This window comes from Phascolarctos cinereus, unplaced genomic scaffold, assembly GCF_003287225.1.
Source record: "Phascolarctos cinereus isolate Bilbo 61053 unplaced genomic scaffold, phaCin_HiC Scaffold_5;HRSCAF=322, whole genome shotgun sequence".
NCBI lineage: Eukaryota > Metazoa > Chordata > Mammalia > Diprotodontia > Phascolarctidae > Phascolarctos > Phascolarctos cinereus.
In genome coordinates this window covers 13120528-13191823 of record NW_027555958.1, presented here as the reverse complement: position 1 = coordinate 13191823, position 71296 = coordinate 13120528, and the positions used below count along the sequence as shown (strand labels likewise).

The 71296-nt window shown below is 48.2% G+C and overlaps 2 protein-coding genes across 2 annotated transcripts; both read left to right on the top strand.

Annotated features, from left to right (window-relative positions):
• The first annotated feature begins 14022 nt into the window (after positions 1–14022).
• On the top strand, positions 14023–29898 carry LOC110221179 (cytochrome P450 2J2-like). Its single transcript, XM_021005577.1, is given in 10 exon segments — positions 14023–14159; positions 17049–17139; positions 18409–18562; positions 19695–19799; positions 20956–21116; positions 22475–22648; positions 23037–23178; positions 26345–26532; positions 29482–29623; positions 29708–29898. Coding segments are annotated over 10 exon segments (1485 nt in total).
• A 7011-nt stretch (positions 29899–36909) lies between these two features.
• CAPN10 (calpain 10) lies at positions 36910–54837 on the top strand. The gene is given in 15 exon segments (XM_021005746.2): positions 36910–36989; positions 37887–38084; positions 39744–39875; positions 41105–41222; positions 41225–41300; positions 42208–42425; positions 44425–44566; positions 45977–46143; positions 46597–46883; positions 48517–48719; positions 48955–49118; positions 49121–49209; positions 51344–51543; positions 52010–52055; positions 52856–54837. Coding segments are annotated over 14 exon segments (2025 nt in total). The 5' UTR covers positions 36910–36989; positions 37887–37931; the 3' UTR covers positions 52886–54837.
• The last annotated feature ends 16459 nt before the right edge of the window (positions 54838–71296 follow it).

Below are 71296 nucleotides of genomic sequence, written 5' to 3'. Positions count from 1 at the left end.
TTGAGAACTCTGTGGGTGTCCAGAATGTGCCCCAAGTTTATGAAAGAGCTGTATGCTACTCTTCTTATTTGGCTATTTGAATAAATGCCTTTTTTCTTGAGGTAATTGCATCCACTGCATGACAAGAGTAAGGGTTAATTCACCAGTGGGGGCTCATGAGCTATATAGTTTTAAGAGTACAGACCAACAGATGACCTTCCCATATTCTTTCCTACTATTCTCATCTCTCTTGTGCTACAGTGCATATCTTCTGTTGTTCTCCTTTCCCATGGTGCCCTTCTAGAACCCAATTCAATTTTTAATAGAATTCCCTTCAGCCAAGATCACTTTATACTCTATCTCCTGATTTTAGTAGAAACCTAGATTTCCTCAGCACACACTGCCATTCTGTTTGCCCTCTCTAGAACTGGCTCCTTTTTCTTCTCTTACCCCTTCCTGACATTACTCCACCCCTCCATGCTTTCTCAAGCATTCACCCTTGCCCTGGAATCATTTTTGTCCCTTCAAAATCTATGCACTTTAGTCAATCAGTTTATACTGTCCTCTGTCCTTTGAGCCCTTTCTCTCCTTGTCCTATTACTCGCCCCTTTCCAGATGTAGGCTCTTCCCACTCTCGCTCCTCCTCCTCTTAGATGCACAAGGGTATGGACTGAGTTCATTACAATCTGCTTATCCACTGCAGTGGAATCCTCACTGCTGCATGCTAACTTCCTCGATCCACCATCTATCACACCCCGCAGTGCCTTGTCCAAACTAGTTCTTTTCCTCTAAAGTCACCTACATCACCAGCTGTCAGAAGAGGCCCTCTTCTCCTGTGTTACTGCAAATAGTGACTTCATTCTACTCCCTGCCACACCTTCAACCTGCGGTGTTGTCTTCTGGAAGAACCAGCTTGGCTGTGATTTCTGCTTTCACAGCTGTTGACCACGAATCATGGAGATAAGTGGTATGTACAGAAGGTGTCAGTTTAACCCATTGTAGAACGTGGAGAAGCTGATTTCACAAGGACCCCTCCTGTCTCCAGATCTGGGATGACATGATCAGAATTCACGTTGAAGTCACCTGGTTTGACCTCCTGGGTTCCCCTTGCTACAGCACAGCTGAAAAGGCTTAGCAGTTGTGGAATGAGAAAATTTACCTTAGAATCTGGGTTCTAAAATCATAGGAGTAGACTGAAAAGCGTTTACCAAAAATGCAGGATCAATAAAGTTTAAAAATTGGAGGCAGCTAGGTGGCGCAGTGGATAGAGCACCGGCCCTGAAGTCAGGAGGACCTGAGTTCAAATCTGGCCTCAGACCAAACACTTGACACATACCAGCTGTGTGACCCTGGGCAGGTCATTTAACCCCAATTGCCTAAACAACAACAGAAAACAAAAAACAATAAAGTTTAAAAATCAACCCTGATTTTTTAAAGTAAATTTTTGTAAAGCCAGATTCAACAGCCCTGCCTATTGAGAGGCTGGAAACTATTACCATAAGAGGGCTTTTGAATGGTATAAAAGTACGATTTAACGGTCACCTGGGAAGCACATTAAGAATTTTGTTTTTAAAATAAACTATTTTTTTTTAAAGATGCTGTTTTGAGAGAAACTGGGAGCAGCCAGAGAGAAAGAGCTCAGAGAGAACTTCTTTTCTGCGGAGATGTGGCTTAGCCCTTTTCTCACGGAGAGGATGAAGAGTTCTTTCAAGAGGGTGAACCAGACTGTGGGACTGCTGTTCCTAGAAGTGAGGAGCAGATATTCACAGCTGAAGTGGTTTGCATGTAACTCTGGCTGCGATGTTTCTCACATCTAAGACACCATGAATATTTTATTTACATTGTTGTGGGGTTTTTTGTTATATTGTCAATAAATTATACACAGTAACACTGATGTTTATTGACACATGAGAGATTAGGGCTTTGGGTAGAGACAGAAATATGAGCAACTGCTTATGGGAAGAAGTTTAGAGAAACTTTGGTAAATATTTTAGTATTTGGTAATTTTGGTAAACTTGGCAAATATTTGATAAACTAGGATGGGCGCTCTGTGACAACAGATTAATTAATGAAGAAGTTGCAGCCTTAGTGATTAATGACGGGATAGCCAATCATAGTCCTGGATTACATCAGAACTCCTGTTGATCTGAGATGCAGGTTCATTCCGTAGCCTGGCTGCCTCTGAATGTAAGGTGGTGGCACCAGTGCTACATTTTGAGTCTAACGACCTCCAGAGACAGGGGTAATATAGGAAGGATTTTGTTTCTCTGTGTTGGGAGACTTTTTTTTTTTAATGTTTCTTCTTCTTGCTATATCTTTTAAGTAAAAGTCTCTTTGCAAAAGTTTAAAAAAACCTACCTCATGCTGATGAAAATTAGTATCATACCAAGGCAAGCAGAAAGCCAAAGGGTGATTATTCCATCTTGGGTCCACAAGAGCTACATTGCCCTGCTACATTTTTATTGAATTTTTTTTGCTTTTATATCACCTACATTTTACAATGCATTCCTCCTGCAATTCCTGTTGTTCAGTCACTTTTTAAAGTCATATCTGACTCTTCGTGACCCATTTGGAGTTTTCTTGGCAAAGATACTGGAGTGGTTTGCCATTTTCTTCTCCAGCTCATTTGACAGATGAGGAAACCGAGGCAAATAGGGGTAAGTGACTTGCCCAGGGTCACACAGCTAGTAAATGTCTGAGGCCAGATTTGAACTCACCAAGATGAGTCTTCCTGCCTCCAGGTCAGGCACTCTATCCACTGTGCCTTCCAGCTGCCCCCATCCTTCTCAGAGAGCAATCCTTTATAAAAGAATAAAAAAGTTCAGGAAAACTAACCAGCCTTTTTTTTTCTTTTAAGAAATGTGACGTTATTGTGCAGTGTTCCACACCCGAGAAAGTTCTTGCTGGCCAAGTCATCAGTCCTGTCAAACAGTTCAGAATCAGGAACTAATGATTTCATCAGTGGAAAAATATTAAAGAAGAGGTTCACATCTGCACCCTAAGGACTCTTGGACGTGCCTTCTGACTCCCAGCTAAAACTTTCCATTCAGGCTGTTCCTAGCAATTGCATGTGGGCTCTTTGAGAGCCCAGACTGGTTTTTACATTTGTATCTATTTGTGTTTGTATCTATTTTCCAGTTGTTTCTATTCTATTTGTATTTTCTATTTGTATCTACTTAGACTACTTAGCGGTCTAAAGCACTTAATAAATGCTTCATTCACTCACTTATTCATTCATTCATTCATCATCTCCATCCTCTGCAAACATCTGGGGGGGGGGGCTGGTGCTTAGTCACGTTTCTTTCAGGGTGCCAAACTGGGTCATGATATTTTCATAACTTTTAGTTTTGGTTGTTTTGGTTTTTTTTCCTTCCTATTCTTTTAACTGTTGTATTCATTATGTGTATGATTTTCCTGGTTTTGCCCACTTCACTTTGCATCAGTTCATACAAGTCTTTCCATGCTTTGTGATATTCATAATTTTATAGCACAATATACATCCAGTGGTATTACATTATGTACATTAACCACAGCTTTAAAGACTTCCCCAATTGACGCACATATATAAGCACATATGTAAGTATTTGGATGCCAGAGTCCCTAAATTCCTGATCAAAACGGACATCCGAGCTTAGTCATTGGCTCATATTTAATGCTCTGCTCTGACCTCTCCCAGAATGGCCTCTCCATTCATTGGGAAACCATGGCCAAGTCATTTTGCCATCCTGTGCCTCAGTTGTTCTACCTGCTCATACAGAGAGCCTAATTGCTATATCTCTCACCATGTAGGGGAGTGAATATGAAAAAGTTTTGAGCTCCGTAGAGGAAAGGTACCTCTATGACCCAAATATGAAATATTAGTAATTGTATACTCCATGTTCATAATTTGTTTTGCCTTGGGTTATTGGAGTCCTTTGGTTGTGAAATTCATGTATAGAACAGTCAGCTGTCCCATTACCTAGCTGTGTAGCAACATGTCCCGGCATTGGGCCATGCCCTGAAGCCAGGACTGACTTTGTCCTACTCTCTCCTGCTGATTTCACAGATCCTAGGTTGGGCTTGGATAAAGGCATACAAGCTTCAACATGGCCAGGGCATCTGCTGACAACCCTCCCTCCTCTCTTCAGGATGCCGGTCAGTTCTATTGCTCAGAGCAAATTTATTAATTAATGACAGAGGCTTTGATTTTAGTGATGAATAAATATCTCAACATTCTCCTAGATTATTTTAAAATTTGGGAGGACTGGGGCAGCTAGGTGTGCAGTGGATAGAGCTCTGTCCTTGAAGTCAGCAGGACCTGAGTTCAAATTCGCCTCAGACCAAACACTTGACACTTACTAGCTGTGTGACCCTGGGCAAGTCACTTAACCCCAATTGCCTAAAAAACAACAACAACAACAACAACAAAAGAAATTTTGAGACGATTAGGATGAAGAGGATAACGAGTGGCAGGCCCAGCACACATGAGGATGCTCAGCCCTAAATCCCGGCTGCATAAGGTGAGGATTGAAAGAGAGCAAAGGAGAGATGAAGACAAAATGTTCATGGAAAAATTGACTAAGAAGATAGCACAAACAGCTGTGGAGATCGGGAAATATTTCATGGATCAGAAAATATTTCAGGCGCTTGAACTGAATCTGGAAGAAATATGTCATGGGAAGGAGGAGAGTCAATGGGGACACATCTGATCGATTGATTTCTCCTCAGCCCAGTTGTTAAAATCACAGGAGATAAGAGGAAAAGCCAACTGCCCGAGAGAGGGAGGTTTAAAGGTCTTCAGTGAATTGTAAAGAAAGGCTTATGCTCATTAGGTTTTTATGAGGTTTGAAGTTCTCCAGTTAAACAGATGGAATTAGAATTCTGCTAGCAATTGACTGAGCAGCGGATGGTGCAGGGGATAGAGCACCTTTCTGGGATCAGGAAGATCTAGGTTCAAATTTCGCTTCAGACACTTCATAGCTGTTTCACACTGGCTGGGCAAGTCATTTCACCCATCTGCCTCAGTTTCCTTAACTGTAAAATGAGCTGGAGAAGAAAATGGCAAACCCCTCTAGTTATCTCTGCCAAGAAAACCCCAAATGGGGTCACGGAGAGTCAGACACAGCTGAGCGACCACCACAAAAGCAACTGACTACCAGAGGGTTGGGTGCGTCATCTAAGGATGGCCCTTTAAGAGAGCGTCCTTCTGCTGAGGAGTCAGTCAAGGAGGCAAGACAGGGGACTGGCTTCAGGAATGGGAGCTCCGGCCCCAGGCAGGAGAGACAGCTGTGGTGGAGAACCCATCTCTGGAGAGGGGATTTCACTTTGTAACTTGGGGAGGGAGGGGCATTGTTGAACTGAATCTCTTCTTCATTCCTACACCTTCCCTTTATCCACTGGGCCAATGAGCACGCCAGAGAATCCCCGAACTTCACAACTGTGAGGATCTACTCCAGAGGATGCTGGTAAATGTTTAACAACCAGCTCTCTGAAGATGCAGCACACACTTACAAGTTTAGTCTGTATTATTAATATTTTCTCTACCACTTTCTTAAGTCTGGATGATGAACAAAACAAAGAATCAAGTCCTGATTTGTGCTATTTGCCAGTTTCCAGGTATAAAAGCTCATACAGTGAATTGAACGATTGGCTCTTCAGGGCCAGTTAGCAGGCTCTGGCACATTTCTGTGTCTACTGCTAGGTTGCTGTTGTCCAGTTGGGGCTGACTCTTCGTGACTCCTCGGACCATAGTCAACACCACTATTCATGGGGTTTTCTTGGCAAAGATCCTGGAGGGGTTTGCCATTTTCTTCTCCAGTGGAGTAAGGCAGGGTCACACAGCTAGTGAGTGTCTGAAGTGAATTTGAACTCCGGTTTTCCTCGCTCCAGGCTCAGTGCTCTAGCCACTATCTGCCCAGCTAGGACCACAGGTCGTGGTCAATTGTTTTATGAAGGTGTTAAATTAAACTAGATCACTGAAGTTCCTTCCACCCATGAAGGGTGCCTCCAATCCTATGAGACATTAAAAATAATTACAATAAAACAGAAATATATATTACAAATGACTCAGAAGGGATATATTATAAGAAGGAGATTAAGACTGATTTAATCCTATCGACGCAAAGACTGTGAGATTGGGTTTGCCAGTCTCTGAAAAGCATCGATGGATCAAGGGCTCAGGACTTGGCCAAAGGGCTGATTAATTCCAACCCAACTCGGGCCAATCCTGGATGTAGATGAGTCCAGACAGACCGCTGTTGTTTGTCCTTTGTCCTCAAAGAGAACCATGACAGCAGGGAGGTGATGCCATGACACGCAAGTGAGTGAACTGGACTTAAGTGAGGAGGGCTGTGCAAAGTCACCAGCCTCACTGTCTCCTCTGGAGCCATCTGGGCCCGCTGGCAAGATATCGCTTCCCACAAAAGATCTCCTTGGCGAGTTATGGGAACCTCAGTGTCCACATAGAAGGGTTTTATTTAAGGATGAAGAAAGGACTCAGATCTGAGCCCAAAAGATTGGAAAGCCTTTCTTCCACCCTGGTGATCCAGCTCCTGACCAGGAACAGAGACAGTGTCCGTGAATGATGGTGCCCCCTTGGATGGGACACCAACAAGGTGGAAAGCTACGCGGGGCCTCCTGGCTCCTTCTGGGGCAGCGCCCACCTAGTACTATGCTCCCTCTGTGTGTGTGTGTGTGTGTGTGGCCTCAGCTCGCAGCATTACAGCTCTTGAGCATTCTACGGTTGTTAATGATCCCCGGCCTTTTTAGGCCTTCTGTGGTTTACAATCCTGGTCCCACAGCCTCCTGCTCCCAACAAAGGGTCTACTCCAGTAGCTCTGGGCGTATCTTTTTCTGAGCTCAGCCAAGTGGCCTGTGTTTCCCTCTCTGGGATCGTCTCCTCCCATCCCAGGAGCAGGGAGCTTTGCCTCCTGCTCACATCCACACCTGCTGATTGAGTCTTGGGGTTTGGAGAGACACTCCCACTCTCTGCTTCTCCTTTGCTTATTCCCTTCTTCCAAGGCAGCTGCTCAGGTTGTACAAAATGCCCAGAGATGCTCCCTAAAAGACTTCTCAAAGATAGAGGGGAGGGAAAAGCCAGCTTGTCCCGACACAGGCACCTTTACCAGGAAATAGGAGATTTTGGTAATCCCTAGATGTGATAGGGCCAACTAGATTCATAGAAGTGCTGAGCTTTGTCATTCTCAGAGAGCTAACCACCTTCAGCCGCTCCCTTCTGCCTCTTCTGTGGGGCAGTACAAACCTGTGATCTGGGGGAGGGGGTTATTCTGGGTTTACCTATTTAAACAGCCCCCTCCCCCAGCTCTACAGTCCTTACATCTCACATCCCCCCACCCCCTCCCCAGATATTCTGCAGAACCTCAGCACAAAAGAAGTGATTCCTCTCAGGAAGAGTCATTCTTAGATAGTTTATCCAGCACTTCCTCTCAGCCTAGAAGACGAAAAAGATAAATAAAATCAGATGCCTCACCCAGGGCACTGATGTTTTGGATATGATATTCTAGCCCATATAGAAAGTTTTCATTCTGTTTTCTCCTGTAATAAACGTGTATAGTCAAGCAGAATGAATCCCCACGTTGGCCGTATCCACAGCCCTCCCCCCACCCCAAAAAGGGTATGTCTCCATGTGTACTCTGAGTCTATCAGATCTCTATCAGAAGGCAGGTTACACATTTCAGCCACATCCACCGTGAGTAGTGAGTGGGCAGCTGCTGGCAGTGATGCAAAGGGCATCAGGCAAGTTTTATTTAGATTGGACAGATACAGTTGTCAAATACAGGGCAAGGATACGTACTGTCACTTCCAAAGTCATAATTCTGGCTCCGTCAAGTTCGGCTGAGATCCAGGACTTTCCTGTGTTTCTCTTTTTCTGCAGAAATGGTATACAAGTACTGGCAAATGGGGCCGATCTGGAGGGAAGGTGGGAAGCTGCCTTGGGGAGTGCTTGCCATAGGGTCAGAGGGCTGGCAGGATCCATGTCGCCAGTGCACAGCCCTCCATTATGCTACAAGACAAAGAAACCTCTCTGCTCTGCTGCCTACGTGACAGGGGCAGCATCCCGAAATTCCCACGTGGCTTGTAATCCTATTGTCCCCTAGTCAAAGTAAGGACTTTCTCCTTGAAATTCTAACCACACCGCAGCCAGGGACTTCCCCTTGGAGTGCTATCTGCCCATCAAACCTGTCTCATCCCTGCTAATGCATATAGCCTGTCACACATTCCCACACCAATTCACAGCAGTCAGAGCAGAAGGCGGCTCGGCTTTTTCAGCCCGTTCGGCTGGTAGGATTCTTGCCTCCGGCTCCTATGACCTTTGGCTGGTCCCATGATCCTCTGTCCTCCTGGGAGTAAAGTCCCTGCCTAATATTCTAACCGACTGGGCTCTTGTCTTTGTATGTGGGTGACTGGATGCAGTCTCCTGCTTTTCTTTCCCTAGCTCAAATGCATGGAAGTATTTAGGCATTTTGTCTCTTTTCTCTCTCTGTGTCTCTCCCCTCCCCCTCTCTTCCCACTAACTCTATTGTGTCAGAGCAGTTCATTGTACTGAATTTGCTGGGTCCAGCTCACTCTCCACTTCCAGGTTTCACCTTTTTCTCATTCACAAACTGCCTAGAGGTAGCAGGCTGTCTACCACACTGAAGGTCTACAGAGCTGTTGTGCTGACCTCATTGCTGTATACCTGTGAAACCTGGGCAGCCTACCAGTGCGGTGCCAGGAAACTGAATAGCTTCCATCTGAATTGTCTTGGGAAAATTCTGAAGATCACCTGGCAGGATAAGACACCAGACACTGAGGTCTTTTCTTGAGCTAAGCTGCCAAGCATTCAAACTCTACTGCAGAGAGCACAACTCCCAGCGCTGGCCACATTGTTCGAATACCTAATGTATGTTTGCCTAAAAGACAATTTTACAGACAACTCACGCAAGGCAAGCACTCACATGGAAGTCAGAAGAAGAGATACAAGGACACTCTCAAGGTCTCTCTTAAGAACTTTGGAATTGATTGTGTGACTTGGGAGACCCTAGCACAGGACCACTCAGCATAGCACGCCCACATCAAAGAAGGTGCCGTGCTCCGAGTGAAGCAGAATTGCAGGAGCTCAAAAGAAACATGAGATGTACAGATTTAGAGCTATCTGCACTCCAGATGTTCACATGGACCATTGTGCCTGCCTGTGGTAGAGCCTTCCAGGCTCATACTGGTCTGAGCAGCCATAGCCAGACACACTGCACCTTGACTCCAACATAGCGATGTTGTTTTGGTCCTCTTTGAGTGGGAAGGCCAACTGCCAGCCAGGAGCTCTAGGGAAGACACAGTCTGAATTTGTTTCATTTCTCGTGGTCTTTGCTTCTGTGATAGGCAAGGGAGATGATACAACACAGTGCCCCAGTGCTGTTTGACTCATGTATCAAGTAGGTCGACTGCTAGCTAGAACATTTAAGAACTTACTATGTGCCAAGCAACGGTTGTGTTGGAGACACAAACCCAGGCCAATGAGACAGCGCTAACCCTTGAGGGCCTTACAATGGGGGAAGGCGATACCTAGAGGGGATCTGGGAAGCGGGAACCATGAGAGGGAGGAGAAAGCACCCTCCTGGGGCCAAGCCTTCTGGCAAGGATAAGGAGTCTGCCAAGTGAGCTGAATTCATCCTAGAAAGCAATTTGTAACTAGGACCAAAAAGTTACAGAGGTACGCGTATGGCTGTGACACAGCAGGTACTCTGACCTATATTAAGGCTGGACCTGAATTCAAATCTGGCTTCAGACATTTGCTTACTGTGTGACCCTGCATAAGTCATTTAACCCCTGTCTGCTTCAGTTTCTTCATTGATAAAAGGGGATAGTAATAGCATCTACCTCCCAGGGTTGTGGAGGAAATATAATGAAATTATGTTTGCAAACCTTAAAGTGCTGTCTAGATCCTAACTCTTAGTATTACTACTACTTTTGCCCCAGTTATATTACTATTGGGCTTATTCCAAAAGAATCACTTTATTATAGATTTAAAAGGAATAAGAAGTTCTATATAATAGATTTGTAGTTTCATGTGCAATTATCTTTTTTATCATACTGTATCATGGAAATGTTTGTTTTATTCCACAAATTAAAAATTAAATAAATAAAAATAAAAAAATAGAAGCCAAGAAAGAGGAAAAGACCTATTTTACAAAGATATTTATAGCATCTCTTTTCATGGTAGCCAAAAATTGGAAACGAGGGGGTGTCATTGGGGAACACTTAAACGAATTGTGGTGTATGAATGTAATGGGCTATTGTAGCATCACAAGAAATGACAAAGTGGACAGTTTCACAGGAAATGGGGAAGAGCTCTATGAACTGATGCAGAGCAAAATAAGGAAAACCAGGAAAACAATGTAGATAATGAAATACTAGAGAGAAAAACAGCTTTGAAAGACTTTAGAACCCTGCTCCCTGCAGTGATAAACCATGAGGCCAAAAGAATGCAGATGAAACCTGCCGTTCACCCTCCTGACAGAGAGGTGATAAACTTCACATGCAGACAGACAGGGGAGTTTTGAGACATGGCCCTGTGGACTTTTGTTTTGCTGGATTATGCAGCTGTGTTGAAGCTTTTCTTTTTCCAAAAAAAATTTGCTCAGTGAGGGGTGGGGAGAGTGGGAGAACAGAGGGGCAAAAGGGAACAAATCTGAACAAAGGAAGTTGGAGCAGGCGTTAAGCAAGCATGGCTGGGCTCCTTGTGAAATGGCAGGCAGGGCCAGGCCTCCCCAAGCTGGAGAGTGGGCCTCAGAGTGGAGCTCCTCCAGGGTGGGAAGGCTCATCTTTGTCTGTTCCTGAGTTTGGCCTGGAAGCCTTTCCAGCTTGGTAGACTTGCCAGACGTGTGCTCCATAGGCAACTTTCTAAGAACCTAGAAGGTCCTTCATCCAACGGGGAAACGTTGAGAGAGGATCTTAGGGGAAGACAGTTCAATCACGGCAGAAAATTCCAGGTTTGGAGATGAAGGAGCTGAATTCTGCCCCTTCCTATCTATGGCCAGGACTTCATGGGCCTCAGTTTCCTCATCTGTAAAACAAGAAGGTTGGACTTGGACATTTCCAGTCCTAGGTCCTCTGATCCTATGAACAGAGGATTAATGAAACTTTTAATTGACAGGCTTGATTGATAAAGTTTCTTAATTGCCAAGGCCTTCAAGTTACTAAATCTTACAAAATCTGCAATCCCTGCCAGGCTCTGCCCCACTTGGCTTTGCCTCCGTGGTATTGACCTAGTAGCATCACCAGGGTTTGGGCTTTCGTTGACTTGGCAGCTGGCCTGGGGAATTAGGGAAGTGCCCTGGAGGGGACCCTGATTCCAGCGGCCCCACGTTGGAGCATCTCTGCTCTAGAGGACTCCAGGCTGATGCTTAACCTTAGTGCAGGAGGGCTGAACTCTCACTGGCCTAGGGACCATGGTAGGAAGCAGGAGGGTAGGCACAACCTAAGTCCATCTCTTTGGTCTTATACATTGTGAGGAGGGCATATTTATAATAATAATAATAATAACAACAACAACAATGAGCATGTCTATAACACTTTGAGGTTTGCAAAGTGTTCTACAAATATAGAAACCTTAGAAGGTAGGTGCTGTTATTACACCCATTTTACAGATGAGGACAGTGAGGCAAACAAGTTGTGATTTACCCAGGGTCTCACTAAGTTCAGGCCCAGTGTTCTATCCACTGCACCACAAAGCTGTCCTGTTTAAGTCTTATTTTGAAGGAGAAGAAATAGGGAAAACAGGGCTTGACCTGGGTCTGAAAGCATGTTCTACCCTCCGTGCTGTTAATTTATGCAAGGAACTCCATTCATAAAGTGAAGGACTTGGGTTCTTCATCTAGAGATCATCTGAGCTGATCTCTAAGATTCCTTCCAGCTTCAACAGCAGTTGAGAATTCTTGTGGTTCAGCTGTCTTATTCATGCCTGACTCTCTGTGACCCCATTTGGGGTTTTCTTGGCAGAGACACTGGAATGGTTTGCCATTTTCTTCTTCAGCTCATTTTACAGACGAGGAACTGAGGCAAACAGGGTTGAGTGACTTGGCCAGGGTCACACAGCTACTAAGTGTCTGAGGCCAGATTTGAACTTACGAGGATGAGTCTTCCTGATTCCCAGCCAACGCTCTATCCGTTGTGTCATCTAGCCACCCAGTTGAGAGTTCTATGTAGCTATAGACTGGTGGACTTCGTCGATCAGTCAAGCAGCGAACAAACATTTATTAAAAGCTTTTGCCAAAAGTCAAAAGGTGGGGAAAGGGCTATTTGTCCTGACACCTAAATTTTGAGTCTCTAAAGGACTTTTGAATTCCAAACACATGCCTGTGTTCCTTGGGAAATTATTGTCTCAGAAACCTGGCCCCGGTCTGGCCTCATCACCGAGGTGTGTCTCCAGGTCAGGAGAAAGGTCCTCCTGGAAACCGGCAGGGCCCTGTTGCATCCAGTTGGATGGTTTTGACCCTAGGGTGAGGGAAGAAGGGAAGGAAAGAAGGAGGGGCTGAGCAGGTTGGGACTAGATGAGAGCTCATTTTCAACACCCATGAAAAAGTCTTCTTTTTCTTCTTTCTTACTCACTTGACCTTTTGCAATCTGGTTTTCAACCTCACCCCTTAACTGCAATTGATCTCTCTAGAGCTAACAATTGTCTCTTACTTTGCTGAATCCAATGGCGTCTTTTCATTGTCTGCTTCTCAGTTTTCTTATTGTATCCAGCAATGTGCTCAGGTCATATTCATGTGTCCATAACTCCCCTCTACAGCTCCTCAAGAACAGGGACGATATCTACTCTAGTCTAATTTCCTGAATCGTTCAAGTCTCATCATGGGTGGTGATGAGACAATGGGAATGGAAGAACCAAGGATGATCACACGCAAGTCTGACACAGAAGGATTCAATTTCAATTCAATTTTACTTTTTTTTTTTTTATCAGGTGCCTACCGTGCCAAGTGCTGTATGGGGCACTGAGTGGAATGAAGTTTGGTTAAGTCCTCGCTGGTCCCCCATGAAGCTAGCGGGATTTCACTCCTACACATAAAACTAGAAAACAAAGTAACACATGATAATTCAACTCAAAAGACATCAAGAGCGGGCACATACACTTTGGATAGGTGCGGCTCGTGAATGACGAACTTGGTCCAGAGTTAAACAGGAGGAAGAGGAGGGTCAGCTGGACTGCTTTTGGGAAATTTTACAGCACTTTCATTACCCCAAGCTTCTCCTTGAAAAAAGTGACCCATTTCTTAAACAATATTCTTCTGGTGATGCAATGAGGCTTCAAGTCATAGAATTCAAAGGCTCCCAAAATTAAAGTTGCCACTCAAAGGGAGCAGAGCTTCAGCACATTGCAACCAAGAACTGAGTAAGAAGCATCACAAAGAATATCATCAAACACTTATGTGATCATGGAAAAAAAGATGCCTCCCATCCACCTCCACCCAAAGCAGATAAACAAACCTCACTGACCGTGTGCACCATTTGGCATCCAGAGTCCCCCACATCTCTAGGGAAAGGGTGGAAAGCAGTTCCCCTTTTCTTTTTTTTTCTTTTTATTTATATTTTTAGTTTTTAGTCAATTGGGGTTAAGTAACTTGCCCAGGGTCACATAGCTAGTAAGTGTCAAGTGTTTGGTCTGAGCCTGGATTTGAACTCAGGTCCTCCTGACTTCAGGGCCAGTGCTCTATCCACTGCGCCACCTAGCTGCCCCCATTTCCCGTTTTCTGAAGCCAACATTGGTCATTCAAACTTCAGTGTTCATTTTTTGTTCTTCTCATTTGCATTACGGAATTGTTATGTAAATTATTTTCCTAGATCTGCAACTGCGCTAGATCTTCATAAAGTGTCCATATCTAGAAAATTAGAGTGAAACTGAGAATATGACTTAAGATCAATTAACATGTGAAATCTCCCTTTCACTCTGTCTTTCTTCCCACTGTGGGGAGCGGAGAGACTTTGACAATATGAAGGAAATTATCCTAAGATAATTATCATAATATCATAATAATTATCATAAGATATCATAAGAAGTAAGGGAGGATGCTGACCACAAGAAGTGGTGTGATGGCTTTCCGTGACAGGAGGACAGTCCTCAAGGTCAGAGAGGTGCCCAATGGCACGGTGGCCAGCAGGCTGCCTAGTGGGGCTGCTCGTCCTGCTCCAAGACACCCAGCAAGGCAAGAATTGATTGGCTACTGCCAGTGACTAATCCATGGAGACGAAGAAAGCACCAGCTGTGGGAACCTCTCTCCTCCAACTGACACTGAATCCACGCTCCTTGCTATGAGAGGTCCCAAGTCCCAGTGCCAGCATCTTCATCCTAGGACTGGCCTTGCTGGATACATGAGTTAGTCACCGAGTGGAAACCGGGTTGTATTGCTTATGATCCTTTGCCTGATTTCAGGAGAAGCAGTCAGGGGATTATAAGTGTAGTGGGAAGCCCCTAGAGTGCCTGGGTTTGAAGTAGCTTCTGGCCAGTTAGGGGACTGCTGGGGTCAAGAACAATGGCGGGTGTGCACCTGCTCGTCTGACTCGTGATGTTCTTTGTTGTTACTGTTTCTGTGCCAAAAGCAGGAGAGCTGGATGTGATACCCAAGCCTATCTGTCCCTTCCCATGGACCTCAATTCCATCATGCCAAGCTGAAGGCTCGGAAAGTGGCAAGTTCAAGGAAGCAGAGTTTAAGGAGTTTAAGAAGTACTGTAAGGGTCCTTGATGGTGCAGTGCATAGAACACTGGCCCTGGAGTCAGGAGGACCTGAGTTCAAAACCGGCCTCAGACACTTGACACTTGCTAGCTGTGTGACCCTCGGCAAGTTACTTAACCCCTATTGCCTCACACCGCGCCCCCCCCCCAAATGGGAAAAAAGTAGAGTAAGCCAGGGCTTAAGAACTGATTTCCCATTGGATGAATCTATAATCATCTAGGCACCACCTAGAAAACAGTCCAGTACAGGCAGAGATGCCTCTGAGGAATGGAGGGAATATCCCCTCCCCGCCCAGAACTCTAGAAACTTCTTCACATCCACACAACGGTATAGATGCACACAGTCCCTTGGGGCACTGGGGGACCACGAGAGCTCCAGCTCCCTCCTATTGACTAGAATTAGGATAATGGCTATATAGTGGTTAACTTTCAACTGATTGGATATGGGAATGAGGGAGAAGGTAGAGTAAGGATCTTCCTGAGATTGCAAACCTGGTGCCTGGAAAGATGGTGATGCCTTCAACAGATGAGGAACGTTAGGAAGAGGGGTTGATTTTGTGGAGAAGATAATGAGTTCCATTTCATACATAATGAGTTTGAGATGCTCATGGGCTCTCCAGATGGAAATGTCCAGCTGAACTGAAGCTCGAGAGAGCAGTGGAGATTGGCTATGTAGATTTCTGAGCCATCTGCATAGAGATGATAACTGAACTGAATGGAGCCAATGAGATCCCCAAGAGAAACTGGAGAGAAAGAGTAGAGAAGAGGACCTGGAGCAGAGCTCTGCTGTACACAAAAGCATATGGGGTGAGCCATGAGCGAGGACCGTTCAAGAAGTATTTATCTAGCACCTACTAATGTTCCAGGCATCCATCAAAAGAGAAAAAGAAAGAGAAGCCAGACGTGTAGGAGAAGACCCAGGAGAGAACAACACCACGAAAACTCAGAAAGCTTCCAGGAGAAGGGGAGTGGTTAATGGTGTTACATGTAGACAGGCCAAGAAACATGAGGATTGGAAATAAGCCATCCAATATACCTTGGAACTGATTCTCCTGCCTAGCATTTAGATTGAGCCAATTGATGAGCCCTCCCATGGTCCACCTTATAACCAGGGCTACTCTGGGACTAGACTGGGGAGCCCGGTGAAGAGGATTGGCTCCTAGGGTGATCCATGACTTTGACTTTACTGGTCCCATGAGGCCATTTGCCAGGTCCTCAGCCCCTTGTCTGGGAGTGGTAAAAAGGATGGCCTGGGGAGAGGGACTAGAGGTAGGGACACCCATTAAGAGGCTGTTACTTCCTGAGGCTAGAGAGAGGATTTATTCTCCTTCCACGGAACTGGGCTTCTTTCTGGATGTGGCTGCTGGCTGTGGCTACATCAACAGTTGACTGTCAAAGGTCAAGAAAAGTGGGGAAGGGGCCTGGAAGTCAGTTTCTTGGCCCATCAAGCTTTTGATTGTCAGAGGTGATTCAGAGACAATGCTGGCTCTCTGAAGGGTTGGGGGAGTGGGGGAGTAGTACTCCTCATTCAGGGTGAGGCCATCTCTGCCTGTTCCAGGCTAAGCTCCTGCTGAGGGGCAAGGGTGTGGACCCAGCTACTGTGACCAAGTGGAAATTACTCCACTCCACCAAGGAGAAACTCCTGAGGCTTTTCCTCATTGGAACCTACACAGCGCTCTTGACATAAAAGGAGCAGAGAGAGGAAGGGAAGCTTAGCGTGGCTCCATAGGAGACAGAAAAGGAAGAAGAGAAAGAGAAAGGAAAGACAAAAACAGAAAAGGGAAAACATTCTAGATTAGAACAGAATAGGAAAGAACAGAGATGAAGAGAAGGGAAAAGGAGGTGAATAGGATCAAATAGAGTGAGGGAGAAGAGAAGAGAGAAGAAGAGAGGAAAACAGGGAAGTCAATAGGAAAGAGGAAAAGAACATAGATGTATTAGAATATAGAGGAGAAGGCAGAAGATAAATAAAGAGAAAGAAGAGGAGAATAAAAATAGGGCATAGAAAAAGAGAGAGGAGTATGAACTGAATGATGAGAGTAGAAGAGAAGAGAGAGGAGAGAGAGGAGAGAACACAACTGAGGAAAGAGGAGGATAGAGAGAGTGGAAGACAGGGGAGACAAACAAGCTGATGAAGAAAAGGAGAGTAGAAGGGAAGAGCAGAAGGGAGGTGAGAGAGCGGAGGTGAGCAAGAGAGAGAGAGAAAAAAAAAGAGAGAGAGAGAGACAGAGAGAGAGTGGAGGGAAGTCTTATGGCAAGCCAAGCCAGAGCCACAGAAGCCACATGTTCTCACTGCTCAGTGCTTTGGCCATGCTGGCCACCTCCCTCCTGCTCCTGAGAACGCTCACCTTCCTCTGGCTAGGAACCAGTTCCCTCCTGGCCCGTGCCCACTCCCCATCCTTGGAAATCTGCTGCAGTTGAATTTCCAGCTTCACCCAGAGAAGCTCGGCAAGGTAGGGCTTCCTTGGTGACTTTGCAGGGCATCAGAATGTCCAGGGTTGGTTTGCCTTCCTCCCTCCCCACCCCCTCAGTCACAGCAGGACAGTGGGAGGGAGCCAACTTTCCAGGGAAGGGGAAAGGAGGGCAGCAGAGAAGGAGAACCCAAGGGAAGGGCTCGCCCTTCTCCCAGCTCTCATCCTTGGAGTTCCAGGCTGGGAGGGAGTAACACGAGATGGTGCTTATTGGCTTCTGCCCGGACTTCTGAACTTCAGCGGATGCATGAGATACTGATGGGAATACTAATTACGTGGAAGAATCTGCTAAAATAATTGGCCATCAGCTGTCTGCAATACCCAAACAGCTATGGGTTGCCTCTCAGAGGCTGATTCCCCTCCCCCTGCTAATGCCCTGCCACTAATGGCCTGGTCGCAACCCTCCCTCAGTCTTTGGTCCTTTCTCGTTCTTGTTCACCCCAATTGTGCCTCTCCTGCAGCTTGCTAGCCCATTCTCCTGCTGGTGAGGATTCTGGATGGTGTTGGCCTTGGAGAAGTGGAGGCCTGGGGGCTGTCCCCTAGGACTAGAAGGGCCATCCTTCACACAGAAGAGGGATGAGAGGGATTGCTTTTAGCTTCCAAAGGGGGAAACAAGAGCAATGGTTGGGAGCTGTAAAGTAAAATATTGGTTTGATACGAGGGAAATTTTCCCAATAATTAGAAATGCCCAAGCAAAAGCTGGATGACCACTTGTCTGTAGTCAAGGATCAGAGTTTTAGAGCTGGAAGGGAGCTCCCATCCCCCTCACTTTACAGACGAGGAAACTGAGGCCCAGGGAGGCTATATGACCTGCCCAAAGTCCCCTGGGTGCGAAGCATTAGAAGCAGGATTTGAACCCACAGATGATCATCCTCTTTTCATTGTACTGCCCTTCCTGCTGTGTGTCCTGGAGACCCAGACCCCTAGAGGAGATTCCACTAAGCTAGCCGTGAAGGTCCTCTCCCAGGTTGGAGATGCTCTCAGGAGCTTGCCTAACCCAGGGCAAAGCTGGCATTGGGCCCATGACCGGGGTCTTCTGGGGACGTGACTTCCTGCTTAAGATACACTCCTTATCACTTGACAAAGAGAAGAAGCCAAATCAACTTTCTCATTTCACACAGCCAAGCCCTGCAGACTCCAATCTGCTCACTTTATAGGAGAGGAAAGGTCATGAGCTAAGTAGCAGAGCTAGGTTTGAAACCCAGCTCATCTGATTCCATCAAACCACAGAGTCACCTCTTCCCTCTGCAGCTGGCCAGGAAACATGGCAATGTGTTCACTGTGTGGTTGGGGTCAACGCCAGTGGTTGTACTGAATGGTTTCCGGGCTGTGAAGGATGCCTTGGTCACTCATTCAGAGAACTTTGCTGATCGGCCAACTACTCCCCTCTTTGAGGACCTGTTTGGTGACAAAGCTAAGATCTCCCTATATCCAGCAGTGGCATTGTGGAGAAGTCACTGGGAAGACCTGAGGAGAAGGCTTTGGGGGATTGTGGGTGACAAGAAAGTGGGGCTATGCCTGGGGCTTGTTACCTACACAAGTTGCCAGGGAAACTCACTTGGTGAACCTTCTTCAGACTCTACGTATGCCTTTTCTCTAGCTCCATTCTGGGAGGGGTGGATGGAGAAACTTACAGAGGAAAACAGAAGGGGAAAGACCCAGGAGGTTTTCTAGATCTTACAGTGAACTGCTGCTGAACCCAGGAGGAGCTTCTTAATGAATGGATGAAATGAATAAAAAAGCAGCTCCGACATGCTCCCTTTGTGCCAAGCAATGGGCCAAGTGCCAGGATCCAAAAAGAAAAGCAACATAGCCCCTCAGGAAGGGGCAAATAGCACATGAGTTTCCCCCTCAATAGGGGCAAATAGCACATGAGAGGAAGGGATTGGTGGCCAGGGAAGGAAGGTTTGGTTTGAGAAATAATCAGGATGGTGGGCACAACCACAGGGTAGTAGGTTGACACACACTCATCAGTAGCACTGAAAGTACTGATTTGCTTATAGTTTTAGACCTTGTTGGGACTGGGAAGAGGATACATGTGTGATGGCAGGGGAAATGGCAAGATGGCCGCCAGGGCGGAATGTCAAGCTTGGTTAGAATGTGCCCGATGAGGTGGGCCATGCGATGCATGTGTTCTTTAGGGCAGCGTGGGGCCCAAGGAAGCAGTTTCAGATCTGAGAGGGTTAAGTCAGTCACCCAGCCTGCGGTCTTTGGTGAGAGGGACCAGGAAGGCAGAGTAAATGGCCGAAAGGTGGCTGTGGTAGAATGAGGATCCCTGTTGACCACTGTACTTCCGGCCTCTGTCCTCTGTTACACACATTTTGTACTTCTTGTCCCTGCTGGACAATGGGTCCAGCAACAGCATCAAAAGGACCATCCTTTGGCTGGATGAGCTCTTCTACCCTATGGCACCTTTGCTGGAGACGTGGGGGCATAGGCACCAGCCTGGCAAAGCAGAGATAGCACATTTTCACTGAAACTTCCCTTCTCCATTGGGATCAGGGATCATCTCCACCAGTGGTCACACCTGGTTACAGCAGACCTGACCACCCTACACAGCCTGGGAATGGGCAAGAGAGCCCTGGAGCGGCGGCTGCAGGAAGAGGCGCAGCACCTGGTGGAGCTCTTTCGCAGAGAGAATGGTAGGGAATGGAAAGGTGAGGCAGAAGAGGGCAGCAATGCTAGTGGCTGACATGTAGCAACTTCAGGTTTGCGAAGCAGTTTTTACAGACCTCCCTCTGGATCCCGCTACAGCCCTGGGAATTGAATAGTTTGATTTTCTCACCAGACCAGGATTTCAACATTATAAAGCAGGGACTTCCTGAGGAAACCCCTCACTTATCCTCTTGGAGAGTCACAAAGAGGTTAAATGACTTTTCCAGGGTCACACAGCCACTATGTGGTACAGTTGGTCCTTGACCTCCAAGTGTTCCTGACTCCAAGGCCAGTTCTCTATCCATGCCACGATCCCTTTCTATGATTTTAAAGATGAGGAACTTGAGATCCAAAGAGGCAAAGCCACTTATCCGCAGCCACACATCTTGTAAGTGCTGGTGACAGAATTTGAACCCACCATGCAGCTCAGGTGTGTGGGAGGGGGAGGTGATGAGTTGGTGAGTTAGGAGTAACAGCAATTGTAGCTACAAATCAAGGTTGAGCCAGGCCAAGGGGAGAAGGGAAGGCAGGCAGAGGAAAAAGAAAAAGGAAGGAAGGGAGAAAAGAAAGGAGAAGAAAGGGAGGGAAAGAGGAAGAGAAAGAAAAGAAAGGGAAGGAAGAGGAGAACAGAGGGAAGGGAAGGAGAGGAGAAGGAAAAAGAAAGGAAGGGAGGGGGCAGCTAGGTGGCGCAGTGGATAGAGCACTGGCCCTGATATCAGGAGTTCAAATCTGGCCTCAGACCAAACACTTGACATGTACTAGCTGTGTGACCCTGGGCAAGTCACTTAACCCCAATTGCCTAAAAAAAAAAAAGGAAGGGAGAAGAGAAAGGGGAAGAAGAAAGGGAGGGAAAGAGGAAGAGAGAGAAAAGAAAGGGAAGGAAGAAGAGAACAGAGGCAATGGAAGGAGAGGAGAAGGAAAAAGAAAGGGAGAAGAGAAATGGGGAAGAGAAAAGAGAAGGAAAGAGGAAGAGGGAGAAAAGAAAGGGAAGGAAGAGGAGAACAGAAGGAAGGGAAGGAGAGAGGAAAGGACAGATAAAGACATCATTATCTCTTTTCCGATCAGCCTGGGATACTATGCAGGTGGAGCTAGACCCTCTACTGCCGCTGGCTTTTATCCTGACCCCTTCTTTCTCTCTCAAAGGCAAATCCTTTGACCCCCATGCTCCCATCGTCAGGGCAGCAGCCAACGTGATCTGTGCTCTGGTATTTGGGCATCGCTTCTCCCATGGGGATCCCTTCTTCCAAGAGCTGATGAACGCAATTGACTTTGGGCTGGCCTTTGTCAATACCACCTGGCGCCGGGTAAGCTGGGGGTAGGGTCACGCTGTCAGTCATTCAATGAGCTTGATGCTTCTTGGGTAATGACCTACAGGAAGCAACCTGTGAAGTCTGTCTCCCCAGCCAGTGAGTATCTATTGAGGCCCAATGGAAATAGACACAAAAAGCATCTGACTAAACAGCTGTGGCAGAGAGAAAAAGATTAGAAAAGTCCTTTTTCCCAGGAGTTTGTTTTTCCTAGTAGAGCCATCTCCTGGTTCCTATTTGTATTGGAAGGGAGGTTCTTATTGTTAAAATCATAAATCTTCAAATCCCAGCCTTGGGAAGGATCTCAAAGGTCAAGTACTCCAGCCTCCAGCCAATGTAAGCAGAATATGCATGCTGTATAGGTTCATGGCTCACAGGAGGCCTGGAGAGATGCACTCCAAGGCCTGGGCCACCTCTAAGGAGAGGAGGTTTAGCACAGGGCAATGCCCGCGCCACCACCAGCATAGCATGCCAGCTGACAGAAAAGGGGAGGCAGCTCCAAGAGAGCCTTGGGCTGGGCACTCTCCTCTCCAATGTCTGAGAGGGGTAGTATGGAACTATCCTTCTACCCTGTGAAGTAGAGCCAATCTAGGAGTGTGTGAGTGGCTCAGAACAAAAGCCAATTCCCTGGTCACTAGCCAGCATGACTGCTTCCCCCCGAACAACATTTACACAAAATTCTACCAACAAGTAGACAGAACACTGGACTTCGGGTCAAGAGGAATCTTAGCTCAGGCACCTCATGCTCAAAGATTCTCATGTCACAACATCAAAGTCTTATCTGAAGACTTAATCATGATTGCCATTGTGGCCTCTCCCTTTACCCTCCTCAAATGTTTCCATCATGCCGGGTCCAAAAGACTTCTAGGCACTTCATTGCCCAGGTAAGCATCCTCTGGACTTGTCATCTGGGGCAGGAAAACACAGCCACATCTCATCTCTGATGACAATGTCAGGTCACACTTGTATAAGTACTTTCTTGTTTACAAAGTGTCTGCCTCACAACAATCCTGCAAGGTAGGTTGGGCAGGTATACTTAAGCCCATTTAACAGATCAGGACACTGAGGCTCAGTAAAATTAAGTGTCTTGCCTAAGATTAGTGAATGGCTAGGTAGTAATAGAACTAGCATTCTAATTCAGAGTCCAGGAAATAGATATCCTGCTACTTCGATAGGAAGGTCCCTGTTTTCTTTCAGTCTTTCCTCTACTCCTTTCCACTGCAGACTCACTGTTTGTCATTTTGATTTGTTCTCATGAGCTTCTAGAAACTCTAAGCTTCTCCAGGTGGGTTCTAATAAGTTGAGTCTAATGGCTCTCACAAGCTCTTGTGTTACATGTGGGTGTTTTTATCCAGCTGTATGATGTCTTTCCATGGCTACTGTGCCATCTCCCTGGACCTCACCACAAGGTCTTTCGGTATCAGGAGATCGTGAAGGGTCTCATCTGCCAGGAGATCCAGAGCCACAAGCAAAGGGCACCTGAGGACGCAGAGGACTTCATCAGCTGCTACTTGGCTCAGATCACTAAGGTAAGAGATACGGCAGGAATTCTGGGCCACCTTCGAGATTCGGCTTATTCTTGGACACTCATAGTGAGCCTGCTTTCCCTAGATGTTACTCTGATACAATGATTCTCAGTTCCTTAAGAGAGCTTTCAGAGCTCCTCAGACTCCTCAGAGGGGCCACGTTACTCCTTCTCTTCCTTTGACTTTTCTCTGTCTTGGGCTAGAGCAGAAGCCCTATAGATTTGGGCTAGCAGTATAAGCATCAGGCTCCAAGGATGATGGAACTGAGAACTTCCTGAGGATTCTGGTTGTCCATGGAAGTTGGCACCTGCCAGTGGGCACTTAGAACAAGAGAGGGCCAAGAGCCAGGAGTATCCACTCCATAATCCTGCCTGGTGTTCATTTCTCACAGAGAAAGGATGACCCTATGTCAACATTCAATGAAGAGAATTTGATCCAAGTAATCATTGACCTGTTCCTTGGGGGCACCGAAACCACAGCCTCCACCCTGCGCTGGGCGCTGCTCTACATGATCCGTCACAGAGATGTTCAAGGTGAGGACATACTGGAAGATGGGAAGCTATACTTAGGCCATGAGGACCCAAGGAAGACTTCCTCCATTTCTTGGGCAGAGAAGTCATCCCTGGACACTCAGTGGCAGATCAGCCATGCCTCAGGGTTGGCAGTTACAGATGGATAGATGCATGGTCCTGTGTCGTTCAATGGCTCATCAGCCATTTCCAGGGAATCTTAGGCTATGATTTCTCGCTCTTATGGTTTTTCCCTCCCCATCCTCCCAAGTGAAAGCATGGGGCTGGGAGACAGCTGACCTGGGGTCTAGTCCTGGCTGTCACTCACTCAGAGATCCAGTATGATTCAATGTGGAGCACTAGGCTTGGAGTCAGAAGACCTGCATTAAAATTCTATTTCTGCCACTCAGAACTATGTGGTCTTCAGTAAGGCACTTCTTCTCTGGCCCCCGGTTTCTCCATCCACAAAATGGAGAAATACTCATTGTATTACCTGCCTCACAGGATTGTTTTGAGAAAAGTGCTTTGTAAACCGCTACAGAAAGGTTTATTGTTATTTACAGAAATAGTCAACTGGGTTGATGACTTTGGTCGGGTGGCGTCGCTTTTCGGGAGCTCAGTTCCCCCACCTATAAGATAGGGGTTGTTGTCAGGAAAGTGCTATATAAAGGGGAGTTGTTATTAGTGAGGAGACTAATTAGTTTTGATTATTGTTGACGACTTTGAGAAGGTCACCACTTTTCTGAATCTCAGGTTCCTCATCTTTGCAGTGAGAGGTTTCAGAGAATCACATCAACATCTTATGCCCTCGTGGCCTCTTTTAGAAGAACAAAAGGAACCACAGAGGCAGATGCCCTCCCCAGATTCATTGTTTTGGACTATGGACCAGAGGGATGGTAGCTCCCTTTCACTGGTGTCAGTGAATGGTTTGGCAATCCCTTGTTGAGGAAGGAAACAATCATGTAATTTCTCAGCCCATTAAAAAAATTTTTTTAAATATAAATTTATTTATTTTTAGTTTTCAACATTCACTTCCACAAGTTTTTGAGTTCCAAATTTTCACCCCATCTCACCCCTCCCCCCACCCCAAGATGGCATGCATTCTGAATATCCCTTCCCCTAGGCTGTCCTCTCTTCTATCTCTTCCCCCACCCCTTCTCTTATCCCCTTCCCCTTCTATTTTCCTGTAGGGCAGGATAGACTTCTGTACCCCATTTGCTGTATTTCTTATTTCCCAGTAGCATGTGAAAACATTTTTTTAAACATATGTTTTTAAAACTTTAGGTTTCAGATTTTCTCTCTTCCTCCCTCCCCAACCATCCTCATTGAAAAGGCAAACAACTCCATATAGGCTGTACATGTGCAGTTATGCAAAATGCTTCCATAGTAGACATGTTGTGAAAAACTAACTCTATTTCCCTTAATCCTATCCTGCCCTCCCATTTATTCTATTCTTTCTTTTGACCCTGTCCCTCCTCAGAAGTATTTACTTCTGATTACCCCCTTTCCCAATCTGCCCTCCTCTCTGTCATCCCCCTGCTCTCTTGTTCCCTTCTCCCCCTATTTTCCTGTAGGGTAAGACAGATTTCCATACCCAATTTCCATACCCAAATCCTATGAGAATAAGATTCACTTCCCCTGTTTCCCCTCCACTGTAAGAGCCTCAGCCCATTTTCAAAGAAGAAAACTCCAAGTTCAGAAAGGCTTCTGAGGTCATTTTGGAAGAAAAAAAAGCTGGAATTCAAAAAAGCAAAGCAAAGAAAAGGGAGATGACTATTTTCTGAAAGTGGATAGGGTTCTCTGTTCAAGGTTAAAGACCACAAAGGACAAGTAAAGTCTCAAATATAGGATTTAGGATGTGATTCTCCACCATTTTGAGTGATCCTCTAATATGTTATGTCTTAGAGTAGATATGGTACTTATCTTACAGTCAGACAACCTGGTGTTAATTTCTGAGTCTGCCATTTACTCACTATATCACTTTGCTCTAGCCACTTCACCTAATTTCCCCATCTATGTCTAAAACAATCCATCTTTCAAAAAATCTGTGATTTCTAGAGCAATAGCTAGGAATTTTGGTGTCCAGGGCAAATGGCACGAAATGTCTTCAAATCAACTTTGTAAGCCACAATGTGCAGCTAATACAAGAAGTAATCAAGACAAATTCTGTTGAGCAGAAGGGGGAATTAGTTACTTTAACGGATTATAGCTATTGAAGGAATGAATGCATTTTATTGCAGTACCCTAGGGCAGAACCCTGGTTTTCCTGTATGAGTTGTGAAATAGAATGCAAACCCTCCATGCCTTAGTAAATCAAAACAAATATTTTAAAGTACCTATTTGCCAAGCACTTTGGAGATAATAAGATGAAAGCAAAGCAGCCCCTGTCCTCAAGGAGCTTACATAATTTTGAACTGCTATAGTCACAAACATTGTGATGTGTTGGCCAACCTTCTGGTGAGCAGTATCTCCAGCCAGAGCTCATCTGGTCCTTGGACTGCGGTTGCATACTTGGTGTCCCCAAAGTCTTAGCACAGTTTTAAGCTACGCCAGCTGGTAGAGGGCACTGGTGAGAGATGGATAGCATTGGTGATGGGAGAGGGTGTCTTGGGGACCCACCAAATGCTTTGTTGTTGCTGTCCGGCCATTTCAGTTGTCTCTGACTTTCCGTGACCCCATGGGAGGTTTTCTTGGCAAAGATACTGGAGTGGTTTGTCATTTCCTACTCCAGCTCATTTGACAGATGAGGAAACTGAGGCAAGTGGGGTTAAGTGACTTGCCCAGGGTCACACAGCTAGTGTGAGGCCAGATTTGAATTCATGAAGATGAGTCTTTCTGATTCCAAGCCCAGTGGTCTATCCACTGTGACACCTAGCTGCCTAGCTGCCCACCAAATGTATGCCTGTCTCATCTCCCACTCCTGACTGAGCGCTCTAATAAGGGTGAGGGGGTGGGGGACTCTGGCTTTTCAGCCTTGTCTCTCCTCATAGCCAAGAGCGTGGCCCTGCTCAGAAATGATCAGGAGATGATTGACCAGAATGGCATGGTAGGACTGGGTGTGACTCAGGTTACCCTGAAGTAGATGCTTCTTACCTAGAGGAGAATCCCGTCTCCTCTGCAATAAGACAGGCTCCAGGAGCATGGAATCCAAAAAGATTGGCTCCCAATGACCCTGAGCATCTCTCTGCAGAAAAGGTTCAGAAGGAGCTGGAAGTAGTCCTGGCTTCATCCGAGGTGATCAGCTTTGAGGACCGGAAGCGCTTACCTTACACCCACGCCGTCCTCCGTGAAGTGCAGCGCTTCTGTAGCGTCATCTCCGTGGGCGCTGTGCGCAAGTGCGTGACAGCCACTACTGCATAGGGATTCCCCATCCACAAGGTACGAGGGCCGGCGCTGTCCAGGGCAGCACTAAGAGTCTCATGGTCCCCCTCCCTCACCCCTGCCCTGTTCCAGTGAGACAGACCCATCAGACCTGGCCATTCCTCTCCACGACGTCCACGGTCCCTGGGGAGCTCGCTCTTCTTTCCCTATCAGTTCTACTTGGGTCACCAGATATTTATGAAGCATCTATGATACGCAAGGCTCTGGGCCAGATGCGGGGCCATGGCTGGTAAGTAACTCAAAGTTCAGCCCAAGTTCCATCTCTTACACTAGGCTTCACCTGAACCTCCGCAGTGGCCAGGGCTCCTCCACCAAATATCTTCCCTTGACTTTGTATATGTGACATCATATGGGCGCAGGTGTTTGTGTGCTTTCACAAAGGTGAAAATTCAGGCAAGGGTTTTGCAGTATGATATTGACCGCTAGATGGAACTCAACCCAAACTGTTTCCTGTTAGTCTATACCAGTGTGTGTGAGTGTGTGTGTGTGTGTGTGTGTGTGTGTGTGTGTGAGTGTGAGTGTGTGTGTGTGTGTGTGAGTGTGTGTGTGTGTGTGTGTGTGTGTGTGTGTGTGTGTGTGTTGGGAATGAGGTGAAGTTCCAACCTTTCAGTAGGCTGAAACACTCTGGTCACTAGAGCATATTCAAAGACTGAGCTAATCTCATTGCAGCAACAAGCTTGAGTATCATCATCAATAATATATTGTTACATATAATATGTATATAATGGGCAGCTAGGTGGTGCCATAGAGCATACAGTGCCAGGCCTGGAGGCAGGAAGATTCCTTTTCCTCAGTTCAAAGCCAGCCGCAGACACTTCCTAGCTGTGTGACCCTGGGCAAGTCACTTCATCCTGTTTGCCTCAGTTTCTTCATCTGTAAAGTGAGCTGGAGAAGTAAATAGCAAACCACGCCAGGATCTTTGCCAAGAGAACCCCACATGGGGTCATGAAGAGTTGGACATGACTGAAATGGCTGAACAAAATAACATGCTAATTATATATAATATATCAATATTATTCTGACATAATAGCTAGCACTTATAAGAGCACTTTATGGTTTGCAAAGTGCTTCTTATTTGATCCTCACAACCTTGTGAGGTTGATGCTGTTATGATCCCCCTTTTACAGATGAGGAAACATTTTTGTCCTGTTCAGTCATCACAATTGTGGCTGATTCTTCATGACCCCTTTTAAAGTTTTCTTGGCAGGGTCACTGGGAAGTGTCTGAGGCCACATTTGAACTCAGGTCTTCCTGACTCCAGGTCCTGCTCTCTATCTACCACTTAGTTGCCTCACCTGGCTTTCCCTGTTCCCTAACACTGGCAACCAGCTGCTTGCGGTTTTCACATGCTGCGGGAACAGAGCTGAGCTCTTGTCTAGGAAACTAAATAAAATATTTAAAATGTATAAATTTTTACAATTATTTCCCAGCTCCCACCCCTGGAGGGAATTTTCTGTTCACTTCCTTCTGTACCCATTGATTTAAACACCTAACATGATTCCCTGCAACCATAATGGGCACGGAATCTAATGAAAAAGACAACAGTCTGAAAATCTTCCCTCTGGGCAGAGCAGAGCTGGGCATTGTGATCTAGCTCCCTTTCATGCCCTTGTTTCCTGGATCTTCCATCTGGGCAGGGAAGGTGTCCGTCCCTATTTGCAAACCTGAAGATCATTAAGAGCAGGGAGAGAAGAACCTTCACCTCCTTCTAAAGATCAACAAAACATCAATGCCCTCTCCAATTCGACATTTTGGTTGCAAATATGATTCAGAACAGTTCACCACTCACAGTAGGCTCAGGGTTGTAGGGGATAATGTGATTACCACATAGGAAGCATTTAGGAAAATGCCCATTCATTCCTAATGGTCTGGCATTCTGTTTATTCAGTAGCCCCCAATGGATAGCACCAATGGAAGGTGCTCATCTCTTAACCCTGGAGGTCCTGATGAGAGGAAGAGAGAGGAAGAGGCTGCAAAAATGTCAGCTTCTCTCTTAGCTTATACTTTGTTGTAAAGGGATTGGTAAAACCCTAGGGACAATCTCATTTTTGATGGAAGGGTCTTAGACCTTGCTCTTTCTAGCACCCTAGCCATCATTTCTGGGTCTCTAATGAGATCCCAAGAGGCAGTGAAAGTGAGACAAAATTGTAGCCTTGTGATATATACATATATATATATATATACATATATATATACGTATATATATGTATATATATGTATATATATGTGTATATATATGTGTATATATGTATATATATGTGTATATATATGTATATATGTATATATATACGTATATATATGTATATATATGTGTATATATATATACATATATATACGTATATATATGTATATATATGTATATATATACATATATATATGTATATATATGTATATATGTATGTATATATATATATATATATACACAACCAGCTGCTTGTGGTTTTCACATGCTGTGGGAACAGAGCTGAGCTCTTGTCTAGGAAACTAAATAAAATGTTAAAAATGTATAAATTTTTACAATTATTTCCCAGCTCCCACCCCTGGAGGGAATTTTCTGTTCACTTCCTTCTGTACCCATTGATTTAAACACCTAACACGATTCCCTGCAACCATAACGTGCACGGAATCTCATTGGGGGCAGGGTCTGTTTCATTCTTAGTTCCATTTGGCACATAGTAGGTGCTTAATAAATGCTTTTTGAATTGAATCAAATTGACCTGGGAGTCAGAAAGCCCAAATCTGAGTCCTAGCACTGTGTCTAATGATCTGTATGGTTTTAAACAAGTTATTGCCCTCCCTAGAATTCAGCTTCTTCAAAAATGAGGAAGGTTGGAAGAAATGACCTACCATGGCTCTTCTAGCTACCAGCTGTTGCTTCTAGTTTGTTTCTTACCAAGCCTCCCCACCCCCAGCCCAGCAGCCAAACTCCTCTTTCCCTTTGTGTAGGGCACAATCATCTTACCCAACCTGGCCTCTGTGCTGTATGACCCTGAACACTGGGAGACCCCATGGCAATTCAATCCCAGACACTTCTTGGATGATGAAGAAAACTTTGTGATCAATGAGGCCTTCTTGCCCTTCTCAGCAGGTAACAGCCCCAAGACCCTACTTCCATGAGCAGCATGGGGGGTAGACACTTTAAGTGGTATTTATGGTCCTATTCTTCTTCCAGGTCACCGGGTGTGCTTGGGGGAGCTGCTGGCTAAGGTAGAACTCTTCCTGGTGTTTACAAACCTGCTCCAGGAGTTTCAGCTGCAGATTCCTGAGGGGGCCTCTGGGAATGAGCGAGATTATATTTTCTGGGGCACGCTGCAGCCCCAGCCATACAAAATCTGTGCCAGCCCTCGTAGGGGCTGGTCTTGAGGATACGGCAGGGAAGGCTGTCTTTAAGCTCCTGAGATGCTCATCATGACTTACTGAACTTCTGTAGAGTTAGGGTGGGAGAAATGTAGGTGTGGAGGGGACTGGAGGTGGGAAGATATAAAACCAATGCTCTTGTTCATTTGTTTTTGACGATATTTTATTTTTTCCAATTACATGTCAAGACAATTTTTAGCATTCATTTTCACAAGGTTTTGAGTTCCAAATTTTTTTCCCTCCATCCCTCCCCTCTCCTCTTCCTAAAATGGTAGGCAATTTAATGTAGGTTCTACATGTGCTATCATGTAAAACATATTTCCATATTAGTCACAGTTGTGAAAGAAGAAACAGATCAAAAGGGAAAAAAAAAACCATGAAAAACAGGTGAAAAAAGTATGCTTTGATCTGCATTTGGAGACCATCCTTTCTTTATCTGGATATGTATAGCATTTTCCTTTGTGATCCTTTGTATTTGTCTTGGATCATTGTATTGCTGAGAAGAGCTAAGTCATTCATAGTTGATCATCATGCAATGTTGCTGATACTGGTGTACAGTGTTTTCCTGGTTCTGCTAATTTGGCTTTGCATCAGTTCTTTCCAGGTTTTTCTAAAATCTGCCTGTTCATCATTTCTTATTGCACATTAGTATTCCATTACATTCATATACCACAGTTTGTTCATCCATTCCCTAATTGATGGGCATCCCCTCAATTTCCAATATTTTGCCACCATGAAAAAATATTTTTGCACATGTAGGTCCTTTTCTCTTTGGGATACAGACCTAGTAGTGGTGTTGCTGGATTAAAGGTTATGCACAGTTTGGTTGCCCTTTGGGCGTAGTTCCAAATCGCTCTGCAGAATGGTTATATCAGTTCACAACTTCACCAACAATATATTAGCATCCCAATTTTCCCACATCCTCTCCAGCATTTATCATTTTCTTTTTTTGTCACGTTAGCCAATCTCATAGGTGTGAGGTGGTGCCTCAAAATTGTTTTAATTTGCATTTCTCTAGCCAAAAGTAAGTTAAAGCATTTCTTCATATGCCTACAGTTTAGCTTTGACTTCTTCATTTGAAAACTGCCTATTCATATCCTTTGACCATTTATCAATTGGGGAATGGCTTGTATTCTTATACATTTGACTCAGTTCTCTATATATTTGAGAAATGATGCCTTTATCAGAGACACTTGCTGTAGGGATTATTTCCCAGCTTTCTGCTTTCCTTCTGAAGGGTTAATGTATAAGATCTTCCCTACCCACAGCCCAAGCCAGGGCACAGGGAACCTCCCTAACGTATTGTTCTAGGATTTGTTTCAACCCAGACCCACCTTGGGGAACTATTCCTTAAAAAAACAAGTCTTGAGGTAAACATCCAGGGACTTGGCCAGTTCCTGGGTATTGATCTGAGACATTTTTGACATAACAAAGATTGTTCTTGAGGTCAGAGAGTTTCAGCCAAAATTCTCAGGTCCTTAGGATTAATCACCTCTTCCCTGGATCCCTGCCTTCTTTGTGTAAGGATGATAAAAAGAGTCTTTCTTGGGGAAGTGACTTTGGGAGTCTCCCTGGCAGAGAACGCTCTGCCGTAGGGACTTTCCCAACCGAGACCCTGACAGCCGTGATACAGGGCTCCCCCCCGCCAGATGTTCAGAAGTTGGTGCTTTCTCCATCTTTCTGTTAACAGTCTTTGCTTCTAAGATTGTATAATCATATGTAATCACATTTATGTTTATGATGATTGTCATTATTAAATCATTTATAAGCTAGGAAAAGTGTGAACGTGTCTTTGTAGGTATGGATCCGAACCTGTGACACAAATTGTGAGCGCTGTGCAGCCCGTAACATCTTACTGTTACCCCTTCTAATCTTGGTTGCATTGGTTTTGTTTGTGCAAAAGCTTTCTAATTTAATATAACAAAATGATCTATTTTACATCTTGTGATGCTCTCCCTGTAACTCACTTAACTTCTTTAGGAGTTTGGATGCTATACCAGTTGGTGCATATACGTTTGATGTTGATATTACTTCATTGTCTACGGTCCCTTTGAGCAAGATGTAGTTTCCTTCCTTAGCTCTTTAATTAGGTCTAGTTTTGCTTTTGCTTTGTCTGAGATCTGGATTGCTACTCTTGGTTTTTTGTTTTTGGTTTTTTAACTTCAGCTGAAGCGTGATAGATTCTGCTCCAGCCCCTTTCGTTTATTCGTGTGTGTCTCTCTGCTTCAAGTGTGTTTCTTGTAAACAACATATTGTAGGATTCTGGTTTTTGATCCACTCGGCTATCTGCTTCCATTTTATGGGAGAATGTGATGAGGTGCTTGGGTGCTAATACTCTGACCCCTATTCCAAGACCATATTTCTCCGTAGCCTCAAAACACTGTCCCTGACAGTTTTTTCCCCCAGCCCAAAGACCCCATCTCTGGCAACAACCCATGAGTGGGTCCAGTGAGGCAAACTATCTCTCCCTGTTACGAGAACAAACTGACTCTGTAGAATTTCCCTTGTACTATCTTGTATTAACACAATGACCATGTACTGATTCCCTCAGTTATCATGTATGATCCAGAGGTCAAGTTACAGACATCAACTCCTGATGCTATTTTGTTACAGACACAACAGATCAAAAACACACCTTAAGAACCCCTCTCCCCAGTTTCCAGTAGTGAATGACACCTGTAACTAAGGTTGCATGTTATCACCTAATTAGCATACTTGGCACACAATCCACGACTTTTCCAATATAAGCTTCAGCATCATTCCTGTTAGGTTGCAAGCTCCCTAAGGAGCTCTGCCTGCCACATTAGCGTTATAATAAACTTTTTGCCACCTGACTGGAAGACTGCTTGAGTCCATGAATTCATTCTAGATGCCTCTGTCCTGTACTTCAGTCCTTGGTGTGTGTATGTATGTGGGGGGGTCCCTGAACCTCTCAAACTGCATCAAGTTCATCCTATTTACATTCACAGTTATGATTTCTACCTGTGTATTTCCCTCCATCTTATTTTTCCTTTCTCTCTTTTCACCCTTTCCCTCCTTGACAGTATTTTGCTTCTGTCAACAGCCTTCCCCAGTCTACTTTCTCTTCTGTCAGTACCTCCCCCACCTCTTTACATAATATTCTCCCCTCCTACTTTCTGTTGGGTAAGATAGAGTTCTATATTCAACCAATTGTGTACATTATTCCCTCTTTGAGTCAATACTGATGAGAGTAAGGTTCAAGCGATGCCCATTGCCCACCCTCCCATCTTTCTCTCCATGTAAACTTATGTGTGCACCTCTTCATGTGCAAAAGGTTACCCCATTCTACCTCTCCCTTCCTTCTACACCCAGTGTCCTCCTCTTTCTATTTTTAAGAATTTTAAAGAATCACAAGTATCATCTTCCCATGTAGGGATGTAAACAGTTCAGCTCTATTGAATCCCTTACGTTTTCTTTTCCTTTTTTCCATTTCTAGGCTTCTCCTTTGTCTTGATGTCGGGGATCAAATTTTTTGTCCAGTTCTTGTCTTCTCCTTACGAAAGCCTGAAATCCTTCTGTCTCATTGGATGGCCATTTTTCCCTTGAAAGATTGTGCTTCATTTCACTGGGCAGGTGACTCTTGGCTGTAGCCCTAGCTCCTTTGCCTTGAAGAATACCATATTCTATGAGCTCTGATCCTTAAACGCTGCAGCCGCCAAGTTCTGTGTAATTCTGACTGTGCCTCCCTGATATTTCAGTTGTTTCTTTCTGGCCACTTGTAGTATTTTTTTCCTTGACCTGGTAGTTCTATAATTTGGCTATAATGTTCCTTGGCATTTTTATTTGGGGATTTCTTTCCTGAGGTGACCGGTGGAAGCCAATGCTTTACTGCTGAGCTTTTGTGCAGCTGCCTCAAGAAGGCAGCCCTGAGAGTTGCTGGGGTCGCTATCTGAAAAATGAAGTTTCACCTAGGGCATCCCAGTGCCCCCACGCGGATGCTTTACTACTCCCATTACTCATCCATCCCACTGCAGGGGAATTTCTCTGCTTCACCTCTAGGATTTCCAGTGCCTCAGTCTGCTGTCTCAGGTTTCCATCCCATGCCCTAGCCCTGACAGGAGAGGAAGCCCTGAACTTATCCTTTTGGGGACAGAGGTTTTAAGTGCTACTCTTCCCTGCCTCAGTTTCCTCATGCTGCTTTTGAGCCCGAGAGTTCTCACCTTGTCCACCTGCATCCCCTTTTAAGCCCAGTGCTCTAGATGGAGGTCTAGGTCGTAGAGTCAAGATCTGAATCCAGGTCTGGCCCCAAACTCAGCACTCTGCATTACACCACACTGCCTGGTTAAAGATAAGGATGCACCAAGCAGTAAGGGCAGGGGTCCTGGCTGTACCTGCTCAGCGTCCCAGGCTGATCCCTTAGTGCCTTCTTGGACTGCCCAGCCAGGCCTCACAGCTACCAAACCTGACCCCACCTTATCCTTGCCCTTTGGAGAAGCAATGGTAGAATTGGAGTCAGTGGTGACTTGGGTTCTAATTCTGCTGCCCAGCTTTGACTAACTATATGGCCTTGGAATTGATTTTTTTTTTTTTAATTCTGAACTTAAACATCAAAATAATGAGCAATTCCGTACACAATAAAAGAGAGAGGATTTTATGAGGCAGTAAATCTCCATTTCATGTCCCTTGTTTTCCTCCCCCCTGCCCCAGTCTTGGCTCATGTGCTGGATTTCCTTTAAAACTTCTATATGTTTATAAATCACTTAAAATTTCCTCTATAGCCCTCCCCTGCCCTTTCCTATATAACTAAGAATCCTTTAAAAAAAAAAAAGAAAAATTGGAATAAGAGGGGGAAAAGCAATCAGAAAACCAACCAACAAAAGGAAAAAATCTGAAAATATAAGCAATGTTCCCTACCCATGATCCTCTTTCCTTTGCAAAGATGCAGAGGGAGATGTCTTTTCATATCTTTTCTCTGGGGTCAAGTTCTTTGTAAATCCATACTGCTTGCTTTTTACAAAATATGTAATAAATTCTACACATTAAGTTCAAAACTATCCTGCTTGCCTGTGTTTCCTTCTGTCTTTTAAAAACATGTTACAATGGCTTTTTTTTTCATATTACTATTGTGATTCCTTGCCCCTCTCCCCATTAAAAACTTTGAGAAAGAGAAAAAAACAACAACCTTGTTACAAATAAGCCCAGTCTGACAAAACTGACCCACACAGTGGCCCTTCGGTACCTTGAGTCTATCAGCTATCTCTTAGGAGGCAGGCAACATAATCTTTGAATCTCACACCCTTGTGACACAGGTGGAGTGCCATCATTTTTATCCCCATTTTTATAGGTAGCATGAGTGGACTGACCTTTGGGGCCTGGATTCATCTGTAGACATGGACTACCTGCTACCAGTCCAAATGACCACATAGAGACTTGGAGTGGCTGGGGAGGGGGGGTGCAGGGAGGGACGGGAGGTGTTGTGCCTGTGAAGCCTATTGGGTGATTAAGGGGCTGGTACCTGCAATGATGAAAAGTTTTCTAAATGGCTGCAGAGCCAGGAGAACTGATGACTCAGGTATTACTGAGTTGGAATTGTGTGGGCATACAATACATATGGAGAATCAAGGTGGCACAGTGGATGGAGTGCTAGGTTTGGAGTCAGGAAGTCAGGAAGACATCTTCCTGAATTTAAATCTGGCCTCAGACTCTTCCTAGCTGTGTGACCCTGGGCAAGTCACTTAATCCTGTTTACCTCAGTTTCCTCATCTGCAAAATGAGCTGGAGAAGGAAATGGCAAACCCCTCCAGTATCCTTGTCAAGAAAACCCCAAATGGGGTCACAGAGTCAGTCACACCACAAGAAAGGGCACACGAAAGGAGTGACCTTCTTCATCATTTTCTTTCTTTGGGGACTTTGAGGATTCTTTGGGGCTTTCTAATATCATTTAAACTGCTTCCAACATTGGACGAAGGGGGATGAGAGTCCTGTCTCCTACTTGGCAGCTGTGAACACCTGGCCTCCTCTGTCTCTCTCTCTCTCTCTCTCTCTCTCTCTCTCTCTTCTGTTTATTTTTTCCTGATTGTAGGTAGGTTAGTATTCTGAGATGGCAGCATTCAGATGATGTAAGTTTGGGAGACCCAGAGGTCCCATTGTCAGAACTAAATGGCAGCAGTAACAGTGGTCGTGTTGGTGACCTGACAGCTTTGAAAGAGGCAGAAAAGGATGCAGAAAGACAGCCAAGAACAGCATCCGTTTTAGGAGAGATGTGCCAACTCTGGATCCAGCCTAGCATAAAGCTACACCAAAGGGGAACTTAAAAAAAGATTTTTTTTAGGCAATTGGGGTTAAGTGACTTGCCCAGGGTCACACAGCTAAGTGTCAAGTGTTTGGTCTGAGGCTGGATTTGACCTCAGGGCCGGTGCTCTATCCACTGTGGCATCCAGCTGCCCCTTAAAGGGGAACTTCTTGAGGACCACATGAAGGAAGAAAAGCAGTGCCGAGCCCAGAAGTGGGAAGTCCTCCTTTGCTCCATGTGCTCTCTTCCCGTGGTATCCTTGTGCTTCTAACTTTGAGCCCGTTCTTCTCACAGATGTGCATTTGCGTCCCCGGCTTCAGTGGGGTAAATGTTTGTTTATTAGACCTGCTTAATAGGCACTTTCGCTGAAAGCTGAGGGAGACGACTGGCTGACGGTGGCTGGGAAGCGCACTGCTGGGGGCTCCTGAAGCAGTCGTTTCCCGCCACCTCTCTCGGTAACCTCCAGAAGCCTGCGGTCAAGTAGCAGCCGACCCTTCCGGGGACCCCGAACCAGGGTGTGCGTGCCCATTTGGGGGTGTGTCCCAAGAGGAAGCGTTACAGGCAGACGGAGAAACTGAGGTTCAGGGAAAGGCTGTGACTTTTTGGAAGAGAAGCTCCTTGGGGACAGGGACGGCTCTTTCCGCCCCCCACCTCTTTACGAACGCCAGCAGGGGGAGCTGAGCGTCCCAGACTAGAGGCGGCGGCTTCTGCGGCTGCGCGGGGGCTCAGGACTCAGAGGAAGTGGCCCGCCATTCGCCGGACGTGTCATGTGGCGTTATGGGGCTGGTCTGGTTGGCTGCGGTGCGGTGGGGGGGCGGTTGCTGTGGAGACGGAGTGACAGGAGGTGGGTGACGGTCGGGGCGGCGTCGGCTCCGGGAGCTGGAGTGGGAGGAGGAGTGGGACAGGGCCCTGGAGGAGGTGAGCGAGGGGCCGGGCGGAGGGCGTCACTTGCTGGGCGGTGGCTGTTCTAATTACTGGAGGGGTTGGGACCCTCCCTCCTCTCCCCTCCCCCTCCCTCGCCCTGCCCCCTAGTTCCCCTCCCCGGGGGGCCCTTGTCCTCCGGGCCCGCGGTATCCTAGACCCCCCCTCCCGCTCCCCCTCCCCGGCACCCCCTCCTGCCCCTTCTCTTCCGCGCCTCAGACCGCCTCCTCTCCCCTCCCCCTGCTTCCCCTACCCGCCTGACCCTTCTCTCTTCAATAGGTTAGACCCTCCCCATCCTCCTCCCCAGCACCTCCTCCCATCCCTTCTCTTCTGTGCCTTAGACCCCCTCCTCTCCCCTCCCCCTCTGCTCTGTCCCACCTTCTTTTCTTCCTCGTCTGCGGTGGCCTCCCGCTTTCCCGCCCCCCCTTTTCAGACCTCTCCCCACTGCCCCCCCCTCACCCCCGTCTGATGGGTGGGCGAAGGTGTGGCCAGCTGTCCCTGTGGTCAGTGCCTCCTGGCCTTGGAATCATCCCCTCCTGCCTCAGTAGCTCTGTGATCTTGGGCGAGTCAAGCCCTCTTCTGGAGCCTCAGTTTCCTGGGCTGTCAAACGAGGGGGGAGGGTGATCTGGGGGTCTCACTCAGCCCCAGATTCATTCGATCTCGGGGGAGAAGCCCCAGATCTGGAATGGGGCAGAGCCCCGTGTTATGGACCCCCCGGGGCTGCGCAGCACCTGCATAACTTATAGCTGTAAAAGACCCTGATGCTCTGGTTAGGGACCTTTTTCTCCCCTGCAAACCTCGTCGGGATTCTGTGTTGCAGATTAAGGTTGGAGACAAAGTTTCCGGGTGGCTGGTGGCCTTTGCGATGCTGAAAATGCCAGCGAATGGGAGAGAGTCGCCCCCGGAGCAGGATTTCTTCAAGGATGCCACATTCCCTGCCTGTGACTCTTCCCTCTTTTGTACCTTTTCCACTCCCCTGGCTCAGTTCCGAGAAGATATCACCTGGCTTCGACCACAGGTGATGCTGGCTGGTTTACAAGTTCACCAGAATCCGCCTTAGAATCTTATTTTCAGGGCCTGGGCATGTCTTTCTCAGGCTTGTCTTAGAGGAGGAATACACTATTTTCTATTTTGTGACACCCAGCCCCCATTCAGTCACTTGTATAGTGACTACTAATGTTCAGTCCAAGACACCATGCTAAAGGGTATTTTAATTATTTAATACTTGTATTAAAACAATTGTCCTTTTGAAATTTTAAACATCTCCCTGGGTCTGAAAGAACTCATAAATGGGACTGTTGAACCACTGTTTATATTTGAGGAATCAAGACCAGGAGAAGTGCCCCAAAACTTGAGATGAGCAAAGGTCCACATTCTCTAGTGGAATGATGCTGGACCCTGGGCCTGGTTCGGTTGCTTGACATTCCGAATTCATGCCTGGGATGAAGAATCCGATGCTTAGTGTGAGGAAAAGCTTCCCAGTAATGAAAGCATTCCCAAAGTGACATGGACTGCTTCTGGCTAGGGGACTCCCTCTCAAGGAGGTCTTCAGGTCAAGGTCAGAGGATCGTTGGTTGAAGTCATTGTAAAAAGGAATGCTGCTCAGGTATTGGTTGGCCTAGGCAGCTTCTGAAGGCCTCTCATAAGATGCTGGGATTTAGAGGACCTGTTTCTCATTGTTGGCGGGATAGAAGATGGTTGGTGATAATATCAGGCTTCACTTGTTATATAACATGTCATCTCTCCCAAGTTCAAGTTAAGAAGCATTTATTGAGCACTCACTGTGGGCCAGGTACTGTGCTAAGTGCTGGGGATATAAAGAAGAGGGGGGGAGCAGCCCCTGCTCTTGAGGAGCTCACAGTCTCATTCCAACAGAACTGTCAAACACTGGAGAGCAGGGTTCAGGGGTCAGTCAGTCGTGTCCAGCTCTCCATGACCCCATTAGTATTTTCGTGGCAGAGATACTAGAATGATTTGCCATTTCCTTCTCCAGCTCATTTTATGGATGAGGAAACTGAGGCAAACAGGGTGAAGTGACTTGCCCAGGGTCAGATAGCTGAAGCCAGATTTGAACTCTGGAAGGGGAGTCTTCTTGACTGCAGGTCCAGCACTCTATCCCCTGCACCACTACTGCCCATTTGTAGAGCATAGGGAGGGCCTAGGCTTGTCCGGTTCTGTGCGGTGATCCTTAGGGTGTTGAGCGCCATTCCTTCCTCCTTTGGCACCAACCAAGGGTGAAGGGCCCTAAGAAAACAATGGAGTCATAGCTGATCTGTTTCCATTGGCACTGGCCTCCAGGCACGTCACCAGCAGGGATTAAAGGGCCCAGGACCCTGGCATCCTCCGTATCATGTTCCATGGCCTCATTTCTCAGCCATTGTACTCAGGTCATGCCTTTCATTGATTTGGGTCCCTTCAGCCCGTCTTCATGTCATTGTTTCCTCATCGTTTTGTCCCGGGTTTGGCATTGTTCCATACAGGTCTCCCCTAACTCTGATGGTTAATCTCTGTGTGGTCATTGTTCTGTCTTTACAGCTGTATTGTGAGTGTCTGGAGGTCAGAAATCACAGCTGTTTCCTTTGTATGCCAAGTAGTACAGGGGATGCTCGGGAAAATTTGATCGGTAACTCTGCTACCTAATTCTGATCTAACTGGGAACACTTTTTCTTTATTTTAGGAAATTTGTTCCACACCTCGACTGTTCCCAGATAACCCACAGGAAGGCCAGATAAAGCAGGGGATTCTGGGAGACTGCTGGTTCCTCTGTGCCTGTGCAGCCCTCCAGAAGAGCAAACATCTCCTGGATCAGGTAAGGGGGCTCCTCCCCTCCTGGTCCTTGCTGCCTCTTGCTGGGGCTGGAAAGCACAGGCTTCTTCTCTTCCCCCGTCCTCTGCTGCCCCCCGGAATCCCTTCAGGAAGCTAGTGAGGGAGCAGTGGCAGGAAGCCGGGGAAGAGGCCATTGAAGTTTTTGCTGTTTCAGGTGCCTCTGCTGTAGCTGCTCAGGATGGTTAGTTGGAAGTGTGAGGACCTGCCAAGTGTTATCAGTCAGGGTGAGTTTAAAAGTAGAGACACAGACTGCCAGTTTCTTCTCTGCTGGCTGAGTTGGATCCAGTTGGTTTCTGGGCGATTCGGACATCTCCCAAGCTTTCCAGTGTCCTCAGGGATTTACAGTGAATGAACTTGAAATGGAACTGTTCTGTATGTTTGAAAAATTCACCTGGGGGAGAGGTCCCTGCCCGCTGCTGTAGTTGTGTCTCCTGACACATCCAGGGGATTGCGGATGGCATGCAGAGGAGACTTGGGCTTACCTCCGGTGGAGACTGTCCATGGTCCTAGCTGAGTCACCTCTGCAGGCACAGACAGACTCTTCAGGATTTCAGAGGCATCACAGAGCTTTGTATTTCTGTGTGCTTTCCATTGTCAGCAATGCCCAGCGACAGTCATCCTGTCCCTCCCCACCCTCCCAGATAGTGGGTCACATCACTGCCCAAGTCATCTGACAGGTAACCTGTTGAGCCAGATGTGACTGACATTCCTGAGGCCAAGAGTGGTCAGTGCAGTGAGGCAGCCAGTGAGTGGCAGCTCAGGGGGACTTCCCACCTGAGTCTGAAGATGGGTTTATAAACCAGCAAAAGTTGTGTTTGATCTCAGTTTAGGTTAGGGGCTTATTTTTGACAGTGAAAAGTGATAGGATGGCTCTCAGCTATTGCTCACTCGATGTGACCCTGAAATCTTTGACTGAAAAGTCATTTTCATTTTCATGGCATATTAAATGAATTTCTCAGTGTCCCAGGCAGCTCTTTAAGACTGTTAAGCTGCAGACAAGTAGCCAATCTGCATCTGTGGAGGGAGTTTCCACACTGGGACTTCTCACTTTGCTGAATTCCTCTCTTTCTTAGCAATAAGAAAGTGTGTCTGGAATGAATGGTTGGTATATGGCCAGGCTCTGGTAAAGGGGTGTGTGTATATTGCTTTTGCCAGGACATTTCTTTGTTTTCTCTATCATGACTTCTCGCTGACTCCCTCTCTCCCTGATAGGTGATTCCCCCAGGGCAGCCCAGCTGGCCGGATCCAGCCTACCGGGGGTGTTTGACCTGTCGGGTGTGGCAGTTTGGACAGTGGGTGGAGGTGACCGTGGATGACCGCCTGCCTTGCCTTGGGGGAGACTGTGCTTTTCCCAGTGTCAGACGGAAGATGTGTTCTGGCTCCCCCTGCTGGAAAAGGTGTATGCCAAGTACGTGTGCCAGCGACCGGGGCCCTGTCGGAAGCGGTGGGTGGAGAGGAGCCTGGAGCCTCCCTGGGCAGCCTCCATTAGGTGCCCCTCTCCTCTGCTTGGCAGCAGAAGCCAGCCCATTTAGCCTCAAGGATCCTGGGGACCAGAGCAGGTGTTTGGGGGTAACCCTGAGGGAGGAGTGAAGGGATTGATTTCCGCATCTTTTATCCCTGTCTATTTGGGGGATGGATTTCAGGACAGCGCTCCCTAGAGGAAGGGCGAGCTTTCCTCTTCCTTTTTCCTTTCTCCAAACCGCATCAGCGCTCCACTTGCTTTGTGAATGGCAGTCGTGTCTTTGCTTGTTTTTCATTATTGACTGGAATGACTTTGGATGCCCAGGCCTAACCTGGACGCTTTGTCAAACAGTGAGGATGAGTTTCTGTCCCATCATAATACCAGTAATGATAAGAGCTGACATTTACGTGTCTCACGTGAGCATTTGTGAGCTTACAGGTCAGCTAACGCAGGATGAGCTGCCAACCTCCCTTTTCTTTTTGGCAAGGCTGATTGTGTCAGAAACAAAAGCATGTGCACCTCACTGCATAGATCAGGGCGTGCTCCCTGGGAAAGTGGGGCTCGACCTTGATGGCAACTGGACAGGTGGGAAGTGGGTGGCTCATGTGAGCGTTAGTACAGCTGTGTCTGGAGAGAGACAGGAAACGATGGAGAGTGTGACTAGAACACTGCCCATTGCTGTGCGGAAAGCAAGAATGAGCTGTGACTCAAGGCAGCGGTGAGGAGGAGGCCGAGCGAGGGGACGAAGAGCTCATGGGTTGGAGTGGGGAGGGGGGAGGAGGAGGCCTTGGTACCCTCCTTGCTGTGGCAGGGCCGAGATGCATGCTGGGTCATTGTTGTTGCACTTTCCTAGGGTCTATGGGTCCTATGAACATCTGTGGGCAGGGCAGGTGGCAGATGCCCTGGTGGATCTAACTGGAGGTCTGGCGGAAAGGTGGAGCCTGAAGGACCCAGGATGGAGCGGGGACAAGCTGAGCAGTCCCAGCAGCTTGGAGCAGAGGACCTTCCACAGGCTGCTGGACTTCAAGGACCAGTGTGTGATCAGCTGCTCCGTCCTCAGCTCCCGGGAAGGTAACGACCCCGGACACGGCTGGGATGCCGCCGGTGGGGCTGTCCCATCTGCTCTGAGCCCTCTCCTCTCTAGTCTCGGAGCCCTCAGCAGCCCACGAGGCTTTCAGAAGCCACCTTGCTGCTGGCCTCCGCCTCCAGGCGTGACTTTAGGACGAGGTGAGGCATCTCGCCCCAACAGAAGGCTTCCTTCCCCAAGCTGCTGTCCTTATCTGGCCCCAGATCCCCATCTCAGGGGAGCTTTTTTTGCTGCCACCACTGGAAACCAGAGAACAGGGAGGACTTGCACCTGAAAGGCCTTGCCCCTGGGCCACAGGATGTGCGCCTCCTCTTTCTCTTCTCCAGACGTGGCCACTTTAGGCATGTAATCAGTCACCTATAATCAGTTCAGAGAACAAACTTGACCTGTTCACTTGGGGAATTTCAGAGTATAAACTACAAGGTGGGGGGCAGCTAGGTGGCACAGATGATAGGAGTCAGGAGGACCTGAGTTCAAATCCAGCCTCAGACACTTGACACTAACTGTGTGACCCTAGGCAAGTCACTTAACCCCAACTGCCTCACCAAAAAATAAATAAATAAATTAAGTTACATGCAGGCCAGGGAAGCCGCCTTCTCACTGAGTTGGCACAGGTCCTCTTGTGTGGACTCCACTTTGTCACATGCAGGCCCCCTCCCAGAATTGTTACTGTTCTTCCTTCTCACTTTGTCTCCCTCGGTCTCCACGCTGTGTCCTGAGGCCCTCCTGGAGAAGTGAAGTCTTTCCCTCTTGGATGCCCCCCTCGCCCCTCCAGGAAGCCCCTCACTGGCACGTTTCTTGGCCACTGCAGGCTCTCGGCTCCTTATGCCATTTGTCCAAGCTGAGGCACCCTTGTCACTCAGTGTTTTCGCTTCCGCCAGTGCGCCCTCCCTATTTTCTTTCTCTTCTATCTCCTGGCCTTGCCTCTTAGGGCTCTCTTTACTGGACTGACAGCACACCAATGGCCCAATTTGTTAACTGCCAAAGGAAGACACAAGTGATTCTTTTCCTCAGCTTCTCACGTGAAGTCAGACTCTTAGCCCTTCCAAGGCTGAGGAGCCCTCCTCTTGTACTGCCTTCACCACGTCCACACCAGCATGTCCATATCTTGAGTTTTGCCTCGGAAGTTCCCCTTTGTCTTCCTTTACACATTTTAACACACTTGAAAACTCACATGTATACATCTGCCCAGTGACTAGAAGTCACCCTATGGTCCACAGTGACTTTGGATGGATCTTTGTCCAGAAGAAGAAATACAGGGTAGAGACACGTCTCCACATCGCTCCTCCGCTTTATTCCTGGGGAAGGGACTTCTGGGAAATGGCAGATGGCCAGGGACCCATTGGGGCAGCGAGGTGGCGCCTGGAGTCAGGGAGTCTGACCGTCGTGAGTTCACATGCAGCCTCAGACACGAACTAGCTGTGTGACCCTGGGCAAGTCACTTCACCCTGTTTGCTTCAGTTGCCTCATCTGTAAAGTGAGCTGGGGAAGGAAATGGCCAAGCGCTGCAATGTCTCTGCCCAGAAAACCCCAAATGGGGTCACGGAGAGTCGGACCTGACTAACTGACTAAACAACAAGAGGGGCCCTGGGGAATTGCAGCCCTGCCTCCCCCTTCAGAGCCTTGCCAGACCAGCCTTTGAGAGCTACACGGGAAGGGAGGAGACTGATTCTCATTGTACAACCACAGGGCCTGGTGCTTTGTTACTTTTAAAAGTCTCCCTGAAGACTTCTCTCTTGACGTGCAATGAATCGTTCGTGTGTCTCACCCCAGGGAGCCTTTCCTTGTAACAGAGATGGAAGGCAGTTCAGTGAAGTGAGCAACACCTGCTCTGCCCACGGCGTGGGCCACCAGAGCTCTCAGGATGGCCATGCCATCCAGGCCAAGGATGGTGCCCCTTCAGGGTTGGGCCTCGCCGGCTGGGGCAGGTTTGTGTCTCCCTCATCACCCAGTGACTGTGCCCTAATTGCGCTCTTCCCGCAGGTGCCAGTGAATTAGGGGAGTTTCACGCCTTCATCATCTCAGACGTTCGGGAGCTCCGCAGCAGTTTGGGCAGGGAGCTGCTGCTGCTCCGGATTCTGAACCCGTGGGGTCGGCGGTGCTGGCGGGGGCCCTGGAGAGAGGAGTGAGTGTTCTGGGCCGTGGCTGTGGCAGCCCCAGGAGTCACGGTGCACTGGCCCGGGGAGAAGGGACAGGTGGGCGCTGAAGCACTTGGGTGTGGGGCCTGGGGACACGAATCTGGGTCTCCCGCTTTCTGGTCCTCGCTGCCAGAGCTCTGGTCAGGGAGGAGTCCACATTTATGTGTCCCTTCATCATCCGCCGCCCACGGCCTCGTGAAGTCATCAGCGCCGGTGATTTCTGTCGTCTGCTAGATGGTTTGCTGGTGACGCAGCCAGGCCTGGCACTTTGGCCCTCCGGCCTTGGCTCTGCAGTTAGTCACCTGGCCCCGTGCTAGAACTGGTCATTAAGAGCTGGCCTTCATAGTGAGCATCTTTAGGGTGGCAGAGTTCTCCACAAATATCGTCCCACTTGATCCTCACAGCAACCCAGGGGGCAGGTACTGCTGTTGTCTTCATTTCACACATGAGGAAATGGAGGAAGATGGGGCTGAAGTGATCTGCCCAGGGTCGCCCAGCCGGGAAGTCCTTGAATATCCCCTCAGGGAATGCCCTCCATGAAGGTGGATGCTGCAGCTGGCTGGGTAGACAGGAGCTATGGCAGGTGCTCTGCCAGAAAGAGGCTTTCATTAGTGTTGAAGAACGAGCAGTGGGTTGGGCTCGGCCCTGGGCACTGGTCCTAGGCTTAGGGCTGGAGGGGGCTCGTGAGTCACCTGGTCTGATGTCTGGATTTCACGGATGTGGAGGTAAAGGCCCAACGTCTTCAGCGCATCCAGGGCGGAGCCGTGACGCGGCCTCTGAACCCAGGGCTCCCCCCAGTGCAGCTCTCAGAGTCAGCCCGTCTCTTGGCCTTTGCGTCCTCATCCATGAAATGAAAGGGTAACTGAGGATTCTTCCAGTGCCTGCCGGGATTTTTGGTTGGTTAGCCCTGGATCAGGGTCTCTACCCAGTGCATGAGACTGTGCCAGGCCGTTCCTACTGTGCAGGCTCTTGCTGACCCTGGAGAACCTGCTGTGCAGACTGAAACCCCTCCCCTTCTCAGACCCCTGACTCACCCACCTGCCCAGTGTTCTCGAGTGGCTCCTTCCTGCCATAGTCTGGAACCCCTTTTCTAGAGGGAGAAGCAGCAGGGTGCCCTGCAGAGGTGCTGGAGAGGTGTGGTGTTGAGGAATGCTAGGGCAGGGTTTTCATCATCGAAGAGTCCAGCGTATATAGAATGACTTGGGTGCACGAAGATATAAAAGTGGCCAGATGCTGGGAACTCCCAGGACCTGGAGAAAGTGGGACTCCAGTGAGGAGAATGCAGGTTTTTCCTGTTAGTGACTGTTAGTGGGCGTGTTTGTTGGTGTGACCCCCTCCTTGGGGAATGGCTGTCTCTTCTGCAGTGAGACTAATGTAGGTTGGCTATCTTTTTCCAGGGGTGAAGGATGGGACCAGTTAGACCCAGCAGATGCTTCCGAACTCTTGTCCCAGCTCCAGGAAGGGGAATTTTGGGTTGAAGAAGAGGAGTTTATCAGGGAGTTTGATGAGATCACCATCAGCTACCCAATCACAGAGGAGGGCCACCTGCAGAGCCTCTACACTGGTAGGTGGTGAGTTTGGACAGACGAGCTACAAGGGAAGGGGTATTCGGCCCAGGACCCCAAGGAGGTTGCGTCGGCCTACCTCGTCCCACCGAGGCCTCACTAATGCGCCTTCTGGGCCTTGACGCTCGATGGTCGGCCACAGGGGATCAGAAGCAGCTCCTAAGTTATGTTGCTTGCACCCTGGCCTTGTCGTATGGCCCTGAGGAGACCCCTGTTCAGCTTCCCTTATGGGCCCCCACTTTCCTCCTGTGATGTAGAAAGACTCTATTATCCTTCTGTTTCACGGAAGGATGAGATTGCCTACCATTCCTTGGGGGATGCAGCCCGTATTTGGGTCATTAATACGGCTTCCACTCTGAACTGATCATTTTTTCCTCGAGCACAGAGAGAAAGCAGGGGCCGAGTGGCTTCGTTTTCCCCATGCTGACATGCTCTGTGTGTTTTTGTACTAGCAAAGGTGTTACATCACACTCAGAAGCTGCCTGGGGCCTGGGTGAAAGGGCAGTCTGCAGGAGGTTGCCGTAACAACAGCAGTTTCCCTAGCAATCCCAAATTCTGGCTGCGGGTCTTGGAACCAAGTGAGGTATGCATTGCCCTCCTGCAGAGACCCCGAATGTGCCAGGCCGACTGGGCAGGCAGGATCCTGGCCCCAGCTCCAAGCAGAGGCAGCAGGCCAGCCCTGGGCCCGCAGGGCCTCCCTGGGAAGGACTACCAAGCAGTGGGACTCCACGTGTGGAAGGTAACAACCAAAGAGGGGAGAAACTAGGCCGAGGAACCTGCTGCCTGCTTCCTGAGCAGCATCTGGCGGCCTTGACGGAGGGACAGTGGGGGGAGAGAGTACACGCTGATAGCTCGCCAAAGGCGATCTGGGCTGACGGTGCCAAAGCTGAAACGCTGGGCGAGGCTATTTCTGGCTGGTGGTACTCCGAAAATTAAAATGCATCCAGCTTGCCCAGAGTAGGAGAGGAAGTAATAATAATTACGAAAAGTGATTCTGTGAAACATCCCAAAACCTAATCGAAATGGGTGTGTCTAGAGGGGCCTGTCCCAGTCCGGAGGTGCGATGCAGACGTCACATCAGCTTCACCAGGCAGAGCCTCGCCACTCAGCCCCTCCTGAGGCACTTGGCACAGGAGCGCCGAAGGCCTCTTTCCCCAGCTGTGCTACCCTTTACAGGGGAGGTGCTGGCAGAAGGACAGTGAGACCCGTGGGGCGGGGGCGGGGAGGAGCCAGGCCCCTGGTTTTTGGGGGGTGTCTGCGGCAGGTTTGGAGCAGTTGCCGTCGGACCTCACTTGTCAGGTGGTAGAGTCAGTGTTGATATTGGCTGGGGGCCTGGACTCTACAAGTCGTGACACTCCTCCTTTCTGTGGGTCGGTCAGGTTTCTGGGTGCCCGAGGGGGTGCGTACACTAGGTTGGCTCACCTTTCTACAGCTCCTGTACCGGGGGCCATCCCTGGGGCCGCCTGATGCATGGATGTAAAGAGGAGCCTTCAGCTGACTTGGCAAAGCCCCTTAGGCTCCAGTCACCTAGAGCTGCCCTTTGGGGCACAGAGCAGCCCGGGCAGCCGAGTCTGTCCCTGAGCTTCATTGTCTTTGTAAAAACAACAGGAAAGGAAGGAGGGATCAGGTGAGGACCCAAAAAATGAGTGGTGGTGGCTGACTACAACAGCAGCAGCTCTCTGACTAGCTTCATTTCTTCTCACCGAGCCCAGAAATCCAGAGAGCCCGTGCTTGGGCCGGGAGTCCCTGGATGCTCGTCTGCCCTGTGTGGCATCAGCCATGGGGGCTGCTTGGGGGACTGGCAGGGAAGCAGGCAGGGCGTGTGCTCCAGTCCCAACTGTGAGAAGCTTGTGACTTCTTTGTGATTCTTCAGAGCCAAGATTTGTAGATAAATTTTCTAAATCTGAGGTGACTATACTTATTCATGCTTCTGTGTGCTTCAGCATACTGGAGGCCCGCTGTCCTCAGTCATTCTCAGAATGGACCCTGTTCCAGAGCTGGGTTCCTTTCTTGAGCTCCGATAGTACAGGATAGTACAGGAAGCTATGAATCTCCTACCCCGGAATAGGCTCTTAGGCCTAAGTCATGTGTCTTCTCTGTCCACTCTTGTCACACTCCCATGATGCCCTCTGTTTTGGCAGTCTCCTTGCCACATTGACTTCAGGTGGGACTCGGTTCCTCCTAGAGTCCTCGGGGGGGGGGGGGAGCAAGGTCTTCTCTGAGGCCTGAGCCCCCCATCTGCTCGGTTGAATGAATGATTGGGTCCCTTGGCATGTTCAGGTGACTTCCTGAGAAGGGAAGCAACATAAGGCCCCGCCGTGGAGGGAGGGGCCAAGTGGGGCTGAATTTTTGTCTTTAATCGTGTCCCGCAGGTGGAGAAGAAGCGGGTCAGTCTGCCCGGGGTCCTGTCTGCCCCGCCTGTGGCAGGCACTGCCTGCCATGCATATGACCGGGAAGTCCACCTGCGCTGTGCCCTCTCTGCTGGTTACTACTTGGTGGTTCCCAGCACCTTCCTGAAGGATGCCGCTGGGCACTTCCTGCTGCGAGTGTTTTCCAGTGGCAGGATATCGCTCAGGTGAGAGAGGGGCCAGGGGAAAGACCCCCGGCCAGCTCCCCTTCTCGGCCTCTGGACCGTTAGCTAGATGGGGAGGCGAGTGCAGGAGCAGCTTTCCTGGGTCCCCTTCGACAGGCCAGCTGCTTTCTGCAGGACCTCTGTCGACTGTGCTTCAAGCAGCTAAGGAAGACCCCTCGAAGTCACCCTCCCCCCGCCCCGTCCTCACGCTCTCCTTCTGTCCTCTCTCACTGGGCAGTGAAATCAAGCCAGCCTCTGGTAGTGCCTCCCCCTGTGAAGACTTTCCTGCTGGGGAGTGGGAGACAGTGCAGCTGAAAGGATGCTGGAGCAGCGGGCGCTCTGCGGGGGGCAGCAGGAACTTTTCATCCTATCCCAGCAATCCCTGCTTCCCTGTCTTCGTCCCCCTGGGCACGGGCCCCGCAGCATCCGAGTCACGTTGCGCCAGCACTGCCAAGACAGTGAGTGTCACCCAATTGGCTTCCACATCTTCCAGGTATGTGCTCTGCCTTTGGGGGGGAGGGGCAGGATTTTTGTTTGTTTGTTTGTGTGTTTGTTTTGCTTTTTGGTGAGGCAGTCAGGGTTAAGTGACTTGCCCAGAGTGACACAGTAAGTGTCAAGTGTCTGAGGCCGGATTTGAACACAGGTCCTCCTGATTCCCCGCCAGAGCTCTATCCACTGCGCCACCTAGCTTCCCTGGGCCCAGGGTTTTTATGTCTCTCTTGGCTTGCTCCATGTGTGGCCCAAGGTCTCCGACCTAGGCTGCTGTGGCAGAAGAGAGAACAGGAATGCTTGTCAGAGTGGGGCGAGTTTTGCTCTCTGGGTGAAGGCCCGGCCTGACCTGTGAAAAGCCATCCCATAGTCTTGTGTGCGCAGATTCGCTGGAGAGCCCCCAGAGGGGCCCAGGAATTTGGGAGCATTCTCTGCAGTCCCTGTGGGTTGGGATTTCCCAGCAGTGGCTTTGGTGACTGGCTGTGGAGTCAGGGGGATGAATGCCCTGGGACAAATCACTGAGCAGAAGATACTACTCACCTTATCTGGTTCTAGGACTCCTGGTTGGCTGGCCAGTACAGTGCCCAGGATCTGGGGGAGACCAGGAAGCCCTTGAGAGGCCTAAGCCAGTCTGGGGTTCTGAGTCCGGCTCAGCCAGGCTGTGGGCGTCTGCTTGGAGCCACTCTGGCCCTTCCCTACAGTGGGTCTGAATTCTAGGGGTCCTCCGGGCCACGAGGAGACCTCTTCCTTCATTCCTCTCTCTATTTGCCAGACTTTGTCCCGAGCATCCTGCCGTGGCCAAGCAGCACTCCCGTCCACAGAGCTAACTTGTTCTTTGGTTTAAGGCTCATGGGAGATAACTGTTCTCTCTGGTGATTCTAGATATTTCATATTTCCCTCTTTGAAACTTAGGCCTTTACCCATACTTCTGGACTTGGTATTTGAGAAGTCCTGAGTACTGGCTAATACTGCGAAAAGCATGCTAGATCTGGAGGCAAGCAGAAGACCTGAATTCAAATCCTGACTGACCTTGGGCAAATCACACCTCTCTGGGCCTCAGTGTCTCAAAGTGGATGGGTCAATAATGATGGTCAGCAGAGAGACGGGAGCCCAGAGAGGCTCCAGGGACATTTATAGCCTGCCTACCTGGCCTTTGCCCAGGTCCCCCAGGCCAGGAGCACCGTTCCCCCTTCCCTCTGCCTCATAGAATCCCTCGGACATCCCCATGACATGAGGCCTCTCCTGATGGCCTGCACCCCTGGTGCCCCACGCCCCTACCTTGTCGTTGTTTTCCATAAACCTTTGTACATACGTTACATGCACATCTCATTTCCCCTGCTCGAGGAAGGGGCAGCTTCTTTTTGTTATCGCATCCCCGGTGCTGGAGACAAAGTAGACGCTTGCTAGCAGACACTCGGTGTGCTTGGGGGCACAGAGTAGGGAAAAGATGCAGACAAGGCCTTTACGGAGGTTCTGAATCTAACTCAAGATCACAAGGGCCCACGGTAGGAACAGATGCAGAAAATGACAGTAGTTCTGCCAGAACTTTGGCCTGTCCGGCTTGGTGCCATCCCACCATTCACTGGAGCTTTCACACCTGTGTATTGCCTCGATAGTAAATGGTCCTAATGCTCATGAACTGCAGACCGTGGATCTGTCTCAGTGATCTGTGGCTTCTCCATTCAGCAGGAGATACCCGGCAGGCAGATGGGGGGATGCAGGTCAGGGCTGGTGAGGCACATTTGGAAGTCTTCTGCCTCAAGCCCTCTGCCCTTCTTCCCAGAAGGTCCGTCCTGTCTCCTGCAGGCCTCCCCGACAGCCTGAGCACTTTGCAGGGCTGATTCTGCCACCAGGAGGGGCCTTCCTGTTGGAGCTCACGGCGGCCAGGACAGCCCTTGGGGCCAGAGGGGTTTGGTGAGCACAGGGAAAGGAACCCAGATAAAGCTTAGAAATGACAAAGGCTTCCCTTGGTCCTACCAAGATTCAGTCAGACAAGGTTTATCCAAAACCACCTCCCAGGAGCATTTCAGACCAGAGGAGGGGTGGCTGTTTTCTGAACAGCCAGCTCAGCGTCACAGAGGAGACATCCTCCCCACAGAGGAGCTTAAAGTGGCTGCCTTCTCTCTGCCTCTCCTTAGATGCCAGAGAGCGGCTGGCCGCGGGGTGCTTCTTCCCTGCTCCAGCTCAAGCCCTTGGTCAGCTGCGTGCCTCACCGCTACGCGCAGGAAGTAAGCCACCTGTGTCGCCTCTCGTCGGGCAGTTACAAGATCGTGCCCTCCACCTACCTGCCTGATACAGAGGGAGACTTCACCCTTATCATAGCAACCCAGATAGACAGGTACGTGTGCCCCAAGACAGCCTGTCCTCCCTGGCCTCCTGAGTGGTCCCACCCCTCGGTCTTCTCTGTTCCTCCTGCCTCATGGGGTCAGGGGACCCTGGCTTGGTTCTCAGGTCCTGCCAGTGAAGGGCAGACAGCCCCCAATGAAAAGGCTCCAAGTTGGGGTCCAGTGAAAGGCGGGATCTTCTTTGAGGACCGTCACCCTTAGGTTCAGACCGAGCCTTGGGGGTTCATTTGGGGGCCACAGAAGACCAGCTCTATGGGGTGGTGAGAGCAGGGAGGGAGGGTCCATAGTGGGTCTTTGAGGAACTAGAGTATCAGGCCCGGCCCCAGCTGAGCGCCATGATGAAGCTCCCCCTGGGCCCACATCCTACAAGCCCAGCACATTACTCCTGCAGGGATCTGCATTGTGGGGGACATGGGGCCACCTCCTGACCAACACCTCTCTCCCCCCATCCCTTTGTAGGAGGCCTATCCGGAGCCAGGAGAAGCTGGGGCAGCTCCTGCGGGAGGTAGGTGTCCTAACAAGGGGGTTCTGGGGAGGGGTGGGGCTAGGTGCATGGATGGAGCATAAAGCCCTGCCTCGGGGTGACCTGGCTGCAGACGGGGCCTCCCACGCAGATGATGCGCTGTTCCTGGGTGCGCTTAGCCATAGTTACGTTTGCAAGGAGACACGGACTTTAGAAAGACGTGCAGGAATCAAGTGTCTCCTGACTGAATGCTGCCACTCAGGCCCGGTCTGGAAGGGGAGAGGTGCTGACTGCCAGGTCACCTGGCGAGGCAGAAAATTGCTGACTGCCAGGTCACCTGGCGAGGCAGAAAATTGCTGTCATCAGACCATTCATTATCATGGGCCACAATGCTGTAACATGAGGCCTCCTAAATAGTGATCCCCAGCAGTGTGGAAGCTACTGTCCTTGCTGGCCACCTAACTTGGTCAGGGCACAGAAAAGAATATGGTCCAGTCTTTGTGTCTGGGCTCACAGGCTCCAGTCTGGTACAGACATGGCCTTTCGGCTCCTGGGGGAGCTTAGCTGGCATCGGCTTCCTTCTCCCCAGGGAATATAATGCCTCCCAGCTGAATTTCAGTTTGTATTTCCCGAGGCCTTTCTTGGGTATTCCAGAATCTACATCTTTATCTTCCTGCAGTCTGTACTGTGTGAGGTGAGGGCTTTGGCCCCACCTGGGATAACATGAAGACAGTGGCAGAGCTGGAGAGGTCTGGGCAAGGGGGGAGGGTAAGAAACACCCTCAGCTGGGAGATTTGTAGAGCCCTTGACCATGGATCCGGGGTGTTTTCTCTCCCTCCCAGGTCTCCTTCACAGCAGTGATGAAAAGGTAACTGGAAATGTCCCAAGTGAGAGCATTCCGGTAATGAGCATAGAGCTGCTGTCTGTTGTGCTCACTGACTGTCTAGAAACACCCTGGACCCAGCTCTTCTCCTGGCAGTGTCTGGCCCAGTCTCCTGCTGCTCCTCCCCAGGAGAAGCACCTGCTCCCAGGTGCCCCACAACTGGACCCACTCATAGTCTACCTACCTCATCTCTTCACTCAGCTCCATGTTGCCGATTTTACAAGATGTTGACTTCATAGAAACCTCATTGTACTTGACTGTGAAAAGGTGAAGAGTGATGTCGCCTCTCATAGAGAAACCTCAGGCTTGTGGGAAGCCAGGAAAGCTCCTCCCCGGAGGCACAGCCCCCAGATGCCAGGGTTCCGGAGGTGGGGAAGTCACTGGGGACTTCGGGACAATCTTGGATTGAGAATTGGATCTTTCCATCGATGATGTGATTCCGCGCTGGTAGGGACCTTCGGGAAACCATTTTACAAATGAGGAGACAAACTCAGAAGTCTCCCTCCGGCCCCCCATCCTGCACTCCACCCACCGTCCTCTTGTAATGGGGGATGAAGGCAGAAGGGCTTAGGGCAGGCCAAGGACGGCTCCAGATCACAGCAGCGCAGCCCGAGGGGTGGCAAGCAAGGGCTGGCCATACTCCATCCTCTTGTAATGGGGGATGAAGACAGAAGGGCTTAGGGCAGGCCGAGGACGGCTCCAGATCACAGCAGCTCAGCCCGAGGGGTAGCAAGCAAGGGCTGGCCATACTCTGTGTGCTTTGAGCTATGTTAGGAACAAGAGGAGGATCAGAGCAGGGCTATGTGGCCACTGCCATCCAAGGCTGGCTCAAGGATGATGGGCAGCAGAGGGAAGGCAGAGGGGCTCCAGATGTGCTTCTGCTTTCTCTGTCAAAAAGTACCTTTGGACTAGTGGTTGAAACCCAAGATGAATACGGAAATGGAAACAAGGCCATTGGCCTCCCCAGTGCGTTCAAGTCACGCAGCCCAGACAAGCTGCGGCAGGGGTGCTGGTCTCTGGAAAACTTCGGGAGAACAACTGGAAAAGGGAAATGTCTGGATTTTCAAAATGGGGAACAGGGGAGAGCCTTTTTGGGATTTACCATACAAGTGGCTTGTGAGTGCTGGTCACTTAGATCCATTGAGTTCAGCAAACATTAAGTGCCCACTTTGTGCAGGACAATCTGCCGGAAACTGGGGATAAAAAGACAACGAAACAGGCGCCGCCCTCGAGGAACTGACTTTTCCGTGGGGCCGAAGCCCAGCTAAAGGCATGTCGAGGACTTGGAGGAGGACAGCATCCATGTGAATAGGGAGGTGAGGGTTAGGTTTCATGGAGAAGGCAGTGAACCACTGAGCTTGGAATGGAGCACTGGGCGGAAGCTGAAGAAATTATTTTGGCTTGTTATGGGAGCTGGCCAAGAGGGCAGCAGGGTGCCTGTCAGCTGGAGGGTGCCCACTCCCTGGACATGGCTTGTCACAGATATCATAGAGGGGATTCCTGTTCAGGAATCAGCTGGACTGGACGGACCCTGTGGTCTCTTCCAGCACAAGACTGAATGAACCCAGTTCTCAACGAGCCAATAGTCTGTTTGCAAGGACTTGTGACTTTCATCGGTATGGGTACTCACCCCATGGATGCAGATTGCAACCCGCTTCTCACATCATCTCACATGGTGACCTGAGGTGCAGAGAAGCTAAGGGCAGGCCCCTGGACACACAGGTGGTCAGTGTCAGCATATAACCCAGGTCTTCCAGCCTCCCAAGTCCAGCACTGTGTCCTCTACATTGCACTGCCTCTTCTGATGTTTGCAGTATTCTAAATCATCTCCTGGTGAATTCAGAGAGGTGCTCTAGCATCAGGAAGAAATTTATTGTAAAGCTGTTTCTTACTTGAAACATTTTTAAGATTGTAATTTTTGTAATAAACACATGAAAAACATTTTAAAGTTTATTTGAAGTTGCCATGACTGTGCTAATTAGATGAATTACACATTTGTTTTTACATGGTTTTAAAAATATTTGTTGTTCAGTTGTGTCCAACCCTTTGCGACCATATTTGGGGTTTTCTTGGCAATTTTTTTGCCATTTCCTTCTCCAACTATTTTACAGATGAGGAAACTGAGGCAAACAGGGTGAAGTGACTTGTCCAGGGTCACACAGCTAGTCAGTGTCTGAGGCCACATTTGAACTCAGGAAGGTGAGTCTTGCTGACTCCAGGCCTGGTGCTCTGTGCACTATGGCGCCACCTAGCTGCCAAAACTCAAAATTTTGAGTTCAACCCTAGCCATAAGATAAGCAATAAGTTCAATCAGAGTACTTCATGGGAGCATGTTGTGGGCTGGGTGGGTCACTGAGGTCACTCTTACTTTCCATGCAGGCATATCTGCCTTTGAGAATTAATTCAATTCAACAGATGCTTAAGTGCCTACAAGGACAAAAATGAAATCGTCCGTTCAAGCAGTTTACATTCTATTGGAAAAAGACAACATGGACACAGAATAGTAAATAGAATATAATTTCAGTGATGGAGGATGGAAGAGCATTCGCAATCGGAGGAAAGGGGCTGAGGTTCTGCAGTTACTTTGTGCAGGGTTTGACCTTTCAGCCTTATTGAAGGGAGCCAGGGATTCCAATGGGCAAAACCGAGGTGGAGTAGTCCAGCTCTCCCACAACTACTGTAGCAGTGATTTAAAACAACGACAACAAAAACCTGAGGGATGATGAAGTCCAAGGAGAACCTGTAAGTACCTTTCGACAATTTAGGTCTTCACAGAAAGACAGCCTGGGAAGCCTTTGGGCCTTAGGGAAGGGGTTCCAGACAGAGTAGCCTGACCGGGGAGTTCCATACATCAAGGCTTCCCAGGGCATGGACAAGGGGTGAGGCCAGGGGTCTAGGGCCTAAAGTTATGGGCAGAGAGATGGGAGCCCAGGGAAGAGTGTAGCCAAGGACATCCATGTTATTCTGACCCCTAGCAACTTCGAAAGCTTGTGGAGCTCCGACTAGGAGGGCAACAAGGTCCAGGATGGATTAGACCTCTCCACATAAATCATCCTAGTGGAGACAATCCTATATTGACCATCCCAGTGTAGTGTTTTCACTAGCTACTGCTGAGGTGTTTGTAAAACACATCTGACTTCTATTACCTAGAATCCAGAAATTGCAGATTAGTATCAAAGAAGGCCTGACTGACGGTTCTTTCCAGAAGTGCACAGAGTCTGGTCCCTGGCACAAAGTTCCAATTCAGTAAATAAGGCTGGGAAAATGAATAAACAGAAGAAAAAGATGATTAAGAAATATTACAGAGCCAAGGATGCTCAAGCAGTATATCCAGAAAATGAAAATAACTCCATGTTATGTATAAAGCCTCACATTTACAGATTGCCACAAACTTCACTGGGATTCCTGTAAGAAACAAGAGTTGAAAAATGATCATATAAATGTTAAGTGACAGCTCTAGAGAAAATTGGAAGGATAAGAAATAGCTGAACACAGGAGGTATAAAACCTTACTCAAGTAATGGACTCCTTGACAGACTGGGTCAGACAACTGAATCCATGAGACCACTAAAAATACAACAAAAGTTTTTGAAAAAACTGAAAAAAAAATCAGAAAATGTAAGGTATTTCCTATAAAAAAACAACTGACTTGGGAAACATTTGGTCAAGGAGAGAGACCCTTAATCATTGGCCTTACTGGAAAAACTCAACCATAAAAATGTCTACATATATTTCAAGAAACTAGACACATTAGAACCAGAGTCTGCTCAGGGGCACTTGGGATCCTCAGTGGGCACCATCCATCCCATCTTGACTGCTCCTGGTCACAGAGACACGACCCTACTGTTCTTTCCTGCGTGGGGCGGCCAGCAGTACTCAGAATGTTGCCTCTTCCTGCCTCTCCACCACCTGGCTGGTGGCCAGTTCTCCACTGTCACCTGCCCAAGGGGACAGATGTCTTAGCGAGGCACATTCTGGTGTTCTGCAGGGAAAGCGTCCTAACAGTCAGAGGTGACCTCAGGTAAAACGGGGTGCCCCAAGAAAGAATGCGTTCACCTTCACTGGAGGTCTGCAAGCAAAGGCTGGCCAGGGAGACTGAAGAGGGAGGATCTTGGGTGAGGATTTCTCTGGGCCCCTCCAATTCCGAGAGTCCATCTTTTCCAGTTACACACACTCAGCTTGAAGACCTTCAATGTGGGGAAACCCACCCACCATCTGCTGAGAGCCCATCCCACTTTCCCATAGCTATCATTATTGGTGAAGTTTTCCCTGAAATCTGCTTCTGCGAATTTTGCCCACTACTCACGCTTCTGCCCAGAGAAGTCAAGCAGAACATGTCTTATCCCTTTCACAGAATAGCCCTTCACAGACTTGAAGACAGATGTCAAGTAGCTCCTAAATCATCTTTTCTCCAGGCTAAATATGACCAGTCCCTTTAAGAATCTTTTGAGGATTGCTTGAATGTGACTCGTGTCAGGGGCTCACATGCCTGGATAGGCCAGCTACCCTGCAGGGGAACAGTCTCACTCTCTTGTGGGGGACAATGCATGTGCTCTCTTCCACTTCACATTCATCCCCCTCCCCAAATTTAACATTTCATCTCCTGTGCCTTTGTCTGGGCTGTCCCCCATTTCTTCATTCTGATCTCTTAGAGTTCCCAGCATCCTTCAAGACTCAGTTTGGATGTAGCTGGGTGCCACAGTGGCCAGAGCACTGGGCCTGGAGTCAGGAAGACCTGAGTTCAAATCTGACCTCAGACACTTATGAGCTGTGTGACCCTGGGCACACAGTTTGCCTCAGTTTCCTCCTCTGTAAAATGAGCTGGAAAAGGAAATGGCAAACCACTCCAGTACCTTGCCAAGAAAACCCCAAATGGGGTCACAAAGATTGACCTGACTGAAAAACAACTGACCCCTCAATGTAAGTAAGCTCCTTGTGGGTAGGAAGTTTCTCATTCCTCATCACCCACCACAATGTCTGATACACAGTAGGTGCTTAATAAATGTGTGCTGAATCCTTGCATGAACAAAGCTGAAAGTAAATCCCAAGTCACTTCCAGTACTAAGTGTGATGGTCTAAGTGTGACCGAACGTCTTGGCCTGCTGAGCTTGGGTGGCTCCCTACAAATCCAGGTGTGGACAGGAGGTGGAACAGGGGGCAGCTTCCCTGTTTCCTCCTCAGTCCTTGTGGTTCTCATTTAAAACCATTCAGTCGCTGACTTCTTGGCCAATCTCCGGATGCCGTCTCTCCTGGCTGGAACTACCCAATCCCCTCCTTCCAGGCCCTTCCCCTTTCTCTCGCACTTGGCAGCCCCACCCTCCACCAGCACCATCAGTGGCCTCTCTCTTAGCATGGCTCAGTGGATGTCTGAGCCATCCCCAGGTTACAACTAGCACTTTATTAAGCCCTTTCCTCAGACAAGCCTGACCTTCTCCAGGCTCAAGGTCCCCATGTCCTTCAGATGTCCCTGAGTGTGACCTTGGAGATGGCCTGGGCCTCAGTTTCCTTCTCTGTAAGGCTCCCTGGAGCTCTCTCTTCTCCGGCCATGCTGAAGGGATGCCTGGGGGCAGCAAAGGGGCTTCTCAGATGCAGATCTGGACAAGGACAGGAGGTGGAATCCCAGCTCATTCTCTGCAGCTGCATCAGCAGGGCTAGGACTGAGTTCTGACTCTGGAAGGTAACTTTCTAGTTCACACCATTTGGGTGTGGATGGAAATGGGCTTAATATGGGACTGAAGTTGCGAGATGCTACTGGAGGCTTGAGAGGAGTGTGGTGCTGGGGACAGAGGGCCGGCCCGGAGACGAAGACCTTGGTGTAAGCCTCCCTTCTTTCCCATACTGGCTGTTACCCTGGGCAAGTCACTGAAACGTTCAGTGTCTCAAATGCATAGCACACACCATCCTCACGGGCAGAGGGTCTCCTCCCTGGCAGTGAAGTCACAAGCCAGGACCAAACTCTGGGTGTTCCTGTATGCTCTCTCTCCATCTGGCTCTGTAGGTCAGTGGGGCAGGCAGGGCTGGCGCCAGTTCCACTCCCTCCGCTGAATGGGTCCCCCTGCCGTCACCCCACAGATGTGCTGCCCCTGGCAGAGGACCCCAGGCACCACACACCGTCCCACATGTTCCCAGCTTCTTCTTGTCATCCACTCCCACTTCCCTCCCTCATCTGCTGCTCCCCTCTTCCTGTGACTCCACTTTGGCTCCTCCCCATCTGTGCTGGCTGGGATGGGAATCCCACAAGCAAGGGTCATATGGGGCGGGAGTGGGCACAGCCAGCAGCAGCTGTGGACCCCCCCCCCCTTGCTCTTGCTGCTGGTCTGGCTCACGCCATCAGCCCTCCCCAACTACAGCCCAGAAAGGCCTGCCCACCAGTGGCCTTCATGTCTCCCTTCATGCCCTGTGTGACCTCAGCCAAGCTGCTTCACCCCTGGCTCAGGATACTCGCCTGTAAAATGGAGATCTGGACTAAATGGTCTCTGGAGTCCTCCTGACTCTGGGCCTCGGGTCCTAGGATCTCCATGCCAAGGGGAGTTCCAGAGAGGGGTAACAGTTGTCAGGACCCGCAAGTCCTTCGTCCTCACCCCTGGCATCTCCTGCGGTAGACCCTTTGTCCACCACCCACAGGGCCAGGGATCCACCTGGGCCCCTGAAACCAGGCTGACAACAAGGGCTGGGGAAGGACAGCGACCCAGGGTGGCCGTGGCCAGAGGGGAGAGCCTGCTGAGTCACTCCATCTCAAGACGGAAGTGGAGTATGGAGGAAGAGAAGCTGGGGCAGTCCTGAGGTCTTTCCCTGGGTCTCAGACAGACAATACATTCGCAGCCCAAGGCTCAGTTTCTCTACTGTGCACTCTGAGTCTTTCTTGGAGTACGCTTGGACATCCAAGCATGACTCTGTCCTCCTGGGGTAGGAGGTACCTGGGAAGGCCCTGGGAGGTCAAGCTGGGGGAGGGTCTGTGGCCCAAAGGCAGTGCCACTATTGAGACCACATGGCCTTTGGGCAGCCTCCCTCAGACTACATGGGTGAGTAGGCAAACACAAGGTGCGTGCTTGTGTGTGCGCACGTGTGCGCCCAGAGCTTCTGACTCAGCACCAGCAGCAACTGCAGCCGCTGGATAAGTCAGGAGCAGGGAGGAAGGCACACCCAGAGAAACCTTTTATCCTTCCTGGGAAGAGCAGCACTTGCTTTCACCAGACACGACAGGAAACACTTTCTTTCTCCTTCCGTGAATAGTTCTGTAGGGAAGGGGAGGTTTCTGGGGCATGTTCCCGTTCCTGGAGAGCTCCAAGGCTGCCTTCAAGAGCAGGCTGGGTTCAATGACCCTAGCCCTAGTTCCCTCAGCAGTTACACCTATTACTCAGATACACAGGAAATTTTTGTGGAAAGACAGGAATATCCAGCAAGGTGATGTTTACATTTAAAAATTATATTAAATCTTTTTTTTTAAGTCTCCAGAAAAGAATTCCCAGATACAAAAGAATTCCTCATTAGCTCTGCTAGGTTTTCTCCTCTCTCTTACCACAATAGAGTGCTTTTCTTCTATCCAGCCTAATGCTCCCCATTACTGAAAATGGAAACAGGCTGAAAGCAAACACTCCAGGAAACAGCAGAGCGGTTAGATGATGTGAGCAGAGGAGTACCAGGAAGTGGCGGGAAGACATGGCCGTCAATGTGTAAGGATTCACCACAAATGGCCAGGGCTTTCCTTAATTCCAGGCTATGAAGCTCCATTAAAGCCCAGAGGTCACTGCCCAAGGTGGCCCTGGCAGGATCTGAACCCAGGGCTCTTCCCGCTGCCTCCTTCTGGCTCTTGGTGGAATAAGGACATAGAAATCCGAGAGTAGCAGGTGCCCTGAGAGAAGCTGCTGCCCCCACAGGTTGAGAGAGCAGGTCGGGGTCGTCCCAAAGGGAAGCCCGATGTCCATCTACCCTGGGCTGCTGTGTGGCCAATGTCTTTGGCCCAGTGTCAGGATCGCCTCAATAACTGGTGAACCCCTTGTAACCCCTGGGCCAGAGAGTGAAGGCAACAACTTTCACCTCAATCAGAACCAGAGGCCTGTTTGGTCCAGTTGACATAAATTGGTGTCAGAAGTGGGACTGGACACAGAATCAGGCCATTGGAGTCTGGTACCAGTGGGAATGGACTAGGCACCACCGGAGATCTATTTCTCTGGAGTCCAAACCTACCCCCCACCCCTTGTCAGGTGAGTTCTCTGCCCTCATCCCTGCTCTAATCCTCCAAGCTTCCACCTTGGTAGAGCTCACCATTCTTTATGAGGAAAACTCCAGGGCCCCTCCGGTGACCCAGTTCATTTCCGATCACTCTGGTAAGGATATCCTTTCTTAAACTGCACACTTCTGTTAACTGGCCTCTCTGTGTGCCTCTGCTGTTATTTAAACTGCACGCCTCGGAGCCCGTGGGCCTCTGCTTGGACTGTAACTGCGTACTTTGTTAAAACTCTCTGTGTCTGTCTGTATCTGTCTAGTCATTTTGTCTGTGCTTGTGTCTTTGTAAAACGCAGAATGTCTGTGTTGTCGTGAGCTAGATTCTGTTCCCTTGAAAGACTGAAAATGCAGCCAGCCAGAAAAAACTTCTGAGGGCTATAGTCAGAAAGTTTAGAATGCTGGGAAAGGTTAATGGACTTTCATAGTTGAAGAAATTGTCCTAGTAAGCAGGACTAACTCCTATTTTAGGCTTTCCATGGGAAATTAAGTTACGAGAAAAGGGGAAAAGAAAACATATGCAAGACATTTTTTTTCCTGTGATTCTAGCTTTGGCTATGTTAAACTTGAAAAACACAAATGCTCATTGACAATGAATTGACGTCTTCTGTATTAACCACACACACCTTTCCTGTGTCCTAATAACATCTCTTGTATATGCCTCCTTCTATCTTTGGACACTGTCCCCACCCTGGTGCAGACCCTCATCATTTCACACCTGGACTACTGCCTAGGCTGCTGGCGGCCTGCCTGCCTCAAGCCTCTCCCCACTACAATCCATCCACCATTCAGTTCTCAGAGTGATCGTAAGTACAGGTCTGACCAAGTCACTCCTATATTCACTAAATCCCAGGATCACACATAAAATAGTGTGGCTTTTAAAGATATTCACAGTCTGGCCCTTTCCTACCTTTCCAATCTTCTTACAACTTACGCCCTTCATACGTGCTCTGTGATTTAGTGACGCTGGCCTCCTTGCTCGTCCTTGAAGTGACACTCCACCCAAACATTTTCCCTGACCATCCCTCATGCCTGGAACACTCTCTTTCCTTCACTCTACCTCCCAGCTTCCCTGGCTTCAAGTCTCAGCTGAAGTCCCATCTCCAATAAGAAGCCTTTCCTCACCTTCCTCAATCATTGTGCCTTTCACCTGAGATTCTTTCCAATTTGTCCTGCACAGATCTTGTTTATACAGAGTTATCTATATGTTGATTCTCCCACTAGATTGTGAGCCCTCTAAGTAAGGGTTGTCTTTTGCCTTTCTTCATGTCCCCAGCCTTCAGCCCAGTGCCAGGTATATTTTAGACCCTAATAACTGACTTTCATGGCTGTCATCAGGATTCCTCCCGCCACACGCTCTCAGCCAGCAGCACTAGTGGGGGCCTCTGGGGAAATGAAGAGCTCGCTGAGAAGATGCCAGTAATATCTATTCTCAGGCTCAAACATCAGAACAAACATTTGAATTTATATTCAAATATATTTCAAAATGCCCACCATGCCCTATATACTGCACTAGCGATACAGAGACAAAAATCTGCCCTCAAGAAGTTAACTTTTTATTGAGGAGAAACATGTGTCCAGAAGAGTGAATATAAAACAGAGATTCAGAGAGTAGATACAGCACTAGGCCTGGAGTCTGGAAGGCTGGAATTTAAACCTGACTGTCTGTCACACACTCATTAGCTTCGTGACCCAGGGAAAAATCACCTAACATCTCCCAGACCCAGGTTCCTCATCTGTAAAATGGAAATAATTAAGAGCACCTTCCCAACAGGGTTGTGAGAATCAACTGAGGCAACATATGTGAAGTGATTTAAAAACCTTAAAGCACTACATAAATGCTAGCTATTAGTCACCTCACACCTGGCAGATTGACAAAGATGACAAAAGGCAGGAAGAGTTAATGGAGCAGGAACTGTGGAGAGACTGGCACACTAATACATTGTTGGTGGAGCTGTGAACTGCTACAATCATTTGTGGACATTTACTTGGAATCATGCAAATAAAGTAACCGTAACATCCACACCCTCTGATCCAGAGAATCCACAGCTAGGGTTAGTACCCGAGAAGGTCACTGACAAAAACAAAGACTCGAAAGACACCAAAACATTAAGAGCAGCACTTTCTGGGCTAGCAAAGAACAGGAAACAAGGTCGATGCCCACTGACCAGAGAATGGCTGAACAGATCACAGTTCATGAACGTAATGGAAAATTACCACGCTGTAAGAACACAAAGCATCATGGAAACCATAACGTGAACTGATGCGAAGTGAAGTACGCTGAGTCCAAGAAAACACACAGACAATGACTGTAAATGAAAGGACCAGAGACCAGAAAACAACCAAAACTGAGAGGTGTGAACTTGGCAGGAACAAGCCTGGCCCTGAAGAAGACACATGAGAAGACAAGATGCCCTCCCCGCTCTCCCCAACTTCCAGAGGAAGAACACTGCACAGAATGCTTGGCTGAGTTAATCAATGGATCAGCTTCCACAGAGTGTTTTCTCTTCTTCTTCCTTTCCTTTTTAAAAAATTCTGTGTTACAAGGGATTAAATTGTAGAGGGCGAATGATCTACCTGGGTGGAAATGGTAACCACAGCGGTGATATCACAGATCCTGGAAGGGCAGAGACTTTGTCTAAAACAATCATTCATCATATCAGCCTCCTGCAGGCTTCACAAAGACCACAGCTGTCTCCTCAGCAAAGCAGACAACTGTATACAGCTGGTTCGGAGACCCTTAGGTGGAGCACACAGAGTCTCAGGGAAAACCAATGTATTTCATTAAGTGCACCCAGAGTCATTCATTAGCTTGTCCAGGAGAGCTGGATGCCAGGGTCAGTCTAACAAACCCAGCCAAGGGGTCACCCTCAGGGAACCCCGCAGAAATCAGGGCAAGGCAAGCTGCCCTTGCATCTCCATCTGCCAGGAGTTACTCTACTGGGGCTTTAGATTGAGGCTGGCTTTCATTTGCAACAGCCCCTACTTCAAGGGGCCACATGGGCTCAGGGGATGATGGCAAGTTTCTTTGAGTTGCTGGGCCCATGTTTACAGAGTGTCTCACTGTGCTGCGCAGTGAGAAAGGAAACTCCTCATTTGTTAACACAGACAAGGCAAGGCAAGAAATCATTAACTGAAGGTGTGAGAGTAACAGTTCTCACAAGAGCAAAAACTCTAAAAGGGAAAAGCAGACCTGATGGTGAGTCTCAGGGGTCAGGGGAGAGCACGTTATCAGGTAAGCATTCCCAAGAGCACAGATGGGGAAATCTCTTTGGCTGTGCCTATGACAGAAGGGCACCCTAGCATGTCCAACAGAAAAGAAATAAGCTGGAGCTGGTACCCACCTCTGGCCATGGTCATCTCGAGATGTCACATACAGAAGGGGCAGTGTATATAGTAGGCAGAGTAATGACTTTGGAGGTGTAAGACCTGGCTCAAACCCCTGCTCTGCCAGGAAGCACTGATTCTGGAGCCAGAAGACCCAGCTGTGAATTGTGGGTCTGCCCCTTGCTATCTGTCAGACATTGGGCAGATTCCATTCTCACATACAAATGCAGGGTTGGACCGGAGACTTCTAAGCTTACTTCTAGCTCTATCATCCCATGTGGCCTTGCATAAGTTATGTAAACTCTCTAGACCCCCATTTCTCTACCTATAAAATAAGGGGAGAGGGGTAGAGGATTTGGTGACCTTTATGGTCTCTTCTGCTTCTGAATCTATGTATGATCCTATAATCCTAACGAGCAGTGGAGATGCAAGAGATGGGGAAAGGGACCTATCTTGTGCCAGACACTGTGCTAATAAGCACTTCACAAATATTCTATCATCTGTGGCTCCTTACCTACAGCTCCATACTGGAAGACAACTACTACATGCTCATGGGATGTGCTCAGAACTGCATGCAAGTCCTGGTGTGAGAATGGTGCCTTCAAGACTGTCCACTGACATTCAAACAGCTGGATGCCCTTGATGGCTGGGGGGAGAATCAGCCCTTGCATGCCCTGACCCCAACAAAAGGAAGTGGGCGTGTGTACACTTACAGAGGAAGGTTGGAGAGTTCAATGCTACAGTCCATCCTTGGTTGGTTACAACCAACTTCAAAAGGGTAATGACCAAAGTTTGGAAGTAAGCAACCCATTGTCATTCATGGAGGATGTTTCCAAAGTCTCTGAAGATAGGAGGGTTTCCAGCAGGGGGCTCCACTTTGATGCTTCACCTTGCCTTCAAAATTTCAATCCAACAAAAATTTACTGAGTCTCAACCACGCGAAAGGCATCATGCTAGACATTGGGGTCACAGAGATGAGTCATGACCCATTTTTTGCCTTTAAACTATAGAGGACACAAAAAACCATGACTCAGACTATGACGAAGGACAAAGAAAAGGACAACATGGCACGCGAGTCCCAAAGAGGGTCTGAGTCTTTTCTCTTGGGCATTCAGAAGAGTGAGGAAGACCTAGGTTCATCCTTTCCTCTGACTGGAGGAACTAGGCAAGGCTTCAGAGAGAGAGTGGCCCCTACGGGGGAACCTTGCAGGAAAAGATGAGGTGAGGTGAAGGCAGTCTGCTCCAGCAACAGAGGACAATGTGTGTAAGTACAAAGAGTCAGGCAGAGGATGGACAAGCTCAGAGAACAGGGAGGAGTCCATCCTGGTTAAAGCACTGAAGGTATTAAAGGAGAGTAGTGTGAAATAAGGTTTTTAAGGTAGGTTTACATTACATGGGGGGAGGGCCCTAAATGGAAAGCCAAGGAAGATCACTGAAGGCTTCCGAGCCTTTTATGGCCATGGGTGATGTGGTCAGGACTAAACTTTAGAAAGGTTAACTCCCTGGCCATGTAAAGGATGCATTTGACAAAGGAGATTATTAGAGGCAGGAAGATCTCTATTATTATTATAACACTATATTAATTATATTATATTATATTATTAATATAATACAACATTACAGTCCAGGTAGAAGGGGATGAAGATCCAAGATGTCCCTAGGCCTCAGTTTACTCATGTGCAAAATGAGAGTTGACCACATGGCCTCAGAGACCCCGACTAGCTCCAGAGCAAGGGTTCTCCTTTTTGGGGTCACAGACCCCTTGAGAAGCACTCTGGGGAAGCCTAGGCTCCCCTTCTCAGAGTGAAGTTTGTTGCCTTCATTCATAATTGAAGGACATGCTAACTTTCAATGAGAAGCTGGTGAAAAATGTCTTTTTTTTTTCTTATCCAAGTTCATAAACTCTCTGAAATTTATTCACGGTCCAAGAATTCCAAGTTAAGAGCCCCTGCTTTAGAATGATAATCCTATGACATATATAAAAGGCTGTCAGTCTGACCAATACTCTTTTCTTAGAAGCCTGGAATTTAAATGAAAGTACTTTGAGACAAAGTGACCACACAATCCTTAAGGTACACACACAAACACACACATCATCATCATCATCAGACACGGTTTCTTAGCTGTTTTTCCTTATCACAAGGGAGGTTTCAATCTGGTGGGTGGGGTGGAAAATGACAATATTAAGACAAAAGGCATCAATGTCTAAAAACAAAACAAAACAAAACAATCTCTGAAGTGCTCAAGCAGACTTAACCCAGAGCAAGAACTCCACCCAAAACAATATAACAACAAAAAAGGTTCCCTAGGAACACTGGGGCACCACCCAAGGTGGGGTAAAAACTCATCAACAGGCTGACTTCAGAAAAACCTGGAAAGACTAGTATGGTCTGATGCAGAGTGAAATGAGCAGAACCAGGAGAATGTTGTACACAATAACAGCCACATGGTGCGATGACCAATACTGATAAACTTAGCCCTTTCCAGCAATACAAGGATCTAAGACATCTCCAGAGGCCTCATGATGCAAAATGCTATCCACATCCAAAGAAAGAACTATGAAAGTTGAATTGCTATCTTTTTTTTTTCTCTTCTGTTGAGTTGTTTCCTCTTTCTAATGGTTCCTCCTATTGGTTTTAATTTTTACTTACAACTTCACTAATGTGAAAATGTTTAATAGGAATGTAAATGTATAGCCTATATCAGATTGTACGCTGTCTTGGGGAGGGTGGTGGGGAGGAAGAGGGAGAAAAATTTTAAACTCAAAAGCATATGGAAGTGATTGCTGATAAATCAAAATAAATTGATAAAAAGAGAGGTGAGAAAAAAATAAAAAAATAACTCAATGGCCTGGACCAGCCAGATTTCTGTGGTTTGCCTTCTCCCTGCCACAGTAGGGCAGGGAAGTCAGAAGGGATGGATGGCAGGGATGTCCACAGAGCATGGCTCTCGGGAAGTCACCACACACCCCTTGAATCTTGCAGGAGAGGCAGCACCTGCCCTCCAACAGGCAGCAGCAGCGAGCCACGTGGGAATCTCGCCAACTCTCAGCCAAACAACCCAGAATAGCATTCACCACAGCTATGGAGGTGATCACTCATGGAAGTAACAACATTCCTCCTACCTCAGCCAGTCCTTACAATGAGAACGAGTGGGCACTCAGGATCCCTGTGGACAAAGCTCCTTTCTTGGTGACAGGACCAGAAGTCAAAGCCTACCCCCCCGACATGCCTTTTCCTACACTGTGGAATATAATTTCCATTGATTCATAGAGCTTTGAAGTTTGCATTTCCAACAACGGGATCAACAGAGAAGAAAGACATTTAACTACCAAAGTTCTGCCATGATGTCCAGTGCGCGATGACCAGACTCAGAGGCCAGATGAGAGAAGACAACGTGCTTTCTGTATTGTTTGGATACAACTGTCTAATGGAATACCCATGATGTTGCCGAGACCTCCACACAGCTGCCAAAGCACGGCCATGCCGCTTCACCATCCTAACCCTTGACAACGTGGCTCCAACCTTCCTCTCCAACTTCACTGCATGTTTAATACACGCTACGTGTTTCTTACGTGTTAATGCTGGATGGACCACCCATGCTCGTCTCCTTACTTGCCCCTGTTCCCACAACTCTTCACGGGCAGCTCTTCATGATGGGGATGCTCTTCTACTCATCTTTACCTTTCAGAACCCCTAATTTCCTTCACAGCTCAACTCAGCTGTTACATCCTACAGGAAGTCATTCTTGATCGGCCCAGCACAGAGCACCTTCCCCTAGAAATTACCTTGTATTTTGTATAAACCTATGTGTATGTGTTGTCTCCCCAGTAAACTGTAAGCTCCTTGAAGGCAAGAACTCGCATGAACCTGGCACACAGTAATCACCTAATAAATGTTTTTATTAGCTGAATGATTTCCTATTTTGCTTGTTTTCTCTGCCAAAGAAAAGAACAACAACAACAACAACAAAAAAGGTGAACTGGGAGCTGATACCCAAAGTAAGAAAGGAAATCATAGATCTGGTGCTGAAAGGGCCCTCAGATGCCACCTAGTTCAGTTCCCACATTTTACAGACACAGAAACTGAGTCGCAGGAATGGTGAGTGAATTACCCAAGGCCACAGAAATGGTAATCCTCGGAGGCAGCATTTGAACCTAGGACCTTTGATTCCTGAGACAATGTTCTTTGCAATCAATGCATGATGCAGCCTCTTGTTAATATAAAGGCATCACTATCCTTGGTGAATTCAAGTCACCTAGCTCAGATGAATTACATCCTTAGCTACTAAAAGAACTGGCAGATGTAGCTGCTGTGGAGAACAGGAGAGATACAATAGGACTGCAGATGTATAGAAAGAGGGAAGGGAACAGAGGCCACAAACTATAGGTCACCGAGCTGGACATCAATTCTTGGGGAAATTCTAGAACAGCTGATTTAAAAAATAGATAGTGAGCATCTAGCAAAAAAGTAGTGATTACAAAGCGCCAACAAGGCTTCATCAAGAACAGATCACATCAGACTAACCAGGTTTTAGTAACGCATTTGATCAAGTGCCTCATGCTATTCTTATGGAAAAGGGGAAGAGATGTGGACTAGAGGATAACTGAATTATACAGATTCAGAACTGGCTGAATGACCTGACCTGAAGAATTATCCTGGAGGGGTCAAGAGAACTGGCCTAGGATGTGAAGGCAGAGAACGCGAGTTCAAATATTGCTTCTGCTACCATCTGTCTCTGTCTGACCTTCAGTGAAGGGTCTTGGGGTGTTTGGGCTACTTCGCATTTTTTGACAGTAACTTGGATAAAGGGATACATAGATGTTACCTTTGTCCTGCTTCTCTCTGTTTGCTTCCTCATTTGAAAAACAAGGGAGTTGGCTGTCCACCCTGACCTCAAAGGTACTTTCCAACTAAATCAATGACCTTAATAGGATGAAATGCAATAGAGATAAATGTTAAATCTGACACTGGGCTCAAAAAATCAACTTCACAAGTAGAACAGGATGGAGGCAGGATTAGACAGCAGTTCAGGGGGTAACTGTCTGGGAGCCTAGGCGGACTGCAAGTTCAACGTCACTCAGTTATAACATTCATGTGAGGTGGGGCTACAGTGAGGCATGGCCTCCAGGAACAAGGAGGTGACACTGCCCTGGCCAGACCACACCTGGAGCTCTGTTTATGTCCGAGTGTCATTCTGTAAGGTTATTGGATAAGATGGAGAACGTGCAGAGGAAGGCAACCAGGACGGGGAAGGATGGGTCCATGCCACGAGGGCATCTAGCCTGGAGAAAACACTGCGGAGGCAGGACAGCTGCGTTCAAACATCTAGGACTTGGATGAGGTACAGGCAAGGGATAGAACTGGGCTGCACATTTTGGGACACAGGGTAATTTCTACCGTGACTGCTTTACAATTAACATGGAACTTAGTTAGAAGAGGGATTTGCCTTGTTCTACTGGGTAAGAACAAGGGGCATGGAGGGGAGAAAGTTGCAAAGAGGCCAATTTGGGTTTGAAAGATTTCCTACCAATGAGAGCCAACCAAGAGTGGCATGAGCTGGCAGGGGAAATGATGGGTTCCCCTCCAAGAAGAGGCTGGTGACTCGTCCACTGGGATGGCGAGGAAATCCCTTTTAGGAAATGCTTTGGACTAGATGGCCACTGGAGTTCCTAAATTCTCACTCTGTGATTTGGGCCGACTGGGAAACCGCATGTCACCACAGAAAACTCACTGCCTTGAGGCGCCAACGCGGGGTTAGCCATTCAGCACGCTGAGGTGATGAGGACTTGTAGGACGGTCCTTTCCTGCCCCCAAAGCTGATGGCTGCTTGCTTTATTAAATGGATGGCTGCTAATTTTCCAGCTGTTAACTCTTATTACATAACACACACCCAACTGGGTCCTGGGGCCTTTGAATCGGAGATGGATTTAGAACTGGAATGCACTGACTTGCCCAGAGTCACACGGGACACACCAGAAGCAGAGCTCTTTCCACAGTGCCAAGTGGAAACGGTCCTTCAAACGCCTCTCCTATTTGCTCTCTTAGCTCTTTGTCTTCCAAAATCCAATGGATAAGAAAACAGGAGATTTCTGCTTCGATAAATTCTTGATCCATTTTGGGCAATGGCATTTTCTTTTCCTACAAGTTTTCAGGCAGTGCTGTCAAAAGCAAACAGAAATGTGGGCCACTGAACCACATGTAAAGATCCCTGAAGGCACACACTGACTTAGAAAACATGTCAGCATGATCTTTTTATTTATGTTGTTAAGTATTTCCCAATCACATTTTAATCTGGTTCAGGCCCACTCAGGAGTGTGGGGGCTGCACATCTGACAACACTGTTCTAAGAGATCTTTTCTTTGAAGCTGGGTTGAAGTTCTGGGTACTTAACAGTTGTGATCTTGGACAAGCCACTTCACAGGAAAGAGCCCCAGATTTGGAGTCAGAGGACCTGAGTTCAAATACTGACTGTCCATGTCATCTGGGTGGCCTTCAGTGGTGTCTCAGGGCTCTTGCACTGGCTATTTCATCTACAAAAGGGGGTTACTAGTACTAACACCGTCACAGTCCTTGTAAGGAGTACCTGTTGTAAACCATGCAGTGCTACAGATGAGGAATAGATCAAAGCAATGGGAGCTATTACCGACTCCCTCTACCAGGAAAGTCTTTCTGGGGGAGGGCAGATGGAACTCTGCCTGGTAGGTTTTGCATCACACAGGAAGATATATTGCCAGGGAGTCATGGATTCCAGGCTGATGGGTACAATAAAAATCCAAGCATAGGGAAGACGTGGGACCATTGTAAACCTAAGAAAATGGGACCCTGAAAAGCAGCTCACTTCAGTGTGGG